The sequence below is a fragment of the Medicago truncatula genome, chromosome 1, assembly GCF_003473485.1.
Source record: "Medicago truncatula cultivar Jemalong A17 chromosome 1, MtrunA17r5.0-ANR, whole genome shotgun sequence".
Taxonomy (NCBI): domain Eukaryota; kingdom Viridiplantae; phylum Streptophyta; class Magnoliopsida; order Fabales; family Fabaceae; genus Medicago; species Medicago truncatula.
Window position 1 is genome coordinate 41,786,084 of NC_053042.1, and position 72,089 is coordinate 41,858,172.

General features: G+C 32.2%; 7 protein-coding genes across 8 annotated transcripts in view; 2 read left to right on the forward strand and 5 right to left on the reverse strand.

The window, feature by feature from the left end:
* Nucleotides 1–8,378: 8,378 nt before the first annotated feature.
* LOC11409549 (agamous-like MADS-box protein AGL80) lies at nt 8,379–8,849 on the reverse strand. Its single transcript, XM_003591205.1, has one exon. The coding sequence runs from the start codon at nt 8,847–8,849 to the stop codon at nt 8,379–8,381; it is 471 nt and encodes a 156-aa protein (XP_003591253.1).
* Nucleotides 8,850–11,576: 2,727 nt separating this feature from the next.
* On the reverse strand, nt 11,577–12,197 carry LOC112418630 (uncharacterized). The gene has a single exon (XM_024775066.1). The coding sequence runs from the start codon at nt 12,195–12,197 to the stop codon at nt 11,577–11,579; it is 621 nt and encodes a 206-aa protein (XP_024630834.1).
* An 8,050-nt stretch (nt 12,198–20,247) lies between these two features.
* Nucleotides 20,248–24,714, forward strand: LOC11406493 (transcription factor PIF3). Of its 2 annotated transcripts, none has more exons than XM_024783133.2 (9): nt 20,248–20,372; nt 20,932–21,182; nt 21,320–22,562; nt 22,647–22,751; nt 22,863–22,928; nt 23,329–23,394; nt 23,483–24,001; nt 24,159–24,242; nt 24,363–24,714. In XM_024783133.2, the coding sequence occupies exons 2-8, from the start codon at nt 21,097–21,099 to the stop codon at nt 24,237–24,239; spliced, it is 2,166 nt and encodes a 721-aa protein (XP_024638901.1). In that variant the 5' UTR covers nt 20,248–20,372; nt 20,932–21,096; the 3' UTR covers nt 24,240–24,242; nt 24,363–24,714. The 2 variants fall into 2 exon arrangements, with proteins under 2 accessions (XP_024638901.1, XP_003591254.1); XM_003591206.4 differs by having other exon boundaries at nt 20,251–20,709.
* A 934-nt stretch (nt 24,715–25,648) lies between these two features.
* LOC11406494 (enolase-phosphatase E1) lies at nt 25,649–31,252 on the reverse strand. The gene is made up of 2 exons (XM_003591208.4): nt 30,808–31,252; nt 25,649–29,356 (listed from the first exon to the last, which is right to left on the reverse strand). The coding sequence occupies exons 1-2, from the start codon at nt 30,859–30,861 to the stop codon at nt 26,012–26,014; spliced, it is 3,399 nt and encodes a 1,132-aa protein (XP_003591256.1). The 5' UTR covers nt 30,862–31,252; the 3' UTR covers nt 25,649–26,011.
* Nucleotides 31,253–49,953: 18,701 nt separating this feature from the next.
* Nucleotides 49,954–51,887, forward strand: LOC11409551 (transcription factor MYB61). The gene is made up of 3 exons (XM_003591213.4): nt 49,954–50,400; nt 50,505–50,634; nt 50,704–51,887. The coding sequence occupies exons 1-3, from the start codon at nt 50,268–50,270 to the stop codon at nt 51,548–51,550; spliced, it is 1,110 nt and encodes a 369-aa protein (XP_003591261.1). The 5' UTR covers nt 49,954–50,267; the 3' UTR covers nt 51,551–51,887.
* Nucleotides 51,888–58,127: 6,240 nt separating this feature from the next.
* On the reverse strand, nt 58,128–62,194 carry LOC11415681 (pectin acetylesterase 12). The gene is made up of 12 exons (XM_024783134.2): nt 61,850–62,194; nt 61,340–61,422; nt 60,944–61,073; nt 60,768–60,841; nt 60,397–60,483; nt 60,190–60,314; nt 60,019–60,079; nt 59,728–59,781; nt 59,513–59,590; nt 59,285–59,390; nt 59,037–59,182; nt 58,128–58,650 (listed from the first exon to the last, which is right to left on the reverse strand). Exons 1-12 carry the CDS (start codon nt 62,046–62,048, stop codon nt 58,543–58,545), a joined length of 1,251 nt encoding a protein of 416 aa, XP_024638902.1. The 5' UTR covers nt 62,049–62,194; the 3' UTR covers nt 58,128–58,542.
* A 6,833-nt stretch (nt 62,195–69,027) lies between these two features.
* Nucleotides 69,028–72,089, reverse strand: part of LOC11415682 (protein NRT1/ PTR FAMILY 4.5) — a 3,513-nt gene continuing 451 nt past the window's right edge. The window contains exons 2-6 of the mRNA XM_003591218.4: nt 72,071–72,089; nt 71,768–71,985; nt 71,177–71,599; nt 70,986–71,101; nt 69,028–70,251 (exon numbers count right to left, since the gene is read on the reverse strand). The exon at nt 72,071–72,089 is cut by the window's right edge and continues 69 nt beyond it. Coding sequence (XP_003591266.1) covers nt 69,279–70,251; nt 70,986–71,101; nt 71,177–71,599; nt 71,768–71,985; nt 72,071–72,089 — 1,749 coding nt within the window. The 3' untranslated portion in view covers nt 69,028–69,278. The remainder of the gene's footprint in view (nt 70,252–70,985; nt 71,102–71,176; nt 71,600–71,767; nt 71,986–72,070) is intronic.

Here is a 72,089-nt window from a genome sequence, read left to right on the forward strand (position 1 = left end):
ACCACTCGCAATCTCTTACTACCCAATTACCCCCGAAAATTCCACTAACTAGAAATCTCTCTAGCTCTCTTAAAATCTCTCTCAAGGTTGTAATATTTTTTCTTTCAAAGTTTGAATGATTCTTAGCCTTCTTACACCACCTCTATTCATAGGTGATTTTGAACACTTGCTTCATGAGCAAGTTTCTTGATGGCCAAGAAACTTGGTGACTAATTTATTTTCCTTGGTGGCTAAGTAACTTCATCACCAAGTAACTTTCTTCATGACCAATTTATATTCTTCTTGTCTATGTAACTTCATGGGTAAGCAGCTACTCTTTTCTTGTCGGTCAAGTTTTATTTAATTGGTAATTAAATTGAACCTTGACTAACAATCTCATACTTGACGACTGATTGCAATTAGTCTTCATACCTTAATCATGCAACGATCTTCTTTGGTCTGTTACTCTAGCAGGACAACAAAAGTTGAGCACAACTTCAATTTGTCGATGGTTACCACTTTTCTCAACATGTTTGTTGAGGTCCTACTTCTTTCAATCTTCTTCAATGTTAGCACCTCATCCTCAAGCAGAGATGTGACAAAGTGATAGCGAAGATCAATGTGCTTTGTTCTTGAATGAAATGTTGAATTCTTTGTGAGATGTATCACACTCTAACTATCACTGTACAAAGCACTCTGCTCCTAGATGAAACTCAACTATGTTAACAACCCTTGAATTCATATCAACTCTTTGTACTTGCACTTGCACAATAATATACTCCCTCTTATCACATTTAGAAGCAAATGTTAATGTTTTTCCAGATTCATTGAATAACCGATGAATTTGGACTACAATATAGTATCAATCCATCAGTTATTTAATGAATTTAAAAAGGGAATAGTTTCTTATAAATGTGACCAGAGGGAGTAATGAGTAGAAGTCAACCCTTGAAAAATATTATAATTGTATTTCGATGTAGTTGCAAATATTGTTTCAGCAACTTAAAAGCTTTTGGATGAGATGGTTCATATGTCTTTCGACTTTTTCAATTAGGTTTTACATTTTATATTTTTTATGTCCTCTTTCAGCCTAACAAAAGGTCTTGAATTCGAATTTAACCATTGAAATTTAGCAATGGTAAAAACTCTTGAGAACTTCCTATTGTGATCTTATCTGACTTGAGGTATTAGTCTCTTGCACATCAAACTTGACGTAAAGAAAAACCATGTTGTAACAAACAACAATTATGTTGCAACATCATATGATGCAGTTACCAAATTTAAACTACCAATGTTGACATGCGGGTAATTATTCATCCAATATAAAGAGCCAAGCCAAATAGCAAGTATTAAGAGGAAATCTTCTGTTAAATTACTTGGTTTACTGAAGGCGCTTCATTGACTTCATGACTTTTGTTTGATTGATTCGTTTTTTAAGCAAGTTGTACTTTTGAAAAAATTTAAGAGCAACACCAATGGTTTGATTCTTCCAATAATATATTGACGCGACACTTGGATACTCCTCCTAGATTTGAGTGATTTTTAAAATTCATTGTTAATTTTAAGGCAACAAATTAGTAACAATTACTAATATAACTCATAAGAGTTAAGTGAATGACAGCTCTTGGAATATCAAAGGCAATTGTTGTGAATTCGAACTCAAATCACACCAATAACTTAGATATGTGGAGAAAATATCAAAGGCAACCAACAATCAAACAATACAAGCAATGAAGTGTAAGCAACTTTACTGTCAAAGCAAGAAAAAAGAGATAAAGATAGTACAGCAACAAACATATTAAGATTTGGTTACTTAGTTCAAACCTAAAATGACTTGCATCTGAGAAAAAATATATTATCTAATCCACTATCAATGAGTTTTTACAAGAGATGCTAAATATTTACAATAATTAGCTTCAAGAGTTCTCCAATAACAGTTATTGTGCACATAGTTTAAGTAATTAGAAGTGGAAAAGTGCCAATAATATAACTAACTTGAATCTTGAGAAGAGAGGAAAAGTACAAAAGCAGAACCAATAATAATCAGTGATTTTGGTTGAATTCTCTCATGTACGAAACTAGCGGACCACAGAAAATGTACCTTGACAAACCTTGCCAACTCAGCATGATTTGAACCATTTACGTTAGTCTTTACCACTGCTTTATCAGATTCTTAATTTCACACTGTTAATCACTTATGTAGTATAAATAAGAGATATTACCTTGTCATTTAAAAACCAAGACAATCACTTCTAGCAAATCACTTATCTAGCAGTAGCATTAATCATCATGGGAGGTGGTAAGGCTAAGTCTTCTTCAGGTTTCTTCTCAATTTTTAAAATCTTCAAATCAAAGAATAAGTCTAGAGCAGGATACTATGATGATTGCGGATGCAAGACATGGCCTAGCGATGAAGACAAAGGTAACTGGGGTGTTGCTGAGCCCAATATTAACAGCAGAGCTGAAGATTTCATCCGCAAATACAAGAATCGCATATCAGAATCCGAACGCTATCAAGTTGATCCGGCTGCCTAGAATGCATAATACTATTGATTACGTACCATATGTATATATTTCATTGTTTATTTCTCTAAATTATCATTTATTAAATTAATATCAATTGCTTCTACTATAATTTATAAGTTGAACAAATACTGATCATCAGCAAGTATGTTGCATTGTCGACTTATATATAGTTGCACTTTGCTCTTCCCTTCTATATGCTTTCAATATAGTGCAATGGCCTTAGCGGTTTCTATGGTTACCAAGTTTTGTATATGTCTCTAAAATATGTACGTATGATTCAAAGTAAATAAATGGACAAAATTTAATTAGGTGAAGTTTTTCTGCAAACTCAAGGTTCATTGACCAATTGAACTATGCATAATGTTGTTTTCCTAAGAGGCCAAGTATGGTGGTATGCACATGATTCAAATACAACTGCTAGTGAAAATTTGAAATAGGAGTTTTATTTTTATATTTTTATTTAAATGCATATTTGGTCCACCTCTATTGTCTAAATTATAGTTTTAGTTTTAATTCCCCATTTCTAAAATCAGATTTTTGGTCTGACTATTTCACAGCTTTCAGGATTTTCTACCCTGCTCAATATGGCATCATGATTAATGACATGACATTATCATTATAGAGTTAGATGACACTCCATAACTAATTTCAACATAACTAATTTATTGGAAATTTAGCACGTCATTATGATGATTCCAAGTTGACAAAGAAAACCTCTAAAATTTAATTGGGGTAAAAAATTCTTAAAGTTTTGAAAAATGGGACCAAAAATCCAATTTTTGAAATTGGAGATTAAAACTTTAAACAAATACTATGAAACACTCTCAAATACTCACTATGTTATTATGTAAAATTGACATAAATCTCAAAGGTTTATGTAGGACCGATTTCAAAGTGTGAGGTCCACAATAGTTTTATTCAATAAAAGAGTGAGTGTTAGAGAGTGTTGAAAGGAGAGTGCTTCGCGCGCTCTTTAAAACTTCAATTTTAGCAAAATAGGGGGATCAAAGTGCATTTTAAGTCAAATATTTTTTAATAATTTAATTTATATACGTAAATTTTTACATTGTCAATCAATCATAGTTGTCAGAAAATTGTAAACACTTGACAATATAAAACATTTCACGTTGACAACTACCAGTCCAAAAATTTAATATTTCTTTCAAAATTAACTTTGGAATCAATTTTATTTTATTTTTACAATATCTTTGGAATAAATTTTGGTTGGCGTTACTTATGGCCATATTGTATTAATATTAACTATTAGGCTGTACATGAACATATTGTTGTGACATAAGGAATAGTCAATGACTAAATGATATTATTCACTCATTCAATTATGGTCTTTTACATAAAATCAAAAAGATTACATAGAACATAATTGAATGAATGAGAAATAAAATAGAGTAGCCTTAGCCTAAACATTCTGCATTAAACCCACCTTTATACCTTTATATCAATGGTGTGTAAGCTCCCTTTCAACTATCTTCCATCACCTCATTAATCATCATACACCCATCTTCACAACATAATACCACGTTCTATGTACCCTCCAAAGTGAACAAAGACATGAAGTATCCACGTACTATAACCAGTAATTTTTGGAGTTTTGTCTTGTCTTTTTTTTTTTTTTTTTTTTGATTCAGATACCAAAAAGAAGAATAAAAGTGAAATCAGTATGTACATACTCTTGTGTTACAAATTTCCAGGATGGAATTACAACCATCTATATTTGTGAAAGATTCTACTTTTTCAAAGAATTCCTTTTGATGGTTTCATAACCGATTATTTTTAGCTTTCAGTCTTCAAACTCACGAATCAACTTTTTGAAAAGTCCTCTTACTATTTGTTTCAAATCTTTAATGTATTATATTTAATTATCAAGATGATTAAATAAAAAAATTCAGATATTTTGTTGTTGCTTAATTTTGTTTTTGTTTCTTAGTCAACATATAATACAAAGTTGTTCCTCTAAAATATCATTTTCCATACATGCATGTTTAAATTCTAAAATTGCTGATTAGGGCCTGATATTAATATTTGTAACAGTCACAATTGACCAGATGCTATATATCATCTCCTTTAGAATTTTTTCATCTTCACTTACCTTATGGACATTTGGTATATTCCATTACCAAATTAAAGCCTGAAATGCTACCAATCAATGCTGAAGTATAATAAATCAATAGCAATTGGTTGAGTGTTACAGAATAACCCTTGCTAACAAATAGACAATGTTATGACCTAGGCTATCCAACAAATGCAAAAGGTAAAGAAAAATGAGAAATGGTCTGGAAACAGTGGCAGTAAAAAGTGAGCAACAGTTTCATAATCTTGATTGAATCAAATATAAAATACTTTGCCACTTGAAGAAGATAAGCACCTTTCACAGTGTTATTGCATGTATATGAGAATCTTGTTGAATTTTGATCCTAACTAAGCGGGGAACTTTTTCCTTGAATTCAAGCCCTCCTCCAGAATAGACTTTGAATTTTCAAATAAGCATAATTTAATCAAAAAATATAGAGTTGTGTTTTCTTTTATTCCCCTCAAAAAAATTATTTTTTTTATTTGCATTTCTTTATCTATGGACATAAATTTCTCATTCCAATCCATATTATGTTTTTTTGGTAATATATTATGTTTTTATATTTTTAGAATTTCAAATCTTAAAATGTATTAGTAAAAGTGTACAAGATATGAAGTGAAATTTGACATGCCACAAGACATGAAGCCGTTTTTGAATGTTTGCTTGGAGCACATGCTTAGGATTTTCTTCTTGTTATCCCTATTGATGGGTTAGGCCAGAATATGTCACTAGTAGAGTACCGTACTATTCTCAGATATCGCCTCAAGATTCCATTATAACATGTTGATGAGGTGTGCTCTGTTTGTCGTAAAGCGTGTCTATGGATACCTTTGGAGATCACACACTTCATTGTAAGGAGATTCACGATTTCAAATACATACATGACTTTGTTAGATATGTCCTTCTTGATATATTAAGGCGCACGAGATTATTGGTGAAGAAGGAGACACTTGTGAATTTCTTGCTTGACTCACTAGACGAAGGATCAGCGCTTACACCAACAGATGTTATGGTGTACAGGTGAGTAAGGTGAAAACATACATGTGTTGACTTGATTGAGATTTCACCACTTGTGAGATAAAGAACCGGGGCTTTTATAGACAATGCTTAAAGTCGCGTCAAGCAAAGTTATTAAACATTAAAAAGGATGTTCTGACAATCAACATGTTTTTATATGATTTGAGGTGTTCAAGGAATCTCTAAGATTGACTCTACCGGTGGTACCAAAAAGACAAAAAAGCACTTTGTCGACAGTACAAGAGAGGAAGCTTGATTTTTTCATTTCTGAATGAGAGAGGAAGCTTGATGTTGCTTCAACAAAATATTCCTCTAAATTCAAGCCATATAGTTTGCACTTAAAAAAAATTCAATCTTAACCCGAAAATTAATTCAAAACTCCTCAAAATTATTTTGAAATTCCATAAAGAATAACAGTGTCATCTACTAATTGTAAAATGTTATAAGGCAACAATTCATTTACTTTAAAGCTTTTGAAATCGTCTGTTGTGAATTTGTGACTATAACTCACGCCAATAAACTTCAACGTGTGGAGCAAGAAAAAGTAGTAATCAAATCAAAGTACTTTCAAGTAGCAGCAGCAACAGCAACAGCAACAACAAATTCAGATTTAAGTGTGAAGTGAAACTGCAAATATAACCAACACAACAAAGAAATGAGAGCAAAGAAAATCAGCACATCATATTTGTCCTAGTTCGGACCAATATGTCCTACGTTTGAGAGGGAGAGTAGATCTCCAATCCACTATGAAAATAAGTGATACAAAGATGTTACAAGAAATTAGATTTCAAGCTCATAAAGAACCCCTAAATTCTACCTATTTTTCAAGTCGCTTCAATCCACAATGAATCCTAAGAGAAAACAAGAGAGAAAACTTTTTGGTCATTTCCCTAATGAGAACTCACTACCTAAAATGTTTATTAAGTACTCCCATCGTCCCAAAATGTAAGCAAAAATGAATCAACATAAGTTGATGTATTTGATATAAATTTTAAACCAAATACATTCACTTTTGTTGACAAATTTTCGCTTATAGTTTAAGACGGATAGAGTATTTTCCGATCCAAGAATCTCACTTTAATCAATCCTTAATTAGTCTATAAGGTCCTTAAAAGCTCTCTCATTTGGTTTGACAAGATTACATAAAAAATGATTAATTAAAAGATTACATAAAAAATAGTATTAAAGCTTATATATTACTCAATACCCCGAGAAAATCACTCCACAATTTTCTATGATCGTGTGTGATTCACTTTCGTACATTATACTATTTCAAGCTGCACTGTATCGCGATTTTTGACAAAATGAAACAGAGAAATCAGTTGAGTTAATCGTTGGATCCAGAAGCTTCATCATCAAATCTTGAGCCAATTTCAATATTTTCCATTTCTACCACCTTTTGAAACAAATTTGTTAATCCTTCCACCGCAATTATAGGAATGGGACTGAGAGGATATCCTTATCTCAATCATTTGCCTACTATGAATTTCGATGTTGGACTTCCATTTACCGGAATTAACATTGTACTGTGGTTTAAATCTAGGCTACATCCTGTTGATAATTTCTACATACCGATTGTGACAACCACCACAACCATACTGTATTTCAATTTCATATTGCATAGATTTGTGTTAGAATTCTGCTCTCCTCCTCTACTTTTCGCTCGCACCATGCAACCTTGCCGAAAATGCCCATGCGCTAGTTAACTAACGTATGTGTAAAATTAACATAACTTAGTTTTTACACATGCGTGACTTAAGTCATGCAACATGGGTTAATTCACGTAGGAATTAACATCTGCGTGAGTTAACTCACGCATGTATTGTTTTTGCATATTCACAATGTTTTTGCAAAAATGCAGTGCGTGAAAAAATTAGTGGCAACCATGAAGCTTTTCTCTTCATTAGTCTATACGTGTTGGCCTTTGGTAGTGCAGGCTTGAAAGCTTCTCTGCCAGCACATGGTGCTGACCAGTTTGATGAAAAAGATCTCAAAGAAACAAGACAAATGTCTAGCTTATTTAATGTTCTCTTACTTGTTGTTTGCATTGATGGTTCTGTCAACTTAACATTTAATGTATAGATACAAAACAGCAAAGGGTGGGATTGGGTTCTGTCAGCTTAACATTTACTTGCAAAAACATTGTGAACATGCAAAAACAATACATGCGTGAGTTAACTCACGTTGCGTGATTTAAGTCACGCATGTGTAAAAACTAAGTTATATTAATTTTATATTTACGTTAGTTAACTAATGCAAGGGCATTTTGACAAGGTTGCACGATGCGAGCGAAAAGTACAGGGGGAGAGCATAATTCTTTGTGTTATCCTACATTTAAATGATTGTACAGAACACAATCACAACAAAATCTTGCAAATAAATGTTGTTTAACTAGCATTAGAAATATACTTTTAACTTGATTACAATTCTCATAAAATTAGAAATAGAATCATGTTTATGTTTTAACTATGATTCGAATGTTGCGATGAATTCTTATTTTTTTTAGAAGTGCAAAATTTAAGCAAGGTCTGTGACCAACAAAAAAAAATTAATCAGGGACTTACAACGACAAAATTTATAATAAGTTTTATTTAAAATCCATGAGTTTTATTCAGATGCATCTAACAACAAAGACAATGCATCTCTAAACAACAATCAATTTTTTCGATAAATCTCTAAACAACAATTATATTTTGGATTGAAATAACATTGATCTAAATCAGAACACAACAAAAAGTTTCCAAAGTTTAAGACAACGTTAATTTGATCAACCGAGTGCATCAATCTTGTTATCAATCTCCTTCATATTTTTCTCAATTAGCTTATCAAACTCTTTCAAATCCGAAACGGTCAAACCATCCGGCAGCTTTTTGTTTTTCATGTACCCAATCATAAGAATGTTCAACTCCTTCTCACGATTGTCGTGCTTTTGCTTTTGAAGATGTTCCCTGGCTTTGCTAATCCTCTGCAATAGAAAGCTCTCTTGGTTCACATTCTTTGTTTCATCTTTCACCGATGAATTTTGATACCTCTCAATCACATGTTTAGCCTCCTCTAGATTTGGCCACACCTCTATTTTAGAATCAAAAGGATTAGAAATTATAGCACAAGCTGGAATGCCGCATAGAATGGTGAGTTCGCTCACCTTCTTGATGATACCCTTTTTTCTTTTCTTATAGGTTGCCTTTCTTGCTGAATCATCAGAGATAAAAGCAAGTTTCACCTTCTTCCTAGTCATGGCTTGCAATACAACTGCAAAGAAAAAAGTGAGGTATTAGAATATTTTTTGCACTATTTCTCTTGTACCTTGTGGGTTTTATAACATATCTATGATTAACCGTGTGTAATAAATTATCGCACTTTTTTTTTTGGTCAAAATAAATTATCGCACTTTAATGTATCGCTGTTATAATTCAATTATTATACATGGACAATGTTAAAAAATTATCCAAATATCTCAAATCATATCTCTTTGTTAATATTTTAGAAAATAGTATTAGGACATAACATAAATATAAAATATGATTCATTTCTATATAATAATATGCCAAATATGAATTTTCTATATTAAGGGGTAGTAAAACTGCAAATAAATTATTATTTATTTGTTTATATTCGTCATTTATGGGACTTGACGTTGTAATTTTAGGACAAAGTTCAAAATTCTATATTGAAGGGATAAAATAAATTATTATAATAAATATTTATTTTTCAGATTTATTAAATAATTGATGTATTTAGTTTATAATATAGTCCAAATACATAAGTTATTTAATGAATTTAGAGATTGAATACCTACTTATAATAGTGATCGGATGAAGTATATAATAAATTGACTATATTCACATTATTGAATGGTTTAAAATTCGATGATTTAAGAAAGGATAGTCAAATTTCTATCCAAAGAAAAAAAAGATTAAAAAAAAGTTGGTCAAACAACATATACATAAAATAAAATAAAAAATACTACCATATGAGAATTTCGTGTATATCTTGTTTGAATACAAAAAGAATTAGATATTCCCAATTAAATTCCTTTCAAAAAAAAATATATTCCCAATTATATTATTAAATTAATTTTTATTTTCCTCTCAAAAAACTAATTTTTATTTTATATGATACAATTGAGTTTTAATTTAACAGGTAAAAATTAAAGCTTTTGTTGACCAAAAAAATTAAAGCTTTTGTACATATTTGCTTTTTTTTTCTTAGATGCAATGGTAGAGTACACCACTGAAACTTACACATATAATTGCAAAATCATAGGTTTGTATTCATTATAAGTTGTGAAGCTCCGATATTTTAAAATGGACGACGTACTGTATCTCATGCATATCCTGCATCAATATCTGCTTGATACTTCTCGATATGTGTTAGGAGAGTATCTAAAGATTAAATTTTATTTTTTAGGAAATAATTATTCGATACATTGCTGATACGTTCGGATACACGAATGATACATTTGTGTGGTCCGATACACACGACTCTTTCTTAGATAGATATAGTATAGCACTAACAATGTTTCTTTTGGATATAGTATAGCATTGATGGTGCTCTTTTTGGGATATATTGTGTATGTAATTGATTGATTATAACTCTCTTAATCGCCAATATTATTTATATTTATGTTGATGTGATATGAGCCTATGAATGGTTTCTTGTGTTTGTTAATATACTTGCATATTAAAAAAATGGTTATAATTATATTGTAAATTTAATTATATAATTTTTTTTTATTAACGTATCCCAGCCGTATCGTATCTTGATTTTTAAAAATTTTCTGTATCAACGTATTCATATCGTATCTCATATACGGACTTCACAGATTAAAAATGTTCAAGCAAATATTGACATTGACGGTTGAGAAATGTCTTATATTCTATTTTGTTTTTTTCTTTTTGTCTATACGTGAAGTGGCAAACCCACCTATAGATTAAAAAAAAAATTGTTTAAAAGGTCTAACTCAAGTTGCAGTGTCGATATTGTTACATCACATACATAATTTATATGCTCTATCTACTTACATAAATAATCCCTAAAAAAAATCAACTTACGTGAATAAGTTTTTTGTATTATTTATTCTCAAAAAAATAAAAATAAAATGTATTATACATATACCACAGCCCAAAGGTAAGATATTATTAACAAATTGGGCAAGAAAAAAATATTATTAACAATGTCGATTTAATCATATATTAACAAATTTATTCTTTTTTTTTTTAGACAAAACAAATTTATTCTTTTAAATCGACTATATAATTTGACTAGATATTATTTAATCATATATTATTTAATCATATTTTAACAATAATCATATTTTAACAACACTCATATTATTTTTACAATAATATCTAGTCAAATAATATATGATTAAATATATTTTAACAATGTCGATTTAATCATATATTAACAATAATTGAATTTTATTCTTCTATTTTAAATATCTAGTCATAAATATTTCCCTTTATTACATTTTATGTATTTTTATTCTTATTTGTAAAAGATTTCAGGTCCTATAACTTACATTTCATTTGACTTCTTTTTTTTTTTTTTATAGAAACAAACTTACTCATTAAATTTAGTAGTTTTAATACAAGATGGCATATAATCATGATCTTGGGAACTAGCATAAGATAATGACGCCCTAACTAACAAGTGGGCAACATTATTTGTTTGTCTCCTAATGAAACTTATCTTAAAGTTTTGATGATTCATAAGTGAAACTTTGCAAGTATTCAGAATTGCGCCGAACATGGAATTGGTGCTGAGATTGCTTGAGATGCCATCAACCACTTGCTTGCAATCAAGTTCTATAGACACCGAAGGAAACCTCAAGGTACCAAGCCATTTTATCGCTTCTTTTAGACCTCTTGCTTCTGCTTCTTTGGGTTGTGGGAGACCTTTGTACTATGTTGTCTTTGCTTTAATGAACTCCCCTCGATCCCCTCTTAGACACATACCGACTCTAACAACCTTGTTCCTTAAAAATTGTTGCATCAACATTGCACTTCACTTCCCCGACTACCGGTTTAGTCCACTCCTTTTGTCTGTGATCTGTCATTACACTATTGTGGTATTCTCCATGTTCTCTCCTTCTCTGATGTACACGGACCTGCTGCCATTGAAATAAGACATCATGTGCCATATTCACCAAGATACGTGGTTGTGTTTCGACGTCGTTCCACAACTTGTTATTTCTCCGTTTCCAGATGCACCAAAGGGTCATTACAAAATCAAAGAGTTGTTGGTGATGTAGAGATTCTAGTAACTTGAAGAAAAGAGCTACAAAATCATCCGCCGTTTCCAAGTTGTCTTGTATAATGTGCCATAGATCTGCTGCACTCCGCACCTCCTCTAGTTTTGCACATCCAAAGAAGACATACCAGTCATTCTCATAGGAGCTCTCACACTGCACGCATCTATCACAAACATGTACACTACGGGTTTGAAGCCTGTGTTTCGTTGGTAGACATCCCCTTGCCGCTCTCCATAAGAACACCTTTACTTTTTGCAGGACTCGAAGACTCCAAATATTCATCAAATTGCCTTCTGCTCTCAACTCACTGTTATCCACTAGGTTCTCCATGGTATATTGTATTCTCTGTGGTTTGTGAATTTCTAGTCGGTTTGTCTTCTCCCGTGTCATCCATGATTGGCATGGCTAGGATATTTTCGACGTCTCTTTCATTAAACACCTCCTAGTGAAAATGCATATAACTTATACATGTGACGGTGGGTGGGTGACGCTCTGATGGTGCTGGTTGTGATTTTTAATTAATAAAAAAATATTATAAAATAGCTGTTATAAGTTATTTTTTATTTTATTTTTTTTCTTTCATAATAATAGTTATAATAAGTGGGTCTTAAAGCCTTTCACACTTAACTCACAAATAAAAATTAATTTAGTGGGCCAAACAAATCAACTTCAACATGGGGACAAAATTAGGGGAGGCTTAGTGAGGGGGTTTTGTAAGTAGAACTTGATATTTTGGGGCTTAATTAACACCTTTACTGGGAGGTTGTAATGAATGACACCGTAAAGTTGATATATGGGGTGACATGCATGGTACTTAATTGATAAATGCATGATTAACAAACTCATTGGCTATGTTATTATTGTCTGTTTTTTGAAAGATTGACATGGTGACATGGTACTTAATTAAATTAATCTCTTAATGTAATACTCCCCTCTGTTTCATTTTAACTGAGTTCTTGGCTCATTTAACACTTATTAAGAAAAAGTGTATAAGTGAAAGAGAGAGAGAGAAAAATGATTTTTAGTGCTCTTATCAATTATTGGTGCATTTTTCTTTATCATAAATGCAAAGTAGAATATATTGAATTGAGAGTGGTGAAAGTAATATTAATTAGTGTTATAATTGAAAAAAAGTAATTAATATTGTATTGAAAAGTAAAATTGGTCAATTTTTTTAAGACAATTTTTTTTTACAAGTGGCTCATTATTACGGAACAGAGGGAGTACTGTTTTGGACCGACCAAATATCCAATCGACATGATAATAGTCCATTCAGATGGTAAGGTTCAATAAAGCATCAAGTCCAATACTCTATATAAGAGACACACCACCAATTAATGCATGTTCATTCTTTCACTTTAAACTTTTCACTTACCTTGTTCACTACTTAGCGTCCTAAAGTCTTTTGGAGGTACATTCACTTTTCATTTCACCATTGACGAAGCTTCTTTCATAGATTCTGGCAAATTCTCTAAGAAAAGAGAATCTTCTTTTGTCGATCCACTTAGATCAAGATTTTGGTTATGCTGAACAAGACATATACTCCCTTCAATCATATTTATAAACAAAAAAGAATTTTTTATGTTCATTGAATAACTAATGTATCTAGCCGATTGGATATATTAGTTATTTAATAAATCTAAAAAGTTGTTTTTTTTTGCTTATAAATACAACTGGAGGGAGTGATTTTTAACGTATCAAAGGATCTATATGTTATAGACAGTAAATTGAAACTCTATTCCTTAGAAAATGACACGTTTTGTGAATTTTGTAACATAATGGCTGCTGCTGTTTCTCTGTTCTGTGAAGCATGCTTGCAAAAGGATGCTGCTCTTTGGATGTTTGCTTTAGATATAGGCAGAAAAGTGAAACCTTCTTATCAGCACATAATTAAATATTGTATTAATATATGTCCAATAAAGCATTTGATAACTTGATAAGGATGGACATTCTTTTGATTGCTAACATTATATTGTATAACTTGTCAACAATGTAAAAAAATTCATAACTCCACATAATCACTGCCAACAAATAGCGACTGGTAATTTGTGTACGGTTAATCTCTTGTTTTTCTATGTATGTTCCTGCGCATGCAGCTATTTTAAGGTTTCAGATATAAAAATGGAAAATATTATATAGACACCATTTATTCACATACATCCTTGTACACCCCATACATTAGGAAGAGAGAAGAGAAGAGAAAAGAGAAAGTGTACTTGTACGGGATCCATGTGGCCACGTGTCAGATTTTTATGTGGGTGTTAAAAGATGTATTGCCACCTAAAGATATCTATGTATCATAACTCTATAAAAATATGTGCATTTTAGATGTGCTTATCAAGCAGTCATGTGCAGTCTGAAAAGGAGCACACACAATTGCCTGCATAAATAGTTAGCATAGAGAGAGAACATGATTTATATTTGGTCTAAATTATTAGGCCACTGCCAGGAATATTGTCAATATGACATTGACTGCTAAATAAACTATTTAAAACAGTTCTATTTTTTCTTTCAATTTGGATGCATTGATTTTAAGATTGAATTATTGATTTCAATTGGATAACATAATAATTTACACACAACTTTTTCCCTTTTACAACACCTGTAATTGTTAAAAGAATTTAGACATACCAAAAATTTAAATAATTTTTTTTTTATGAAATTCAACGTGTTTTTTCTATAATACCCTTGACAATTTATTACTTCATTTTATTAATTATCTCCCTACGATAAATAGATAGAAGTACTATTGACAAATCAATAATTAATATTTTATATATAAAAAAATTAATAACCAACAATCTTGATAAACTTTTGATCCAAGTTGGATGCAAATTGTAACTTGTAAGGAGACAAATCAAATGCAGTAACAGCGTTTCATATAACAACCAAAAAAATCAGTGGCTATTGCAGGGAACCAAGAGAAATTAACTCACATATGATACGTGACGTGAAAGGGGCTAGAATAGAATTGAAGCAACGTGTCACATGAAATTCATCCATGCATGTGAAGTTCAGCTGTTTCTGAATTATTATTACAGTCATAACGACTAGAGAATTTCTATCGTACATTTGGAGAATCAGTTATTGTTCTTTGAACTTTGAACCAATACTTTTTCTTTTTAAAGATGAAATATATCTCAATAACTAAAATGAGTTACCATTAAATAAATAAATTTCAGTACTATATAATATCATTTTAAAATTTAGAATAATTAAATATATTAAAAATGTTTCTTTCAAAGCTAAAATATAATATAAATGACTCCAATCCATTGTACAAATTAGGGTTAAATATGTTTTTAGTCTTTATATTTTACGCTCTATTGAAGAATAGTCTCTACATTTGATTAAATATTTTTTTTAAAAAAAATATTGTTAGATAAGTATGTATCATCTAATTTGTTAGTTTGTTAGGGGAGAGTTGAACCTATGACACTCTTCTTGTTCCTTTAACTAAACTGTCTGCCGAACTTACCAACCATGCACCTTATTACAAACATTTTCTCTAGTCTTAAATATAAAACGAAAGTTAAGTAAATAAAAGTTAATGTATTTAGTTTAAAATTTGAATTAAATATATTAATATTTTATGATCAAATTTTGTCTTGTATTTAGGACAATGACAGTAGTTTGTTGATTCAAAGCATATATTTCAAATCTATTAATGAGTTAGAAAAACCATCACTCTCCAATCTAACCAATGGTTATCTGCACCGCAAACTCTTGACTCGTTCCTTTCTCTCATATATACACTAATCCTAGTACAATATTTAACGCTTATATTGTAACTATGGAACATGCATCCACCACAAAAAAGATAGGAAGTGAGGTCCACATGAATGCAGCCAAGTCCCTTAACCAGGTCAGGAAGGGTCCAAGTGGACGTTGGGCATTTCCCATGTCTAGCTCGGTCGGGTCCACACCATGAGCTTAGCTTTAATCTCTATTTATTTTGCAGAGTATTCCTTTGGCTCCCCAAATATAAAATATTCGTTTTGGAATGTTGGCTCCTCAAAGGCTAAACAGTCAAATAGAAGATATATAGTGCTGCAGGCAGTGCATGCTCCATGCGTTGTAAATGAGACTTATCATTCTATGAATATCTAGCATTTATAAAATATATATATATATATATATTACGCTGCTTTTTTATTAATATATATTTTGTATTGAGAAAAGTCTCACACCAAAAAGATGAGGATATACCAAAGTTTATAAAGAATGACATAATCCATTTTATTTTTTAATGATCAAGATAGATGAACGACAAGAATCTTAGTCTACCATGGAGAAATCGTTATGCCAAATCTATAAAATCATCAATAATATTTGCACCCATCACACGACTCTTAGAAAAGTTGATCTTGAACCATAAGGCAAGCTTGAAGCACACAAGGATATGTTTTTCAAAGACTAAATATTCCTAACCAATGCTTCCCCCAAATAAGAACATATATCATTTGCATATAGTATGTGAGTCATAGACAAACCAACATTACCCACCCTAAACCTAGAGAATATATTACGTTCTTCCGCACTCCTAACATCCCCACTTAGGCCCTCCACCATGAGAAGGAAGAGAAATGGAGCCAACGAATCCCCTTGTTTCAACCCCCTTGGATGTTGATCTCTTCAGTTGGGCTGCCAATAGCAAGCACATAGAGGTTCCTACATAAAACACAAGCACTAATCCAACTTCACAACCTCTCCCCAAAACCAAATCTCCTCAGCATATATACTCGAGAAAAGTTAAACTTACCAAGTCATAAGCCTTTTCAAAATCAACATTAAAAATAAGGCACTTTTCTTATAATTACGGGTCAAATCAATAATCCCGTTAACCGCCACCACCCGTCAACATTGTTAAATATATTGAGGGAGGGCTTTGTCACCCATTATACTACTATTCATATTGAGGGATTAGTTTATGCAGTTGCGCGTATATGATATACGTGGTTTACACAAAAAAAAAAAAACTAATTTGTGGTTTTTCTTTTAAGAAGTAAAAGCTATTTTGTCATTGAGTAGAATCTAACATGTATTTTTTACTATGTTATAGGTACGAAGTTTCTACCGTCATCTATCGATAACTATTTTTATCGAGAATAACTAATTTCTATCGAGGAATGTGAGACATTCATTAATGGTGGAATCTAATATGTTTCTAATCATATAAATCAACTAGGCTTAATGATGTGTTTCGTCCTTGCAATTAGGCGTCATTTAAAAATTAGTCCCTGTTATCGCTAATCCTGACAATTTACCCTTACATTATTTAATCATTTAAAATTTCGTCCTTTGACCAACTTAATCACTGTAACGTCATCAAATTAGCAAAATGGCATGAGAATGGACAAAAATAGTTGCAAGGACGAAACACATCATTAAGCCAATCAAAGTTGGATTACACGATGTTCCTTTACTTTATTTTCACTAAAATGTCGCTCATGCATTCCCTAATTTGTCTTGAATAAGGCAAATACTACAACTAAGTACATGATATCTAATATTGTACTTGGTTCCTATAATAAAATGGTATAATGTACTTAGTTATTGTCACGGTATGGAGTATCTTTTTTGACGGCACACAGTACGTATAGGTATAGTAGTTATTGTACTTGCCATTTTCTAAGAATGCATTTCATTACGGCATAGATTGGTTATGCGTCAACCAAAATCTGCAGGGTTAAATACTATTATTAAAGTAGCACTTCTTTTAGGCTATAAAAAGACATTACCTATCAACTGAGTTGTATCAGAATACATGAGACATTGGATATATTTATCTCCATATATCTATCTATCTTATTTATCTACTGCAAATCACACATATTATAAAAATACACAAAAATCAAAGAACTTTGATATCATCGACGTAGTTACTTAGAAAAAGAGGATACACAATTTGCTACTCCACACTACTATCTTTTTAATTAAAAGACAGGCAGACATCCAATCCCTTGCAGATTATCTCGTTGACCCATAACTAATCCGTGTCTTAATAAAATATATGCATTCTTAGAAAGTGGCAATAAAAACCTCTACTCGTATTATACTATGTTGTATTTGCCTAATTAAACACAGAGGTCATGGGGGACATTTTAGTGACAATAAAATATGGGGACCGCGCATGTTAATCTAACTATAGTTTATTTTGTTAGGAACATGTTAGATTCTACCTGATGATGACAAATGAGCCTTAATTAATACTTTTTCAAGAAAACTACAACTAATTAAAGTAGTTGTCTTTAATTCTTTAGATTTCAAATGATTGAGAATTTAACTCATATAAAGTGAATTAAGTGTATATGAAAAAAAATTGATTTGTTCTAATGCATATAGTGCATTTGATTTTATTATTAATTGTTCACGTTTTCGTTGACTTCTTCTCAAGTTTTTAGTAGAAGAAGGTATGATATTTCAGACTTCTGTCCGAGGTAAGTAATAAATTATGATTTGATTATTTTGTTTTAGTTAGGGTTTTAATTCAAATTCTTTCATACGATTTTATTTTAATGAAAAGTTCATTAACTATTTAAGCACACCTACTTAGTTAAGTGATTAATTAGCTCGCATAAAAACAACTCATACACTGATTAATTATGCCAAAACCCTTGTCACAACAAATCCAAGACTCATTATTCCAAAACCCTTGTCACAACAAATCCAAGACGCACATAAGTTTTAAAACATAGAAAATCAGAAAAAGGACACCACTCTAGCATGATTGCAATGCCAAGTTGCCATTGCCAAATATCATAGGCCACCACTCAATTATCCTTAAACCAAAGTCTCTCCCACAATGAAGGGAAATAAGATTGCTCCTTTTGTCAATTAAGCTTATTTTAATTAATACAAAAAAAATAATGATCAAGTCAATGACTTTATTAATGTCTTAAACTTCAATTAACAAACCAAGAAATTTAATTATGTATTTTTTTAAGGTTATCTACTAAAGAGTGTCACTGTCCAAACAAGTTATAATGATATGGATATGATTTTGTTGTGTTGCATTATGGATGCACCCAATTTGCAAGGATAATATATACAAAAGAACTTATAAATTAAATACACAGTACAGGGACATTTTCTCTCTCATCTTACCATGGTCCACTCCATGGTCTCACACACTATTATGGGAAACAAACCTACCCACCCACTTTAGGGCAAAAAAGTCTCAGACAGCAATAGCAGCGTGTGATTCACTCGCTTAAAAGGAGGGTAACCGTTGGATTTTGAAAAGGTTTAAGAAAACTTTGTTTTTTTTTTTTCCCTTAAAAAACAATAATAAATCATTATTTTCTTTAAAAAACAATAAATATAAATTGGTAAAGTGTATCGAATACATCACAAGTTTAAAATCGTTAAAAATAATATGGATGAATCTATAAATAAACTTACAATACTTAATTAGTAGTTTCCTTAGAAAAAATTAATCTGTAGTCCTAACAAAATATTCAATTAATAGTATACAACAACAGTGGATTATTTACGAATAATATAATAAAATCAAAATGAATCAAATAAGCACCGCAATAACGCGAGAAATAAAAGAAAAAACGTCAACATCATACAAGATTCCAAACAACAAAACACAACACGTAAACGACGAAATCATGAAAAAACACGAAAAATTTATCTATTTGAAACCACTTATTTAAATTTAGTGAAGAGAAAAGATAATATAGAGCATGTCGTTCATTGTAAGGAGCTTCTCGACTTTAAGTATATGTGAACTTTGTTAGGGATATCCTTTTTGATGTATTTAGGCGGGCGGGAGTATAAGTGAAGAAGGAGACGCTTTTGAACTTTCTGACCGACCCATTAGATAGAAAATCGACACTTAGGCCTGCGGATGTTATGATGTACATATGGACAGGAGGAAAACATGCATGCGTGGACTTGATTGAGGTTTCACCACTTGTGGGATTAGGGGCCAAGGCTTTTACAGTAAGACAGACAGCCCTAAAAGTTGTGTCAAGCAAAATGGTCAAATACGAGAAAGGTGTTCTGACAATCAACGTGTTTTTACATTATTATTTTTTTACACTTTCGGCTTCCTAGCACCAGAGGATGTTGACATTCTATATTGAGTTTAAACATTCGTGCATAGTAATGTCATGTCTCATAGGTCCATAAATATTATATTTATCCAAAAAGACCCAACGGTACAACTTGTTGCTCGTTTGTCTTCTATTGATATGTGCATATAATCCTATAAATAATTAAATGATTACAATTTGGTGCTCGCTTGTCTTCTATTTATATGTCCAAATAATCCTAGAAATAATTAAATGATAGAGAGAGAAAGTGGTTTAAAAAAAAAAAAAAATTGATCCAAAAATGAATAAAGAAGAAACAAAACTTAACCAGACATTAACCATGGTTTAGAATAGAAACCTTTTTTTTCTCTGTTTTTGTCTTCCCAGTTGTGTGCGTGTGTCACTGCATTGGTTTTCTTCAAACTCTGCAAATCTTTCGCCGCCTTCTTCGTCCATTTGGGTCATTCCCGAACTTCTTAAATAGTGCATTTTCTCTTTCTTCAAGCTTCAAAGATTGCTTTTTTGATAACTTCTGAGTTGCATTTGGAATATCAAAAAAACCTTCTTGTTGTGTGATTAAGCTAAAGTTTTCATGAAATTTTGAAACTTTTTGATTACCCAGTTGAAAAATGATAACTGGGTCATTGGAGTTACATAGATTTTCCTTGATCTCAGCCGAGAATCAGTGTCACTGTATTCAGTGGAATTTTTGTTAACCGACTTAAATGCTGATTAGTGCTTAATTTTAAGATTAAAAAATTAAGATTGGATTAAAGTCACTTACTTTACTTGACAAGGTTAGTATAAAGAATTTGTTTGACTGATGTTGTTTTATTAACTTAATTTTGTATTATAGTTTTGTAACTTTTGTTAATTCATTGATAAAGACTTTTTTGGGTATTAAAAAAAGATTTTTTTTTTTTTTAATTTCATTGATGCAAGCTTGTTTTTGTTTCATTTTAAATTGAATAGAGATTGATATGATTATCTCACTCATAGTTTATTGTGGCTTACGTCAGGTATTTCTGCTTTGTCTTCAAACTTCATTTGGATTCCAAAGGTGGAAAAGATAACACACAAGAATATGTTGGAAGCAATGCTAATACTAAGAGCTTTGGTTTTTTGATTTGTGGTTTTTTAGCTGAGGTTTTGGTTCTGTTGAGCTTTTGATTCATTCATTCATCATGCCTCTTTATGAGTTATACCGTTTGGCCAGAGAGAAGCTTGATAATGAGACTAACGGCACAAGTGTAGCAGATCAACCTTCGTCGTAAGTTCATTAACATAAGCTTTTGTAACTTGTGTTATTAACTTTTTTGATGTGTTTGATGAAATGAAATGGTTTCTTTTGTTTATGTTTTTTTTTCTCTTAGTTTTGTTTGTTTTGGATTTGATTTGAATGTGTAGGCCTGAGAATGATTTTTTTGAGCTGGTTTGGGAGAGTGGTCAGATTTCAAGCCAAGGTCAATCAAGTAGAGGTAGAAAGAGTCCATCTTGTAGGAGTTTGCCATCTCACTGTTTACCATCTCATAGTCCTAGAGGTCGAGATAAAGATAAAGACGTAGGAGGAGGATTTAGTAACAACAATCCAAAGATAGGAAAGTTTGGTGATTTAGACTCTGGATTGAATGAGATTCCAATGTCGGTGCCATCTCGCGAAGTGGATGAAATGATGCCTTGGTTGGATTATTCAATGGATGGCTCTTTGCAACACGAATATGGTTCTGATTTCTTTCATGAACTCACGGAGAATGACCTTCCTGCCTCGAATAGTTTTACTCTATTGGATAAAAGGAATAATGGGAATCAGATATTTAGGGACTCTCATAAAAATTCTGCAGAAGCGATGAATGTTTCCAAGGGTTCTTCAGCTGAACAGGTTGTTGAGACTGCAAGACATAAAGCTAGTGCCAGTCAGTTATATCCCCCATCATCAAATCAATGTCAAACAACATCTGTAACTGTTAGATCTAGGGCATCAGATATAACCGAAAATAATAATGTTAGTAGTGGTAACCAGGACGTGCCTTATGGGGATATTACTCGCATTCCATCTTCCTCGAGCGATTTTTCTAGCTTAAAAGCGCAGAAGCAAGATCCTGTAATGCCTGGCAATGGTTCCAATGTAATGAATTTTTCCCATTTTGCAAGGCCTGCAGCTATTGTGAGAGCTAATCTTCAGAACATTGGCTTGAAGTCTGGTTTGAATTCAGCTTCAGCAAGATCAGATATTATGGGAGTTAAGAATAAAGGCGCTGCTTCGACTAGCAGCAATCCTCCTGATTCAGCTCTTGTTAATCCAAGCGGTGAGTGTTCAAAGGAACCGGAAATGCGTTGTCATAAGGTGGTAGAGCCATCCAAGGCTGATTTGAAACCTTTGCAGCCGAAATCGCTTGAACCGAATGCTGTAGCTACTAAACAATCGAAGCCTGCTTGCAAAGAGAATGGAATTAAGAATGATCAACCTTCCATTCAAGTTCTTGGTGACAATGGCGCTAAAGGACACGCAGCTGCTGACAAAGGCATGGAGGTGGCAGTAGCCTCTTCTTCTGTTTGCTCTGGCAATGGTGCAGACAGAGGCTCGGATGATCCAAATCGAGATTTAAAACGGAAAAGTAGAGACACTGAGGACTCTGAATGCCATAGTGAAGTAAGTTAATAATATAGATATTTTTACATTGTTTTCTTAATTTATAATTTCCCTCTATAAACCAAGAAAACACTTTGATTGAAGGATGTTGAGGATGAATCAGTGGGAGTTAAAAAGGGAGCGGCTGGACGAGGAGTTGCAGGTTCCAAAAGAAGCCGTGCTGCTGAAGTGCATAATCTATCTGAAAGGGTGAGTAAGGCCATCTGTTATTTGTGTCATGTTAACTTTGTAACCACACATATTTTTCCTCAAGCTTATTTTATTTCCATTTTGGCTGATGATCATAATTTATGTATACAGAGGCGAAGAGACAGGATAAATGAGAAGATGCGTGCATTGCAAGAACTCATACCTAATTGCAATAAGGTTAGTTTTTTTCCTTCTGATTTTGCTCTTCTTAGATACCTGAAAAACTGTATAAAATTATGGACTTCATTTGTTGTTTTTGACAAATATAGAATATTGGTTGCCACTATGGATCCAAACTTAGCTAGTTACAGAAGCTTGTTCTTTTTTAGTGCAGAAGATTTATGAAATTATTGGAAGTTAAAATTTACAGCAACAAATATCAAACTTGGAGTCAATCATTTACCGTATTCATGAAGTGTATTCAATATTCATAATAAAAATGTCAGAAATTCCATTTTGGCTTGTTCAAAAAAAAAAAAAATGTCAAAAGTTCAATACAAACTATTAAAATACTTTCTACATGTATGCATACTTAATTCCTTATTTATTTCGGCTTTTCTGACTTCATACGGACTAGGTGGATAAAGCTTCTATGCTGGATGAGGCAATTGAGTATCTAAAAACACTTCAGCTCCAAGTTCAAGTAAATATCGTTCCCCCTCGGCATTAATATTTTAGTTTTAAATTTTCTGATTATAAACGATGTTGAGAGTGATTCCTATCTTACGCAGATGATGTCAATGGGAGCTGGTTTATATATGCCTCAAATGATGTTACCTGCTGGAATGCAGCACATGCATGCACCACACATGGCCGCATTTTCACAGACGGGCATCGGCATGCATATGGGGTTAGGTATGGGTTATGGAATGGGAATGCCTGACATGAACGGCGTGCCGTCTAGATTTCCAATGATTCAAGTACCTCAGATGCAAGGAAATCATGTGCCCGTTGCGCATATGCCTGGACCCTCTGCTATGCATGGAATGGCCAGATCGAATACTCAAGGGTTTGTACTTCCGGGACAGGGAACTTCCATGCCAATGCCGCATACTCCGGTATTCCCTTTTTCAGGAGGGCCTCTTATGAACTCATCCGCTCCGGGTCCGTCTGTGTATGGATCCACAGGACATGTTGAAGCTGTGAATCCGGCTTCAGCGTGTGGCTCAAAAGATCGAAGGCCAGATGTGGACTCAAAAATTAAGCAAAACACTGCTGGTCGTGACTCTACAAGCCAGATCCCTAACCAGGTCTGTTTATCCCTAACCAGGTCTCTGTGATCAATTTTCACATTAGTTAAAACATTGTTTCCGTAATAATTTTCTGTTATTCTTACGCTTGATGTTTATGTTCCCCTTTTCTGTTATACTAGTGTGTGTGAACTAACAACTTGTTGGATTTAAACAGTCAACTTTGGTACATAATGGTGGCCATACTTCAGTGGCTGATGACAGTGAAGCTGCTAATCCTGGCAATATCACTTTGTGATTGGTAAGTATTGTGAACATGTATCAGTAGGAGTTTCACTCAAATTCATCGTTTACTTTGACATAAATCATAGAGGAATTTCATTATTGAACAAAAAACTTATTGTTTGAGTTGTACCGGCAGGTTATGATTGATACTCCGCATTGATTGTGGCTAGTAGAAGAATCGGGTTTTCAGAAATTGAGTCCAAAATGTTGTTTCTCATCTTTGCAAGTTCAAACCAGATTACTGAAGAGGATATTTCGAAGTCATCAAGGTTTTCCCGTCAAAATAGCCATGGGAATTCTAGTTTCCGAAACTAGAAAATTGCACAGATTTTGGTATCTTGGGGCATGTCACTCATTTGTACATCCACTTATATATCTTCAACATTATGCATTCAAATGATTTGAATGCGCAATAATCAGATGCCTTATTCAGATCTTTCATAGTGATTCTTTGGATTAATGAAATAATAATTTATTTTCCTTGGCAATCTACTCTCTCTCTCTCTCACACACACACTGCCTTGCAAAATTAGAGAAGTGGTGTCACATTATACTTGAAAGTGGGTCCACTAGGTGCACTGAGATGTGGATAACTGCTCTAGTGTGATGCCACTTTTGTGCATGTCATCTCAGTGTTTCTTGAGTACTTCAAGATTTTGTTTGTTTATTATACCATACAGGTGAGGTTACCATCATTTTTATTTTTCCCATTTGGTCAAAAAGCTTAGATTTGTGTTCACATGACAAATGCTAGTACTCAAAATCCCATAACAAATAATAGGAGGTATAAACCGTAAAAAAACAGTTCATTCAGTAAGAATCTCTTGGTTTTGATATGTCGTGATTATAAATGGTCGAGAAGCATCTATTCAAACGGCCTAGTATCAAGGCTAGTATTTCTCTTTTGTATCACATCTTTATTTCATCTACTTTTGTATAGAAATGGTAGTGAGTCAGATTGAGTTAACTTATCACATTAATCACTTGCTACAAAGCTTCTGCCATGGCAGGGTACAGAAAAGGTTCAACCCATTGTGAATCTATTTTAGGAGGTCTTGCCTCACATTTGAAAGATTAAGCGAGAGGCTATATAGTAACAATTTCGACTTTTGCGCCAAAACTCCCATCCTTCACATTCATGTAATGATTGGCAATAACTTTTTAGCTCTCTCTTTATTTTCTTTCTTTGCAATTCTCATTCTCTGTTAGTTTTGGTAATTCACTGAATTGAATTACTTGGTATTATTCACAAGACATGTTTGAGAGCTAAACCAGAGTACAAAATGAGAACAAACTCTCTTAAGGCATTCAAGAGGCCTTTTCTCTCCCACACTATATGTCTTACAACCATATGAGAACTGATAGTTATTCTAAACACTTCTTTAGTTAGCAAGTACAGTCGATACATAAGGATTGAAACAATTTGGCAATAAACAATCAAATACTAAATCATCATTCATCACAGCTAATTGTACAGAAGTACAAGCAAGTCATTTTTAAGCCACAGAATTAAAATTGCTTCCATGGTTTACAAACAACAACCAATAACAAACTGCAGATATTCAAAAGAATAAAGCAGAAGAAAATAATCAAATCTTACAGTACTGCCTAAAGCATGGCCTAGACCATCTGCTATATACACTGCACTCTGCACACCTTTTTGCATTCAAACAAATTCAAGAGAAAATATTGAAGTATCAAAACCAACTTATATGCTATAATATAATGCTATGCACCACGAAAACGAATATGTAATTGTGCAAACTTAATTCTCACTCTGTCCCGTTATTTGACTTTGATGTCCCCCTTTGGATCTGAGGACAGGTTTTTGGAGGATGGAGATTTTCCAGTGATAGCCTTCTTTGCTTTCACTAGTGACTGTTTTACCTTTGCTATAATGTTGTTTGATTGCTTCTGAGCTGGCTTTGCTGGAGTTTCTTTTGGAAGGTCCTTGGATATTGTTGTTGTATCATTTTCCTTGGTGGATTCAACCTCAGTTTTCACTGGCTCCTCAATTCGTTCTTTCTCCAAATTATCCACTCCATTTTGAATAGTTTCCTCCTCGTCTTTTTCGAATTTAGATGCAAGTGTTTCTCTAACAGGTTCATTTACAGCTTTAGAGATTTCTTCCACCTTTGTCTCGGTCTCCCCTGCTTCAATTGTAGCTGTCTTTGCCTCATTCTGTTCTCTCGAGGATACTTGGACAGCATCAGATGCTTCTGGTTCCTTCTTTTCATCCTCTGCAGCAACAACAACTTCTTTCTTGCCATCTTCTACAACAATCTTTTCTTCAACTTCAGGAGAAGGTTCCACCAGATTTGCAGGGGTTGTCTGAACTTGTGCAGCATTAACCGTTGTGTTAGGTTCAGTTTCCTCTTCTTTGATGGTGCCATTAGATCCTTCAGTTTTTTCAGTTGCTTGCTCGGGCTCCACTTCCTTAATAATTTCCCCAACTTCCTCACCTACTTGTAATTGTTCACTTAGCTTTTCCTCCACTCCATTAGACAGAGGATCAATGTTCTCTTCTTTTACAAGAATTGCTTCTGACCCAGAGTTGTTGGTCTCTTTCACCGCCTCAATATCCGAGTCTTTTGGAGGGTGAACCTCCACTCTATCACCTGTTTGTTCTTGATTTTCAGTTTCTTCCTTTGGTTTCACTTCTTCCTCTTGTTTGAATGATTGAATTCCTGGTTCACTTTGGTTTTCATCCACTTCAGTAACCACAGGCTCTACTTTCTCTGTTTCAGCTGGCCCTGCTTCGTCGTTCTTAGTCTCTTTCAGTATCGCTGCCTCAAATTCTAATTCTCTTGACTTTTCTTCTACAGCAATGACATCATTGGTTTCTGTAGACTGTTCTGGAATTGAAGATGCGTTTGGTTGCTCCTCTTCCCTTCGTTCCGTTGAATGTTGTTCTGGTTCTTTCTGATTTTCCTCAACTTCAGTAACCACAGGTTCACCTTTTACTGTTTCTGTAGGCTCAACTTCAGTAGCCACAGGTTCTTCTTTTACCGTTTCTGTAGCTTGAACTTCAGTAGCCACAGGTTCTTCTTTTACCATTTCTCTAGGATCAACTTCAGTAACCACAGGTTTGACTTTTACTGATTCTGTCAGATCAACTTCAGTAACCAGGGGTTCTTTTACTGTTTTTGTAATTTCAACTTCTGTAGCCACAGCTTCTTCTTTTACTGTCTCTGTAGGATCAACTTCAGTAACTATAGGTTCGTCTTTTACCGTTTCTGTTGCCTCGAATTCAGTAGCTGCAGGTTCATCTTTTACCATTTCTGTAGGCTCAACTACAGTTGTCACAGGTTCTTCTTTTACGGTTTCTGTAGCTTCAACTTCAGTAGCCACAGATTCTTCTTTTACTGTTTCTGTAGCTTCAACTTCAGTAGCCACTGGTTCTTCTTTTACTGTTTCTGTAGCTTCAACTTCAGTAGCCACTGGTTCTTCTTTTACTGTTTCTGTAGCTTCAACTTCAGTAGCTGCAGGTTCGTCTTTTACCGTTTCTGTAGCCTCAACTTCAGTTGCCACAGGTTCTTCTTTTACCGTTTCTGTAGGCTCAACTTCAGTAGCCACGGGTTCTTCTTTTACTGTTTCTGTAGCTTCAGCTTCAGTAGCTAGAGGTTCTTCTTTTACCGTTTCTGTAGGATCAACTTCAGTAACCACAGGTTCGTCTTTTACGGTTTCTGTAACCTTAACTTCAGTAGCTGCAGGTTCTTCTTTTACTGTTTCCGTAGCCTCAACTTCAGTAGCCACAAGTTCTTCTTTTAGTGTTTCTGTAGCCTCAACTTCAGTAACCACGGGTTCTTCTTTTACTATCTCTGCAGTCGCAACTTCGGTAACCATGGGTTCTTCTTTCACTGTTTCTGTAGGCTCCACTTCGATGATTTTGGTCTCTTCCGATATCGCTGCTGCTGTCTTCTCCTCATTGGCCTCGACTGTAGATTCAACAATTGCAATTGCTTTTGGTTGCTCTGCCTCTTCTGATTTTTCTTGTGATTCTTTTTCCGGTTCTTTTGTTACTTTCGGCTCTTCTGTGGCCAGAGGCTCAAGCTCGGGCTTTTCTTCCTTTTCGGCACTTGTTTCTGAAATTTCAGCTTGTTTCACCTTCTCTTCAAATTGATTAGTCTCAGTCGCATCACTTGATTTTTCAGTGGTTTCAGCTTCTGGAATATCTTCTATCTTGGGTTGATTCTCTTCATTGGTTTCTACAAGTTCCTTTTCTATCTGCTGTGATGTTTCCTTCGCATCAGATTCAGTGGATGGTGTCTCATCATGATGGCTTATCGCTGTATCATTTACTGGTTCTGTGACACTGATAGTTTCTGATTCAGTTATCAGATCTTTCTCCTCTTTCGGATTATCTGAAACAGTTTCTATTGGTACAGAATCATCAGTTTTTTCTGCAGCAACAGCAGGCTCAGCCTTCACTTCATCTTCTTTTTCTACACCTGGATTTTGTGCATCATCAATTATGTCAGGTTTCAGACTATCTTCAGCAGAAACATTCAATGCTGAAGAATCATCAGACTTTTCAATCTCTGCTGCTGCAAGCTCAGCCTTAATCTCATCACCTTCTGTCGTGGATGAAGGAGTAGCCTGACCTTGTGCATCGTCAGGCTTGCCATCATGTTTGTCTCCATCTTCATTGGCTAGGGAATTGATCTTTTCTGCAATAGCTTCGTCCTTTTCCGGGTTCACAATATCTTCAACAAAATCCTTCAATGCGGAAGAATCGTCAGACCTTTCGATCTCTCCTGCTGCAAGCTCAGTCTTCACTTCATCTCCTTCTGTATTCGACGAAGGAGTGGCTTGACTTTGTGTATTGTCCGGCTTGTCGTCGTGTTTGTCTCCTTCTTCATTGGCTAGGGAATTCATCTTTTCCGCAATAGCTTCGTCCTTTTCCAGCTTCACAATATCTTCAACTGAAACCTTCAATGCTGAAGAATCATCAGACTTTTCAATCTCTTCTGCTGCAAGCTCAGCCTTCACCTCATCTTCTATCTTCGATGAAGGAGTGGCTTGACCTTGTGCATTGTCTGGCTTGTCATTATGTTTGTCTCCGTCTTCATTGGCTAGAGAATTCATCTTTTCCGCAATAGCTTCGTCCTTTTCCTGCTTCACAAATTGCTGTATAATAAAAGATATAAAAACATTAATAGTTAAATCGGTAGTGCTTACTGAAGAGACGTATATGTATCAACAAAAATGGACGTTTTGAAAAGAAAGAAAACAAACTAGCGAACATTTTATGAAACATGGTAATTTGAAACCAGTAGTGAAAGTAAGGAGCTCATGGCCAAACTAAGGATGTGTTAGGATTGACTTATTTCAGTGTATTTTCTTGCATAAGCAAGCACTTGTAACGCTGTTTGAGAGAGCTTATAGAAACAATTTATGACATGTCCATAAGTTGTTCTCGGCTTATTTTCTTAAGCTCCCAATGATAGCTTATATCGAAATAGTTCTATTTTATCTTCCGTTATAGAAATAACTTATACAAGAGCATTTATATCATAACAGCTTATGTAACAAAAACATAATTAAGTTGTTTATCCAAACAGGTCCTAAAGCAGTGATATGAAGGATTCTTTTCACATAAATAGATTTGAAACATTCTCACATAACAAGAAAACACAGATGGAGGAATCACTGGAAAGTTTATACTTGCAAAAAGCACTGTAGTTCCAATATAGAAGAAAACATTCGGTGAATCTTTGTCATATCTTTGATCTACTGCCATATTGTTCTTTAGCTTATTCATAAATTTGTAAGTTTGCAGAAAATAGTTTGCGTAAATAACAAGATTCTTAAAATATTATAGTATTATTACATTTTGCATGATTCTAACTTGTCTAAGACTCTTGTTCAAAAGAACCCTGTAAGAGGGAAGGAATCATTGAACTTTGATAAAAGTTGAACACTTTTTCTTTCTTGCTTTTCCATCGTGTCATAGGACCTAATCCATGTGGACCATATCCATAGGACTACAAGTTTATCTACCATAAATTATTTTCTGAATTCCAATTTTTATATGCTTTGTGTTTGATATTCTTAAATTTCTAGCTATTCTCTTTTCATTTTTTACATGATCAAAGATTATGTTAGATTCACAATTTCTTGATGTACAAAAGAATATATGGATTCACTTCTGGAATACCATAATATACTATTCAAATTTATTTTTGCATGGTAAAGTTTTAATCTATGATTTTATACACACTACTCAAATCTCTCAGTACTTGCTCAATTTTAGTGACTTCCATAACTTTTAAAGTACAAACTAGTTTTTAGTCCGATTTGTCTCTTTATGTTATATGAATCAACAAATCTTTAAGATCTTAAGATTAACTTAATTATTATATGTCACCAATACAAATACAGATATACAATATTTTATAAAGTAAAACAAAATCTACTAGTTAACTTTGTTTATAATTATCCACTTAGTAAAGACATGTAAGCTTAATTCCACAGAAAGAAACATAAAAACATGTAGCCATGATCAAAATAACTTGTGCATAAAACAAGATACAATAGAAACAAGTTGAAGATCATAAAAACTTTGAATAGGAACAAACCTCATGAGTAGTAGAAGCATGATCAGATGCAAGCTCAACAGTTTCAGTAGCCATGATGAGAAATCGAAGCTAGGAAGAAAGAAGAAAAAGTGTACTACTAAGTGAAGTTGTTGAGAACTTAAGGTGTAGAGATTAACAAATAAAGAAAGTTTCAAGTGAAGGGAATAATATGGTTGGCAACAACTCTAGGAAAAAAGAAGGAAAGAATTACAACTTGTTTTTGCAATAAAAGAAGGACAGACTGTATATCACATGAGCTGGTGGTATACTATTGTGGACTCAATGATTTAGGAAGATGATTATTAGGATTAATGTGCTACTAAAGTTTTCACATTAAAATACAAAAAAGTATATGAAATAGAAAAGTTGATGATATAGCTGGATTGAGCTGTAGCAAAGTGACTAGCTTTATTTGAGTGATTAATGGGGACCAGATCAGTGTCAAGAAATTTTTGCATGCATTTAAACGGTTGAAAATTAAAAAATATTTTGGGCCCTTCTGTCAAACTAGATATAGATATATATCATATGATATCTCCTTGTTGTGGACTGTGGTTTTGTTAAGATTCCTCTTAAGCAAATTTTATTTTAATTAAATGTCTTTTTCAGATTATGGAAATGATTAATAAATATTGTACTATTTTTAGAATTAAAAAATTTAATTAGGGAAGATGCGCCTCCTTGCAAGATCGGATAATTACCAACTCAGCAATAATTTATGATAAAATGAAATTTATGTACAGCATAATATAATAAATAAATAAATACCGACCAATGTTATATAAAACAACTAACCATAATAAAACTCCCTCAAAAAAACTAGCAATAATAATAATAATAATAATCTTAAGACAACTTGTTTCTTTTAATTAAACAGCCATCATTTTTTTTTTTGAGAGAATTAAACAGCCATCGTTGTCTGTTTTATTTTGATTCTATGGACTAGTTTTTTTTGTAGTCAGGGTTTGAACCCTGGATCTTACATATATTATGCATTATCCTTACCAATTGAGATAAGCTCACGAGGACGTGATTTTTTTTAAATCAATATACATTATGGTTGCTGCTACTTGCTAACATAAGTCAAAAAAATTATCATAATTAAGGTGTGACGGCATTATTTTATTTTATTTTATTTTCAAGATTTTTTTTTGTCATAGTGAAGGCTTGAGGACATTTTTTTACGGAGACATTAATTTTTTTTTAAGGGAACATTATTTCTTATTTACATCAACTTTCTGCAGCAAATAGGGTTTGTAATGGTCTTTTTACACCAGGGCATAAAGAATCTGGTATAGTAGCACTTTATTTACATCAATAAGATTCATTTTATATATATAAAAAAATATTATTATTGCAAAAACTTCACATTGCTTTCCTTTTATTTTCTCTTTTCAAAATTTTGTACAAGAATAAATGAGAAAACAACTACTCCCTTTGTGTTTTTGTCCAAAAGAAAACATACTTCCTTTGTATCTTTTCTACTACCCAGTGTTTATTATTTACATTTCACTTCTTGTTCTCTTTTCAATAAATACTTATGAATATTATTGACACAATAATGATTAATGTTGTATTGAATTTTGAAAACTATAAAAAATTTAAAACGAAAGGATTAAAGCAAAAAAGTAGTAGTAATGGTTATTTTACGATCGTCCCCAAGTGATCCGATCTCTGTACCTTAATGTTATAAGATTAAGTTCGCATCACTAAGCTAATACCTCAAGTGTAAAAACGACAAATAAATATATATTTTCTATTCTACAAAAATTCATAAATTCATTTCAAAATGTCAAAAAAAAATATAATGACGTAAAATTTTACCAATTTTAAAAGGTCAGGTCTGTTCCACGATTGAGCAGTCGAATTTGCTTTGATTTTCAAACATAGATTAAGACATACCACTTCTATGAAAATGATGTTGCCTCATGTCACTTTAGAGAACACTGTTTCGGTTTGCTTGGTGGGTCATTGAGTGGCTGCTCCCCCTTCTCTAATTTGTTATAAGATCAAATAAACTTTTGTGAACATTATTGTACATATACGTGATATTATGTTGCTTTCCAATAGGATTATTTACTGTGCATGTTTTGTTATATTCAATAAATCCAGATTGCTAACATCACAGAAATATTTAGAATTATAAGAAGAAACCAACAAAAACACAAGAGGGCTGTGTTTATATATGCTTTGGATAATGTATTATAGTGTTTGTTTTGGATTCTTTTTGTAAAAGTTATTTTAATCACTTTCAAAATAGTTTTTTTTTTTTTTGCAAATAAGGATTTTTCCTTCTGAGAAAAGAAACGTGATCTGAAAAATTAAAATACTATATTTTTAAACTAATTTGCTTTGCTAATTCTTCTAAACAATTTGACATTGATGAAGCTCATTCACCGTTAGTCCTCAATTATTTCTTTATATTTTAAACTAATTTGAGAAGCTTGAATAAATTATTAAAAAAAGCTAACGAACAATCATACTTACCAATTAATGTTCATCTTGTTATATTCATGAATGGAAGTTATTTCCTGACCTATAAACAGAGTAACTAACTCATGAAGAGTTGAAAAGTATATCTCCAACCTTGTATAATCATATGAGAAGTTGAGACACATCCAATCATTTTATGATATCATATTACGATGTATCTTGTTGTTTGTTGATAATAGAGTACAAGCAGGTGTAGTGTCACCATTGAACAATAGTCATCGACAAATGTATGTTTGATGATTCAAAGTGAGTTTGCAAGGTATACACAGAGGCATATGATATCGTATGGATCATAAACGGAGGATAAGGCTAACTTTTTCCACTTAGGATCTAATTGTCAAGATTTCTTATGGATAATTTTGCGAGATTGTGTTGTGTTAATTATGCATTTTTAGGGGACTACCCTGTTGGTCATTTAGATTGCTTAGTAACATATCAGATTCAAGTTCTAAGACAATTCATGTTACATCCCAATCTAAGATCATGTTTTATAATTAGTTTTTTTTTTATTTGTTTATAGTTATACTTGAACCTCTCATTGATTCGAAACAAAATATTGTCGAAGTTTCCGTTGATTCTAAAGGCAATTTTGAATGAACTGCTTCGCGCATGTAACAAAGCCTGAGATTTTGAAAAATAAATAAATAAATAATAGGAAGAACAAAATTGGAATCAACAATCTGCTTTTGGATAACATTCAAAAACAAGAGAAAAGACTTTTTCTCTTAAGATTCATTGTGGGTTGAGTTACTTAAAATCAATGTAGATCATACACTTTAAAAATAGATCTTATATAAAGTGGTATGACTTGGGTGAATTTCATCCCATAAATAAAAGTGTTAAAAGGAATGTTAAAAAAGATAGTGTTTCTAGCATTCGTGTATATCTAAGATATGGTGAACTATAAAATTTTAATAACTATAAATTGGTTGGTAAGATTTTGTAGCTGATATTTTTTATAAACAAGACACTCATGATCAAATTACAATTGTCTCCTGAGTCCAAAATAATAATAATATGATTGTCTTATTGAATTTAAATTTGACTATTATGATTACAAAGTCAAACTATTACTATTGAGTTGACACATTGTAGAGACATATATATGTATTTAAAAACTAATTCACCAATATAATATGGATTAGTATCCTCTCATGTTACAAAAAATTCTTAAAGAAATAATGTACAAGATCTAAACCCTTAATTTATAAAACGAGAGGATTTTGAAATTTGAAAGAAAAAAAATGAAGAAGACTTTTTTTAAGGGAAATAATGAAGAAAAATTTATTAAAGGTTGAGATTAGGGCTTGATAAAACATGAGAGGAAAATAAATTGAGAGGCTCCTTATCTATATAATATGAAGTGATGGGTCGTTCTTTTAAAATTGGAGGTTCTTGTAAAATTGGAGGCTCGACTCTCATAATAAAGATATGTCTCTAATAAAAAAAGGGAATGATATTTGAACAACTATTTTGTTACAACTTTTGGGACAACCTTGTTGTTCTCTCTTCTCATTGGTCAAAAACAATGGAGAGAGAAAAAGGAAGAGAGAGAATAAGAAGATAATGTGAGTATGATAGAGAAAATTGTACAAATATCATTTTATTTTAAAAATGTGATTTTTTAAAATAATAATTGCATTGTATTTTTATTTGTAAATATGTATTCAAATGGGGTGAAGAGTTTGACTGAATTGGATGAAGAAAAAAGGGTATTTAAGACATATAGATCTCAAATCAAGAAAAGAGGATCAAAAGAACACCACCATCAAGATTCTACCACTATGCCGAGTGTTCAAACTTTGAAATTTTACAACGCAATTAGTATATATATTCATATTTTACAGGCGTTAATTACAAAAAAAAAAAAAAAAAATTGGGCCCCAAAATTTTGGAACCCCAGCTCCATAGAGTGGAGCTATTTGCACCTTCCCAAGAACAGCCCCGAGTGATGATGCATGGGATTCCATAAATTAGGCACGGTCCTACCTTTTTATTACATTGTTTGATATTTTTAATGTATATAATTCATTTTGAAGGAAAAATAAACCATACATTAATTTATTGTTTATTTATGAATTAAATTTACTTAAATTTGATCACAAATTATTTTTCTTTTTTTTTGCCCGGCTCAAATAAAATTTACTTAGAATAAAAAAAAAAACATGTTGAAAAACTAAATTATTAGCATCCCTTTTAAGCTGATATATGAAAATACGAATGAATTCCCTTCAAAAAAAAAAAGAAAATACGAATGAAGTACAATACTCAACATGCTTTATTGTCGTGAAGGATACTGTTTTTCCTTTGTCCAAATAAAGAATCGTGGACACATCACACATGCATTCATTAAATGCTAAAACTTGAATATTTCCACAAGAAAAACGAGTCTACAGAGAAAAGGAACAAATTACTGGTTTAAAGTAGACAAGTTTGGTATTTGACTCCTTTGACTCTATGATCTTACTCTTTGCTGTTATTGCATATCATGGAGAAAGCCAACCAATCACATGTCTGCATCTGTTTTATTTGATTAAGCATTTTTTTTTTTTAAATTGGGTGGGATATTTTTTTCAATAATAATATTTTGAATGATTTTAATCATTAATTTATTTTGAAAACTAAAGTTAAAATGGTTATATTCTTAAATAAATATTTGTTTGTTTCACGGCTCGAGGCATTATGGGGTGGATATCTGTCGCCATATTGCATCATGTTACGATAGTTTTTGGAAACATTGATTCAATTCACATCCAAGATTTCATCAGGAGTGTGTCTTGACAGATCCCGCCTCCTAGATTGGTTTCTCTTAATATAAGTTTAGGAGTGTTATTTAAATTTCACATGTCTTGAAATAAAATAAACAAATGAATATACGTCCTAAAAATGTACAATGTATCCCTATGGTACCATTATTCTCATCATTTCAACCCACATAAGAAGAATTCAGAGTTTGATCCTCTCATGCATGCGTCTCCATCCAATAAATAAAAAAGAGTGAATGGATGATAGAAAATATGCAGATGACTGGAAGAAGGAAAATGGCAAGAGAGATAGATATAAATGATATAGGGATGTGCATGATAACCAGTTCGAGGCCTAAACCCATAAGTGCATGATAACCGTATCGAATTCAGATATGCTCCATTTAAGTTAAGCTTCATTTACTCAATTTAAGGTTTGGATGTAAGACATGTTGCAAAAAAATATCTAACGGTTGAGATTTTAAATTAAAAAACAAATATTTGTTTAATAAAAATACATAATAATAACAAACAAATCATGTTCCTTTCTTCTCTCATATCGCAACAACCTTTTATTTATTTTTAATTTAAAATCTTAACCATTAGATATTTGTTTGCCACATGTCTTACATCCAAGCCCTAAATGGAGCTTAGCTTAAATGGAGCATACCTGAACTCAATCATATCTATATAAACCCATAACAATATAAACCGGAGGCGTGTAGAGAAATTGTGTTAACCCGCTGATTTCAAATTTGGATGCATTTATATGAAAACATTTATAACTCTGGTTTTAAATGAGAAGAGTCTTTGGTAATTTGGAGTTTAGCATTGATAGAAGTATTGTCTGATTAATAATTGTTCCACCAAATTCCACCAAAAATAGAATTCGGGTTTCCGAACTTCTTTCATTATTATTCTAAATTTCTAATTATTCTAATTTGTTGAACACTTCATTATTGATCCAAAATCCATCATTGACCGAATCAAACCAAATTTGCTCAAAACAAGTCCAAAATTTTGTGTTTTTTCATTGGCCATTACTTTTCCCATTATATGAGGTTCTCGCGCGCCTACTGTATTCTAAAATCCGAAGTATTTGTGTTTTTTAAGGTTTTATGGGTTTTTTTTTAACTTTTTATGTAGTTTGGATTCTAAAATCCGAACTATATAAGGCGTGTGAAAAACTCATATGGTGGGAAAAGAAACAATCTTTTTCATTTGCATTCCTTGTGTTTTTGGTTGTATGGGCTTTAGATTTGGGTCGTTATTTTATTTGGTCTGCTTGGCAAATTAGGAAGTTTCTTTAAGTTTCTTTTTACGCCCCCGTGATTTTTAGAAAATGCTTTTGTCTTTGCTTACTTATTAAATGGAAATAACATTCTTTTCTCCAGATTTACCATTGGACACGAGAAAACAACAACATTTCTTTTAAGTCTGGTTTGATAAATTTGGATAAGTGTGAATTTTAAGAAAAACGATGGTAAAACTATTTTTAAATTATAGTTAATGAGTCAAGGTGTTCGTGGCCATAATTATTTTTGAACTACAAATTTGGGACTAAATTGTTTTATATAGACTAAAACTTGAAATTTAAAAATATTATAGGAACCAAAAACATATTTAATCCTTTTTTAGCACCCTTCCTATCCTTTCTTGACGAGTCTACATATGTTCGTTTTTTTTAATGGAACATGAACATCTTATGATATGTTCCCGGTGATTTACCTTTTCCATTTTTATATATAAATCATTTTTGCTTTAATTATTTGGAAACAAAAATCATTTCTTATATTCCCTAAAAAAAATCATTTCTTATGTATAGAATAATCTCGTCTTTGATTAGATCTGGTAATCTGGAAATGATTGTGTAAGAAATGAGAGATCCAAGCTCCTTGTTGGCATTGAAAACATATTAGATAATTCAACAAGACATGAAACGAAAAATGATCCTTCCGATTCGTAGTGACACTGCCACTGTGCAAAAACAACAACAACGGTCATAAACATTTTACATTTATAGATATGCAAAAGAACCTCAACAACCTCAACTTAATTTTACAACTTTTTCATTTTTTAGCTTCAATCTTTTTTTTATAATAAGGCTTGATCCTTTAATTATGAAGATAGAGGAAATATGTGTCGAAGATTTTCTGCATAATTTTATTTTTTGATGAATTTCTACATAGGTGAGAGTAAAAGGTTGTAGAAGGTTTGACCAAAAAAATAAAAAAAAGTTGTAGAAGGTCATTTGCATAGGTCTACCGGTGGATCCTTATTTTTTGGATCCATATCAGGGCTCCCCTTTTACAAGCATGAGGATGAGGACAAGTTGAGTTGAGTGGCTCACGATGTTCTACTGTTTCTTCTTCTCGACATCCAAAACCGTAAATGACAATTGTGTGGGTCTTTGTTGAGGGTTTATGGTGGTGGATGACGTTGTCATTTTTGCACCACTTTTCTTCGGCCTTTTTAACACTACAGTTTTATTTTTGAGTATGTTTTCTATTTCTTCAAGTAGATCAAATTGAAACCCCGAATCCCCTTTCCATGTCATAGTTGTCAAGATCCGAGGAGTTGTTGGCGGCGAGGATTAAGAATGAGTTGCATAGAAATATTGTAGAAATACTAACATTCGAATCTAAAGAATTGTGCATTCAATATTTCTACTATATTAATACACTTAGAAAATACTAACATGTTTCGTGTTAAAGAATTTAATATAGTAGAAATATCATCTTAACAATTGCGCATTCAATTTCTTAAATGTTAAAAATTTATTACTTATGATATAAATTTTGTTACTTTTGTTGTGCTTTTAAAAAACAATTTAAAAAAAAAAAAAAAGTTATCATGATCCTTAATCACGCGACAACGATGAGTCTCCAATGCGACCCAATCTTAAAGCAAGTACTGTGAACAAAAAAGATAATGAAATTATTCGGACAGCAAAACAGGCATGTTAAGGGACAGAAAAATAATGGATTGGCCTAGACTAGTTTTTTTTTAACAAAACATCTGAAATGAAATTGATTGAGAAGACATAACTCCTTATTAGAATCTCAATTAGTTCATGAATAAGTCTACCAAAATTCACAATCAAGTAATGATGTAAAATTTATCAACAAAGTTGACTACAGAGCAAAATTGCAAAAGTGAAAATGTAATTATTCAACGATGGGGTACAAGGGAACATTTCAACTAGACAATGGTTTTCATAAGTACTACTAATTGATTGATGGGGTTAACACTTTTTTGTGGTGGGCTTGGGCTTATGAATATTAATTACTCCCTCCGTCCCTAATTATATGACCCTTTTGCTAAAATTACGGGAATTAAGAAAGTGGATATTTGTATTAAAGTTGTTTGTAATCACTGTTGTTTTTACAATATTATCCTTAAGAAAGAGAGTTAGTTTATGTTTTCCATATGCTATTTATTTCTGATTGAAGAAAAATATGTATAATAAATAGGGGCATGTATGTAAAGAAATAATTAATGTAGTTGAAAATAACAAAGGGGTCTTATAAAAAGGGACAAAAAAAATTCTCAAAAGGGTCTTATAATTAGGGACGGAGGGAGTATTAAAAATTCTTAGACTATTACTTTTCCACCCTGCTGCCTTCTCGTGCACCCTGCAAAATTTACTAAAATACATTGGTTCGGATTACATAATCCGAATCAGATTGTTAGTGATTTCCGAAAACAGAAATCTGGACCAGATATTATGTAATTTTCTGTGTCTTTCTTTGATGTCAAGGGTCTCTGTTGACCGTTATATGAACCCCACACAAGCTGCAATGCATTGCAATTGCAGGGTTCTTATGAACGGTCAACAATGACCATGACAACATCAACACCCCTAAAAAACTAAAAACCATTTGAAGAAAATATAAGAAAAGAGGTGAAGTGAAGAATGAAGGTATTTGTTGAAGATGGAAGCCTTTTTATAGCCTAAAACAAGTCCTAGGTCATTAATACAGTCAATGAAAACGTGTTAGTGGTTGTAACGGTCCAAACCCACATTAATGACTCTGAATCTTTCCGGATTTTACATTCCGGAATGTCCTTAGCCCTATAGGAAGTGTCAACTTTTCCCTCGTTCACCACCATTATCGCATTAATCCGGAAAATATATTCCGGAAAACAGATGTGCTTTCCGGATTATATATTTTGGAATGCATCAGTCATGGTCGGTGGTCTGCACCACACGTTTTTGTTGGTGGCAAGTAAAAAAAGTGGTAAAACGCGTTTTTTGACTGCATTTATGGCCTCCCAACCGTTTTTGACCCACCCCTCCCTATAAATGGCCTTTCATAGATAAGGGTCTCGTTGAAAACTTTCAGGGTTTGTATGAACAATCAATGAGGATGGAACCGCGCTGCAACGAAACGCGGTTCATCTAAGGGTCGTGTGGGTCAGTGTGGTTCTTAGCTTGCCCTGTCTGGGCGTAAGTTTGACCACCCCCCATCTCCCTCAGGGGCATTGTTTTCTTCTTCCCGCCTTCCTCTTCCCTCCTCCTCCGGTTTTCCTACAATAGGCAAACTACTAGTATGTCCCATCACATACCAGTGGTTAGGCTCTTAGGAGATTAGAATTAGGCTCATATTGTTCATATATTAATAAAATAAGTTGTTTTTATGTTTTTGTTTTTTTACTTCTGTTTTTTATTTTATTTGCATTTTATTTTACGAATTTTGAAGATTAAAATTGCAAAACTTCTGGTAAAACATTATTCCGGATTTTCAAATCCGGAAACATCTGCAAAATTCTAACAAAACAATCCGAAAAACGAAATCCGAACCAGAGGTAAAATTGGAAAAGAATAGGGCGCGCGAGGAAAGACATTGGGTGGGAAAAGTAATAGTCAAATTCTTATAATTTTAACTTGCTATTCAAGTTAATTTTGTGTTTATTGGGTCTTTTTCCTCTCTCAATTTATTACACATAACAAAGTAACTAATTGAATAGTTAGTTAATAATAATGACTATCATGAGGGACTAATCTTCTAGTAATTAACGTAATTATGTCATGAATGAGACTCTGCTCAGCTGTTTATGTCATCATCGCTAATTGCTTGACAAGACCAAATATTAATTAAGATGTTTATAGAGACAAAATTAATTAAGATGTTGTTAACAAAAACTTATGAAATATGCATGTGCCTGTGTCTACAACAAGCTTTAATGGGCCAATTTATCAGGATAACACAAGTCTTCTCAGATTTGAAATTTTTGTGACCCATATATATAGTATCCAACAGAATGAATGTGGAAGCTGGTTTGCCACAATTTCTTCCCCGTCATTTTTGTACTACTTGAATTGAATATAACTCATACATACTCTCCTCAAACTCACATGAACTTCCAAGAATATAACTCATATATTTGTTGTGGGTGCCATTTAGAATGGACCTTTACATGTATTGGTCCATGATGGACAAATTTATGAAAACCATTTGATTAAGTACACTTTATGATCTTATCATGTACTCTCTACCATATAATATTTCCTTTCTTTTGCTCCCTCTCATCTCTTTAGTTTTACTCCCTCTCACTTGTCACCTCTGTCTTTATTCCCTCTCTTCTCTTTTCAGCGATAATTGATCTTCTTCAACCCCATAAGTCATGGCTATGGAAGCAAGTGATTTTGTTTTACTATATGTTCTTGAGATAAATGATGATTCAACTACACTCACTAGCTAAACCTATGGTGACTTGCTAAGATGTTTAATTTAATTTAATTTAATGTGTGAATAAATTTAATTTCTAAATTTTCCACGTCTTGTTTCAATTTCACTGATTCTTTTCTTATCAACACAAGATAAAAAGAGAAAAACAAAAGCATGGAGAGTAGTGCTTAAAAACACATAAGGAGAAATATCCAACACCAGGAAAAAAAAAACACTTATGACGCTCATCGTTCCTTAAAAAAAAACATTATGTAAATAAAATAAAAAATCCACCCATCAAGAAACCAAAAAAAAAGAACGTTTGATTTTTTTTTTTTGAGATAATGATGAATTTTTATTTTAATTAATAAATAGATGAATAAAATTGGGAGGGATAGTGTGTAGAAGGTGCATAGCACTATTGTGATGATTAGATTAATCAAAAGGTAAATAATATTGGTTCAGTATGGACAATTTTTTCTACGAGTCCATTTTATACGCAACCTTTGTTGTGTTCTATTTTGCATATAAATGGTTGAAATCCCAAATTTATTCAAAAGATTGCTATTGAATCAATGGTCTCCTATGCTTGCTATGTTGAAAATATATTGATAATAAGAAATACTTAAATAACATTGTTATGGTCATTCTTTACAATCGGTCAAAAAAAATACTGTCAGTAATTTTTTAACCTAATGCATCTCAATTTTCATTAGAAATCTTGTACAGATATGACGGTACATCTATGAATAGGTGAGAGCTAACAAAAAATATGATTCCCTTTGCTAAAGCGTGAGCTACCCTTCCAGCTAAATCCGACATAAGAGTTTTAAAAGATAGATTAAAACAACTGTTTACAAACATTCATAATATCGCTAATTTCGGTGATGTTAAAATAGTCGACAACCTTTTCAAAACCAAGAACGAAATCCTTATGATAAAAATGAAGATATGTCGATAAAATACTATTAAGCTTTGTTTGCGAGTTGGAGGGGAAGAGAGGGGAGGGGTTTGAAGAAAAAAAACAATGAGCAAGTGAAAGAAATATAGGACAACGGGAGGGGAGGGTTTTGGAGTGTTAATTTTTCTTCATAATACAAAATTCTCCTTATTTGAAAGAAATAAAACATTGTATTCGAGGAAGAAGGTTTTGGGAAATTTTGGAGGATTTATATGAATTCTTTAAATTTAATCGATGTTGATATAATATTTTTAAAATTAAAAATATAGTAATCATAAGCATTAACTTATCATTATCTAAAAAACGACTCTTTCAAAAAAATGTGGAAGGTTTTGTTTATTTTCCACCCTCCAAAGTCTTCCCCTCCCCTCCTCTCTCCTCCAAACTCCCAAACAAAGTCTTGCTATTATCAAGCTGCAACTATTATTTCTACTGCATCATGTAGCTTATTTTAATCAAACAGGTACAAATTTTTTACTATTGGAACTACCTAAAGTTATGTCATGAAATAATGAGATATAACGATTGCTCTTTCTTGTCAATTAGTTGTACGTTGTAGAATTAGATTATGAAAAGATGGTTTTAAGGATAATGCAGAAGCATCTTCATTTTTCAAGGGCATGTGGATTATGTCTCCCTCTCGTTCAATGCTCATTATGATTTTCTTCATGAATTTCACTTCACAAAAAAAAAAATAGTTACATATATAAAGTCATTAAGCTTTTAAAATAATATCGTTTGCTTTACTTGGATCCAATCGTTGTTAGTAGTACTTATTGATATCAAAGCTTTCAACGTGATAAGATAGGCCTTGCAGAATATTTGCCTAGAGTTTCCACGTATGAAGCTTGGATAAAGGTACAGTTAGGATACGTTAACAAAAAAAATTGTTAGCTTCGTCGTTGGGTATATATAGCTTAAAAAGTTAACATGATAATTATGAAGCCCCATGTATGTACGTGTTACCACCAATTTGTTTTGATAATTATGGGTTGACACTTTTTTCTTTTTCCATACCACCACTCATATACCATCTCCTTTGGCATTTTTTATTTCTCTTCTCTTTTATCATTCCATTTCTCTCCCTTCCATCAAACTTGTCAGTGTAGAATGAAGTGTTTGCCATATAAAGTGGTCAATGTATCACTACTCTTTTGTTTCAACTTGTCTTTGTTTTAAAGTTTTAGCTGGTTTTTTTGTTACCGTTTTCTAAGGTATTGTCCACTTTGAGAAGGGTAAAGGTTTATAAACTACCATTAACCTTTTTTCTTTTCAAGCAACTTGAACATTATTAGTACATGAAAATAGAGTTCTTAGATTGCAATGAAACAGTACAAAAACCCTAAATTCTGTGTATTCTTCAGTATTATGGTTATGTTTTTTCAGCTTGAATCTGGAAAAAACAATAATATTTGGAATAAAGTTTAGACCAAGGCCAAGTGTCTTTTCAATATGTCAAACATGGAGGGGCGTTTGTGAATACTATAATTGCTTGGACCGTGTTGTTTAAGGGAGAGAGGGCTCCTTGATAAGACAAGATTAATATTGATGTTTCATTTCAACATTACTAATCAATGATTTTCTAGACTAATTTAAAGCAAATTAACAAAAAGAATAAAGTTCAATACAATTAAGGGTGTTTAACACTTCTTTAATCTTCCTTCCTCATTTGTGGCACAATGCATTGGACCTAAATAAAAAGTTTGATTATAAACATGGCCTACCAAGATTGATTAATAGAACATATTCACATTGACAATAATGCCAGACAATTCTTTTCATATGCAGGTTCTCTTTGGTGCAGAAAATATTGAGGGACCGGTGGCTCAATTTACTATAATTTCTATACAATTTCAATTTTTCCAAAAGGAATCCCAGCTCATGCTCTTGTGAGACAAATACACAGCAAAGTGTACAAGTACTAATCAAATTAATTTTACATATATAATCAATAAAAAGAAAATTAATTATCATATCTTTTGTTGGGTAATTTATAAAAAAAAAAAAAAAAAAAATTACATAATCAAATTTTGAATTTGTAAGTGTTTATCATAAAAGCAAAAAAAATAAAAAAAATTGTCCTACTTGATATTGAGATAAGAACACAAAGGTTAATTTGTACAATGGAGATACTTAAAGATTTAGTTTGTACCCTTTTTATACGGGGTACTTCCAAACATGAGTGGTTCTAATTATTCCAACAACAAGAATGAAATTGCTACTTTTTCATATGTCATACTCATATAGTTGTTACCAAAAAAATACATATGTCATACTCATATCTAGAAATATTTGCCCTTTTTAGTAAATAGAAATTATAGAATAGTAGCTAAAATAATGTTACTCCAACACAATTGGATTGGATCTCAAAGGGTGCAAATTAAAGCAAAGACCTAACTAGAGAATTATGTTCAAGGATTTTACCTTGAAGCTAGTCATTAGTCTTTAAACGTGGTTAATTAATCTGGTGCCCTTCAATTAATTATCTCTACACACTAAACTTTGATGAGATATGATGAAGTCCAATTTTAGATTTTGTTACATTATAGCTAGCTGTTTCGTATATATGTTCCCAATCATTTGCTGTCAGAGAATATTGATTCCCATAAAATGAGACATCAATTTTGATTGCAAGGAATCAAAATAAAAAGCAAAAAAAGACGACGAAGACGTAGCTTACCAACTTTTTTTTATTCACATTTATACGACCCAATTGATTTTTTGGTTATATTATATAGTAGCAAATATACAAAAGACAACGAAGCCGACACATATTATTAACGTATAGTAATGGAAAAATATCAACATTTTACAATTTTTGGAGTTTGACTTGGCTTAACAGCTCATATGAAAATATGAAATACTATAAGATAAGTCTGCAAGCTTATGATGAGGTGCGGATATTTAAAGTATCTCATAATTTTTTTTATTTATAATTTAAATGTACAATGTATACAATTGGATGGCTGCATTAGGACATGGCTAAAGCCATGGAAGCATCACAATGTCAGAGCCAACACAGGCTTTCGTATAAGATAATATTGTTTGTGTGTAGACGAAATGTCTTACACCATCGAAAATTCACACAAATGCGAGATCTAGAGTTATAACTTAAGTGAATGTGTATAATCTAACGATATTAGTATATTGTCGATTGAAATAATAGCATGTTTGGAATGACGTTAGTTTTTCCAAAAGCACATCTGCACAGTACCCAATGCAATTCTACTGTAATCTTAAGAAATTGGTAACTGAGCTTCTGCGTTAACGCCTGCTTTTGCCCTAATTTTGAAAAAAAAAACATGGATTACAATCGCGTATCCAAACAGAGACTATGTTTTATAGATGAGGATAATACTGATTTTTTTCCGTTAATGATATTTAAGAGTGTGAAATTGTTGATGATGAAAAAATTAAGACCTGGTTTAACTTCTTTTGGTAAACTAAGTTCTACAAATATTCATGTAGACTTATCATTTGATATAACAAATTCTTTTAGCGGATTCAAACATCTATCATTTATGTCATTCTATGTTTTAGACTACTTTTACAAAGGCAACCACAACGAGATTACATCAGGGACAGCTTTGCAATCTCAAAGCAATCAATCTGAGTTACAACCACCATTTCAAAACTGCTCCTTCATCAATCATAAAACTGCAGGAGCTACTGTGTCATCGGTAGGTGGCCGATGGATGAAAAAAGAAACGAACATGTGTTGTTTAAAAGATGACTTTTAATCTCAAACATCTATTTTTAATATAAGGGTCGATATGTATTCCGATAATTCTCACATAAAAGTTATTCTCACTAAATATTGCCTCTACTATTAAAAAGAAATTGGATCCCTCTCCGATGTCAAACCATGTTGGTAGACCGTGTTTAATTGAACAAAATATTGTTTAATTTTTTTTATGTAATTTCATTTATAAAAATATTTTATTTTTTTCTTTTTCAGATAAATGTTTAAGAAATTATTAGGACAATTTTCTTTTTTTTTTACAAGTAGGACAATGTTTGTTAATTGTGAGAGGATAAATACATCATACATTGAGTATTGGTGGAATACTCTAGCTACGAAATCCCACATCAATTCATTGATTATTTAGTTTAAAATGGGTAAAAATGAAACACACCTTCTCTCTCAAACAAATTTTTTTATATACCATAATAGTAATATTATACATTTTATCTTTCACAAAAAGTTTCTCTAAAAAAAAAATCTTTCACAAAAAGTTCAAAAGATTGTGTATCGCGTGATGTGTTTTCTAGGTCTATGGATATTGTTTTTAAATGGGATCTTATTGTCTAGAAAGGATTAACGGTGTAGCTTGTTGTTTATTTGTCTTTCATTTTTGTGTAATTTTCCGTAAATATTGAGATTGAAATTTTACAATAATTTAAATATTTGATAACAATTTATTCATGTTAATTAATAGGTAGGCATGTTTTGTGTTACTTTTTGTGAATGGAGTACCTATTTAAATGATCAACAAGCAAAGAGTCTATTATTTTTCTATTGAATGGCCTTACCTTCCCCAAACATGCATGCTAATTACTAGCCAGTTCCTGATATAGTGATTTAACTATCTAGTTTTCTTTTTATGTTAGTCTTTGGATTCAAGTGGCCATTCAACTAAAGAGAGTGAAGACCCAAGTTCAAAGAATTGTAGTTTATGCATATGTAATCATTAATCCCCCTCCCCCCTTTTACATTTTAGGGAGTCCTCCATTCATGACGATAATACCCTAGCTAGCTAACAGGGTGGTCACATAAATGTTACATTATCTCATTAAATTAATGACCTTGTTTCTTTTAAATTGTCATTTTGAGATTGTTTACACGTAACTATGAACAAATTTTGTTACTTTAGTAGAATTATATTTTAGTATTTTATAAAATATTTTTAACTATTTGCTATCTTATATCCCACTTGAATTGGTATAGTGGTATAGACTTGGAATTTAAAATATTAGGTGGTCTGAAATCGCGGCGGTCTTTTTTTTTCAGTTGATTTGGTTACTGTACGCTTGGATTGTGTGGAATGAGCGTAACTGCAGGTTATTTAAGCAGAAAAAAAATACTATGTTTTAATTATTAGAAAAAGTTAAGTCGCATTCTTTATGGTGTCTTCAAGCTAAGAAAGTCCGTTTTGTTTTTGGGACTCATATGTGGTGGTCGAACCCGCTTGTTTGTTTGGATATCAGCTTATTTGTATATGTATTCAGGTGCTGATTTTGTATATTTTTCGTAGTCTCTTTAGTACACCTTATGTTGAAGAGAGTGCGTGTCAGTGTTAATATATATCATTTTTGCTTGTTAAATAAAAAAAGGTTCAACTATCCCTAATAACAATTTCGATGAGTTAGTTTAGTTTTTCAAGATCAAACATGTAACCATTTTCTTTCCAAAGACAAACACTTTAACTATGACAGACAATGGTAATTTATTTATTGTATGTCTATGCAACATCTACAACCTAGCTAGATGTAGGATTGCCACTTTGGTCTGCCATTCTTTTGTGTTTTTGAAGTGACAAACACAACATTCACTTTTGATAAGATATAGCATATCTTTCTTCCCTCTATTTTGGATTTGAATACTTTGTAGTTTGTAGTCACTTGCATAGGAATGGAACTCAACTGTAATTTGGTAAAATTAAAATATTAGTCCAAATGTATATTTAAGTTTAAGACGAATTCGTCAAAAACATGTTAACATCGTGATTTTGTGAACCTCTAAAGTCTATATATGCCAAAGTTACGGTAGTTCACCGTCCTTCTGCAACCTCACGTTAATTAAAATGTGTGTGGATCTCCTATAGGTGTTTTATGGTGTGCCATAAAACATCCATAGTCCACATACGATCCATACATGCAATAAATCGTTTGATCTTCGTTCAGTGGTGGAGATTCATTAACCGTGTGAGCATGGCTGCCATTTTTATTTTGTAATATTCAATCATTCAAAATTGTCCTGTTTACGTATACATTTGTGAGGCAGAAATGCAGGCTACAAGAAATAAACAAAGGACAAATACATTATTGTTGACTGTCTCATTTGTATATGGAAGTACAGTTGTTTATTTCTATTATTAACTTTGGTTTTAGTACCCTACCTAAAAAAAACTACACTTTCATTTGTATATTTCCACACAACCACACACAAGTCGTATGAAGTCAGAAAATTGACATTGAAGAAAACCATATTTAATTCAAAAGATAAGTAATTTTCATATTGCAAAAAAAATGAACCATTGAGATAGTTAGTTGAATTTTCAGCAATTTTTAAGGGAAGAAATATGACCTTAACCTTCTCATATGTCAAAAGCAATTTTGCATTATTTATTCCTAAATGATGATCATATTGAAAAAAAATCATCTCATAAAAGCCAAAAACAAATAGAAACTTGTTCAAGAAAAGGAAAGGGTGATAGAGTTTTCAAAATTTTGAGCCTTATCACCAAAGGGAACAAAAGAACCTAGAGAATTAAGGTTTCTGTTATCATCAATTTAATGCACTATACTATATTTTGCATACCTTGCTACTCTCAGGATGTACTTGTCCACAAGAGAATTTTTCCTTTCTAATATATTTTAGTTAATTTATATTAATTCATATTACTTTACTTAGAGTAGGTTTAGACTAGCAAAGCTACCCCTTCAAATTCCATATATAGCATTATTTTTCAATTATATCATGCAAGAATGGGGACTTTTCGTCACATTTTATAACTTTCAAATGCACAATATAAGAATCTCTGGTCTAAGCAGCATGGCACATAACAACCAAGGTCGGTTTAAAGTGAGAACTTTCCTAGCTAGCTTTGTAGCATTTGTTTAGCAAAATTTGGTATATAATAATGATCATCACTCCTCATAAACTAATAACTACAATATAATAATATATTAGTTACAATTACATACAAAAAAGTCAAACTAGCTATATAACATTGTGATGTACTTGCACTACTCTCCTATATGCAACCATTGGATATGATGTAGCAACAGTTACATTTGGACCGTCCGATAATGATTGGTGGGTCCCATTTGATTATGTAGATTGTTTGTCCCGTGAAGAAGGGAGTAAAGTCATATATATACATGTATATATTTCATAAGAATTCATCGGATCTTAAAAAGATATGAATTTGAACACCGCTATCGATGTAAGGATTTCGTTAGTTATATATATATCTAAGTATATTTGTTAGCGGTCGTTCAGGATTGAAAATTTATGTGACCTTAATGAATACTATAGACCCAACACGCGTAAACTTTTATTAATAAAAAAATGTGACATATATATCTTTATTAAATGGTACCTGTCCAATAACCTATTGAGTACAACTTTCTCTCCTCTAAGTCTCTTCCTATTTATTCAATTCCCTATCAAGCTGCCATTTTATTTTTTTCAACTTGCTTGTCTAAGGGTCTCTCTTAACACTTTCTTCTCCTCACCCCACCAAACGTTCCTCCCTAGTTTCCACATAGGTTTCTTTGGACAGAAAAAACTTTAACATCTTTAAAAAAGAGTTTCTTCCAAAGCAAATTTTGTGAGTTGAAGATAAGATTTTGATTAACGTACACATGGGAAGACACTCTTGCTGCTACAAGCAGAAATTAAGGAAAGGACTTTGGTCTCCTGAGGAAGATGAGAAGCTTTTGAATTACATTACCAAACATGGTCATGGATGTTGGAGTTCAGTCCCCAAACTAGCAGGTACAAACATACATATATATATATATATATATATTTTATATTAATATTGTTTTTCAATGCTTCATTCATACATTTTCATCTGATATATATTTAATCTTTTACAGGTTTGCAAAGGTGTGGGAAGAGTTGCAGGTTAAGATGGATAAATTACTTGAGGCCTGATTTGAAAAGAGGAGCATTCTCACAACAAGAAGAGAATTTGATCATTGAACTTCATGCTGTACTTGGTAACAGGTAATTGTAATTTTAGAGTTTTGTTTTTTTAATTATGTGATGGAATTAATTGTTGTTGCTTTATATCAGATGGTCTCAGATTGCAGCACAATTACCAGGAAGAACTGACAATGAGATTAAAAATCTATGGAATTCATGTCTCAAGAAGAGGTTGAGACAAAGTGGCATTGATCCAAACACACACAAACCACTCTCTGAGGTTGAAAATGACAATGAAAAATCACTCACATCCAACAAAACCAATCAAAAAGGTTCAGTTTCATCCAATGAAGTTATGAGTTTGATGATTGAACCTACAAAACCTTCTATAGAAGGATACCCTCTAGAAGTTTCTACTACCTCAAAGATCAACAACAGTAGTAGCAGCAGCCATGAATTATTCCTGGATACCAGGTTTGGTAGCAGTTCAAGTTATTTTTCTTTCCAGAACTTGAACTATGGATCAAACATAGGGATTTCTGAAAATCCAAATGCATCATCTATTTGTTTCACACCAACTTCAACTTCTTCACAAATTATGTCAGATACAAATTCTGTTATAACTTCCAATATGCTCCATTCTGTATCACCCTCAATTTTCTCAACTCCAACACATGTTAAACCAACTGTTTCCGTTTCCTCGGTGGACGGAGTTCATAACTGGGAAGCAAGTAGCTACAACAACATTAACAACACAAACAACGGCGCTTTACCTTTACAAGAAGAAATGAAATGGTCTGAGTATCTTAACACACCATTTCTTATGCAGAATCAACCTTCTCCATCAATGTACACTGAAGCTAAACCAGAAACAGGTTTCATAACAGATGAATCATGTACTAGTTGGCAGCAGCAGCAACAACAAAATTTTCAACTTTCTGATATATATAGCAAGGATCTGCAGAGATTTTCAGTGGCTTTTGGACAAAGTATGTAGTCTGAAAGAGACAAAGATGGTGATGGATAAATTTCCTATATGAACTATATAGGTCAGAAGTTTCTTATGTTTCTGACCACAGGTGTGTGCTGTAAATTTCCCTTTTGATAAATCTTCCATATTGTATATGTGTCTGATACCAAAAAAAAAATATTACTTTTCAGCATTATGTAACAGTATAATAATTATGATTGATTCTATTCTATCTTATTCCAAATCATTTTTTCCCTCAAGCATAGAGGCAATACTTCTGAATAAGGTTTGTTCCAATTAGGCTTGAAAAATATATGTATTTTCATGGGAGTTTTGTGTATATATAGTTGAATGCATTTTTTTATAATAAGGGTTCAATTCAATGTATATAAGCATTAAGTTTATGGAGCGTGTGTATGAGTAGGTCCTTTTCAAATTTAGAATCCATTGAGTTTCTCTCACAATATCATAGCTGCAGAAGGGACCATATTTCTTAAATTAGTGTCTGTCATTGTCTTGTAAAGATAGAGATTGGTTTCACTTTTTTGAAAAACATGAGCATGAGCTCAACCCTCCTTCATAGTGATTGAAAGTCAAGAATGTATGTATATATATACATCATTTTTCTTCCTTTGCTTTTCTTGTTTGTTTGAAATAGTCCTTCACAGTTGTACTAAAAAAAAAAAAAACACTTTAGACAAACACTTATGGACACACCACCGACTATATAGGTATGAAATTCAGTTCATTTCATTAAAGGCCACAAAAAATAACTTATTAACATATTTTCTTGATTAAAGTTGTTGTACGGACACAGTGATGCAATCAATTTTTGAAGGAGATATTTTATTATTCCCAAAGGGTTGTTCTATTAGTCCCTTTAACCCTTTAGGTGATATAAATCTATTTTTCTAAGAGTCTAACGGTAAAACGCACACACACTAAATACAAAGAAAATAGATATTGCAGATCTGAATCTACACCCCAACATATCAAATATCTCTGCAACTTTTTTACCATATATACGAGCTATATACCAGAAGGATTTGACTTCCTGAGACGAGCATCATCCCTTCTTAAACCCTACATATACGGAAATTTTAGCCCATCAAACTGCTATTTTTTATCCTATATTAATACATATTGGTTCGGTTGATAAATAATTGATTCATACCTACAAGAGTGTGGGTTCAACTCACGCTTGCAACGTAAGAACCTCATTAGCGGATAGTACTTTTGTTAGCGCTATTTAAACGTTGAAGTATACACAAGCATGCAATTCACCTAAATTTTTGAACTCCAAAAACGTTTATCATATATATTTCAAAAGAAGATAGAAATATGTAATTGTAATGTATTGGGAAGTGACACATAATGTACCATTGTACCAATTCAAATGAAAACAAAAGGGTTCTGTATGAATGCTCTTACAACGTGGTCCTATACCTCTAAAAGCCTTAAACGTTGCATCAGTTAACGGGTCCCTTGGGTGGGTATCTACATGTACTGATTCTGAAAGAGAAAGTTGTATCATAAATAAAGAGAAGGCATGGGGTATTCACTCAGACATAACAGGAATAACCGGGAGAGACAAAACATTGCAGTCAACTACCTTCACTTTTGTAAATCATTACTTTAAAATCAACAAAAAATTACATGCAACTTGACCTAGTAAACTCAGAAACTATATAATTAAAATATTGACTTTGAATTTACACTTTGACTAGAAGCAAGGTTAAAAAATATAACTAGTTACAACTTACAAAGCAAAAAATTATATTATGGTGCACTTTACAGTTTGGCAATTAGTAAAAACAGTTTCAACGCATATGCATGATAGTGATTCATTTTCGTTTTCAACATACTACTTTTATCCAATTTACTGAACTAAAGGTTAGTTTACAAACTACGTTACCAAAAGCATAGGTCATATTTAATCAGAGATGTCCCTATTATATGAAAAAGGTGAATTTATATTAAAGATTAGAAATTTAGAATTTGCTTATTCATAAGTAAGGACAAACCATCATCTTCAATCTTTGCTCCATGTGAATAGATATATTTTCAATTAGTCTTCTCAATTATTTTATAATTACAAACTGAATGTTTCTAAGATTAAAATTGTTGTTTAATTATTTTTGGAGATAGTGATGTTGTGTTATGTTTAAAATAACAACCGTGCATGTGAAGCAAATTATTGGGCCTATTTTGATGGGTCCCTACAATCATCACTGCACAGGAAAAGAACAAAAATCCCAAGAGACATGATAGGGTGGTGGCAATGCAATCCCAAGTTTGATTCCCTAGCGAAATATTAATATATAAGTATATGTATGTATAATATAGTTGAATTATATTAAACAAGCTTCATTATAAGTTTTATGTTTTATATTATTTGCATTCATATAATTGTGCGAGGAACAAACAAATTATATTCAAACCTTATAATGTAAAAGGCAACAAGGACAAGTAAGTAATAAAAATAAAATAAAAAAGGCTGATTAATTATTATGGAGAGATGATGATTGAATTGATAATGACGGTGTTGATGAAGGTACATATAAAATAGACTTATTAGAATAATTGTTCCGGTGACAGATAATTGATACATAGTTTTATGAAAGTGAAAGAGAATAATAAGAATAAGAATGAGGCAAAAGTTGAATAAACAGCAAAATGAGTTAGCAACTGCAAAGTCATGAATATGTTCATGGGAAGTCAATGAGAAAGATATACTCGGTCCGTACATAAAATAAGTAAAAAGAAAAGATTTGACTTCCATAAACTTTTGTTGTTGATTGAAGAAATTGGCTAATTAAAAGCTATTAATTAATAGTGATTTTTTTAGAAAGAAATTAATTTTGTTTGTGGGCTTGAAGCATATAAATTTGAGTAAAATAATGGTTGTATTGATTGCGAAATTTAAATCCAAATTCAAATTTGAAATTCTATCTCTTGAGAAACTCACATTTTATCTATAAAATGAACTTGAATTAGAGTTCATTCACTTTGATCTGAACCAAAAAACTGAATTTTAACTAAAACTTCCAAAAAAAAAAAACTCAAATAACCATAAAAATGTCAATAGTGTTATGGACGTAGAAAGAGTTGGAGGAGAATCTTGAGTAATGGTAAATCCGACATCCATAGGTGCACCAATTTAGCTAACTAGTCTGCAATAGAGTTGAATTCGCGTAGAATATGAGAACAAGACAATTTCCAAGACAATATTTCCAATAATTAATTACAGTAGTATATGGATGCGTTGAATAATATCTCTAATAGTTATTCCTTAGTAGGCCACCATATCTATTATCTTGAACGCCTGAGGTAGCCAAGAGAACTACAATCCTTTATCCAAGAATGATGATAATCAGTAAGGTAATAAAGATTACTAGTAAAAACAGTATATTTCCAAATAAGCATCACCTTTAAACAATGAAGAAAAGACTATTGAGAAGCGCTATATCTGGAGGAAGAGGCATCTAAAGTAGTAGGACGAATAAGGTTCATAGAAAGTATACCGTAAACAACGTGCCAGATAAAGAAACAGATATATGTTCCATGAGACATTTTAACTTCCAAAAGCAACATTGATATTTATTAACTAAGAGTAGTCTCTTGGTTCCCAAATAAGAACATCCTACAGACTAGGATTCGTGAAAACACTTCGCATCCCGTGACAACATTGAGTATATCCCTCCCTTTTCAATGTATTAAATACATAACTTCATATAATTCATTAGACTTGTTAAACAACGCCCTTAGGGATCACATTAGCATTTGCCAACATTTGAAGGTAATGAAACCATTGAATTTTACTTAAAATGTGTTTAAGTGAGGTTATCAATGTTTACATTTACCAGAGCTTTAATTATTCTGGCAGGGACAATTTCAATGATGGACGAAATATAGTGGTAAGCCTTGTGTACTCTGCATGAAGTTAAATCAAGACAGCATATATATAATTTTTACATGCAACATTGTTCTAACTTCCAATTATTATGTTTTTCTATTAAGGGTGTCCTAAAAGGCTTTGACCAGGCAACAAATATTATTCTTGTTGAGTCACATGAACGAACGCGTTTATTCTACCAAGGTATGAATAGCATTCTGCATTTGTTTAACTTTAGAAGTTGATTAGTCCTCATAATTGCAAAGTTAGGCGTGTTTGATGATGAAAGTGTTCTTGTAGTTCATGGCATTGTATGTTAAGCATCAAATCTTGCTTCTTGAGCTTGCAATGCTACCATTCTGTCAGAAATGAAATGAATATCGGGGAAGGTGTCCAGCAGCTGGTTCTAGGTTTATACATCATTAGGGGTGACAACATTTATGCCTGATTCTCCGATATATTTTCAATTTTATCTATTCTGGAGACCCCGTCTTTTTACACCATAACCCTACTCGTTTGGATTTTGCAGAACTGTTGTTGGCAAACTGGATGAAGATCTAGATTCCAGCCTAGATTTGTCCAAGCTTAGAGCTCATCCCTTGAAGCCTGTCATCCACTGAAGTAAACTTATGTTCGTTGTTAGGGCTTCGGAGAGGCTTGCTTGCTTGATAGAAAGGGTTGGATCATTTCTTATTACAAACAAAACTACAAGGTGAAATGAATGTGCAAGATCACGCTGACACATAATATGCTAAAACAGAGGCAATAATCTGGCGTTTCTTGGCTGATGATGACAAAACTGTCAGAACAGCTTATAAACTTTGCATGAATTCAACGATGAACATAAATTGAATCCAAGTTGGAGCCGATTAGAGTATAGTCACCAGCAGCCGAGAAACGCCGGATTATTGCGTCTACGTGAAACATTTTTGTTGGAGGGCTGTTAGATACATTTTAACGCGTCTTATTAACCTTCGAATTCGAGGAGTCTCTTGTCCAAACTTGTGTGTGATGTGTGGGAGCTTGGTGGAGGACTCGCGGCATATTTTCTTTGGCTGTCCTCGAGCAGTATAGTGTTGGCAAGAGCTAGATTTTTGGCGACATCTATAGCCTATCGTTATATAGTGGGACAGTTTTCCAAACAACTTTTTCAAGGTTTGCAACGTTCTTGACAGTGAGCAAAAGATTGTTTGCTATGACTTTATGGAGTATTTGGAAGTGTAGGAACCAATGCCTTCGAGAGGGGTCTCTTTTAAGTCTGGTTCGTGTCTGGAATGTAGCAAGAGACACGTTAAGTGAATACAAATGGGTGAGGAGGAATCAGCAAGAGTTCATTTTAAAGGCGAAGTTTATATTATTCTCCTCTCTCCAAACTGCTCATAACTTGGGGATCACAAATGTTCATTTTGAATCTGATAGCAAAGTGTTGTTAATGCTATCAAGATTCAAGATAGATGGCTAATGAGTTAGGCACTCTGGTATCACAATTTCAAAATGTTAAAGCTACTAATGTTGATTATCAGCTGGTTTTTGTCCGAAGGCAAGTTAATAGGGTTGTTCATAGCTTGCTCAAAACTTCAATATTATATCCTCGTACTTGCGATTTTGTTCCTTTATGTATCACTCCTTCGATTATTGAAGAAATGATATAATCCTACTTTACTTACAAAAGTTATAACGTAATTTAAATTAAAATCTTCTTTCCTTGCTTTAAATTTCCACATCATCGATTATAGCGATAAAATATTGCTGCCTTAAATCAATTCCTCTTGCTTTTTCCAAGTAGGGCACTAGATGATGATTATCATATGTGTTCAACATTAACGATCATCATTGCTACATACATCAGATAATCTCAGACCAAAAAAATCAAGTCAATCAACAACTGTGACAATCAAAACAAATTCACTTCAAAGAATGTTAGTTGTAGATGTCATAAGGGTGAAAAAGTTAACTATTTTGCATTTTTCTGTTACCCGCATGCGAAGTAACTACACTTCTATTCGGATTGAGTGGAAAACTCTAAGCGCGGACATGGGTTCAAATGTAACATAGAAGGGATTTTAAATACCTCAGATCGTCACTGCGTGTGGAGGTGTGTTCCGGGATAGCACTGGAGTTTGGCTTGGTGGTTTTGTTCAGTGTTTGGGATCTTGGCGGAACTTTGAGGTATTCTCTTGGCGTTCCACAAGGCGTGGGCAATGGTTATGCTTTGTCTTTTTAGAGTCGGATTTGGTAATTTTTCTAATCGACAAGTAACCGTAACCAGTCTATCTATAGAAGAGAGTGGTAAGTTACTTTCACTCATATATAGGCACACAAACAAGATAGATGGCTGGCATGCAAATCACGCTCTCTCTATCTGCGGATATTAGCTCCTTAATCCACCCTCCGTCAGGTTGTGTCAACCTGTTATGGAAGGATGTTGCCGGAGTTTATTTTAATTGTCGTATCCGCGTGTTGTTCGGGGGAAGGGAAGTGAAGTGATAAGAAAAAATAGGATTCAATTCGTACCCCCTACAAAATATTAACTATACTAATATTTGTCATATCAGAAAACTGATGATTATTGATATTTGTCATCAGATAATCTCAGACCAAAAATCAATGCTGCATCAGATAAATTCACACATCAATAGTGGTGACAATCAAAACAAATTCACTCAAAAGAATATGTGAATTGTATCTTCAATCAACAATCAGTCAACAAAAATTCAAAGTGTCAGGCTAGTTTAATTGTGGTAATATGGAAGTCCAAAAGGTAAAATGAGGAACCCTTTTATTCGATTCCCAACTAAAAGGGAAACATCGTATGGAGATAATCTCAGTTCAATCACTATCAATGCTCATCTTATTACAATGTATATATTTTGGTAGTCTATTACCTCTCCCAAGCTTTGTAAAAATCAAAAGGGATTTGCTTAGCATTCCCCACTAATTGATCTATACATAAAAATTTCTCTCCCTAACTACTAATTCTTGGAAAAGGCTTATTGAGTTTTCATTTTTCAGTAGCAATTTTCTTTTATTGTTTTGATCATTGATTGAATAGCATATTTCAGAATTGTTGATGAGAAATGAACCAAGCGAGTGAGTGAGATGAGTGAGACAGAAGAAGTTTGGCTCATCTGAAAACCAAATGGTGGCATGTGTTATCACAAGGGTAAGGACAATCAATGTCCTTAACTGCGGCTCGGTCAAAATACCAGTCTCCAACAGCCAGAGCAATTGCCTACATATTGTCAATGCATAAGGGTTAGATATGACATATAAACAATAAGATCTTAAATCTTAAAAAGAGCAGTATGAGTAGATTTCAAAGACTAACGATAGAAACTAAAGAGCAACAGAAATAGCAGTGTCATGAAAAATAATGGAATCATCACCGCTGCATAACACTATGTTATATTATGGCTAATAAACAAAGAAAGCATAAACAATTTCCTAGAATTCTCCATGTGAATATTTTATGGCAAAAACAGGTGTAATTATTTAGTAATTATAAGCATTATTATTTTATTTATTTATTTATTCAGGTCTTTATATAATATAATCGCATACCAGCACGGAAACCTATAATATTTTAACTAGAGCTGCATAGGGATATGTGAAACTCACCTTGTTTCCTATGACAGGAGAGTTGTCAGCAAACCATGTGTCTTGCCTCTCAGATTGGCAGTGAGCAAAGCATGAATTTATGAACAATCCATTTTGACTTGATCTTGAGAAGCCTCTCACAACATTCACCATGTGATTCCTGAATCCTGTATCAGATTATAGTTAAATGACTTTATTCACTAACTAAATTGTTGAGAATTTTGTGTACTTCTAAATTAATGACAGCAATTTCTAATGCATCAACCCACCTTGCAGAAATTGGATTTGTGAACCGGAACATTTATTATGGTTTAATCTGCATTCACGCCAATTGCCGTGGGGATCGGCCGATGAAGGAGCTAAGCTTGACTGGATCTATTGACAAAAAGAAAATATATTTGTTAAAAATATGTCAAGCAATGCATCACAGCAACCACAGATCATATAATATGATTTATTCGGAGTTTAGACGACCGAGTTAGAAATAAGATATTTACCTGCCACGAGTCATAGGCAGTATTAAGAATGAATAGCGGGGTTCTGACACTGGCAATCAAGTTCTCAGGAAAGAAGCACTGAAACAAAGGAAAAGGATATTACTGAAAGGTCAACTCTGAACAATAATTAACAACGGAGCACTTAGTTTTCCTCAAATTCATTCAAATGAAACTACAATTTCTAAATATTTAGAACAAGAGATATCAATTATTACCGAAGTGGGATCAAGATGATTAGTACAAACGCGTGGAAGATTCTTCTGCGCTCCCTGCAATGAGTGCAAAAAAATATTTATCATCAATCATCATGCTTTATATAAGGTTATATAACCATGCCAAATGACCAAGTTTTAAGCCATATAAACTATTGTTTGTCAAAAAAAAACCCATATAAACTATTTGGCATGTGGTAGATGCTCTATTAATATTAAACAAAATGTTTCAAATTCAAGTGTAAGAAAGATCCATGGCCAAAACAGAATGATCTCAAGAAAAAAGTGCAGTACCTGTAGGGTGACAACACCGTTGAAAAAATTCCTGAGGGTATGCCCACCAGCTACATCAACACTATATTCGGGGGGGAAAACAATTAGGAATTAATTTCAGGACAAAAAATGATGTGATAATAATGATGGAAATGGCATTTGTAGAATGAAATACTGAAGTTAGGAACTCACGCATTAAGAAATAACCCAGCATCACTGAGGCACTTCACTTTGGTAGTCCTTGGGAAATGACCTCGAAATTCATCGCAGTGTAAAATAGTAGCAAGACCACCAGCTGAGCATCCAGAAAGAAGAGCCTGAAGGAAACAAAGTTGTAAATAACACGAGAAGAAAGATTACTTAAGCAGCAATGTGCATGCGCGCATGTATGTGTACAACCTGCTTGGCAAAACGCATTCCTTTTGACATCAAATCCTCCACTGCAGCCAACCAAATGCGCTGTCCTCTGAATTGCAACTGCGCAGCCTATGTCAACCGATAATATTCAGAAATTAGTACTTTGAAATAACCCTACATTACATAGATCGACTAAAGTCATGTATGTGCATTAAGTGTCACTAGTGTTATTTTCTCTTCCTTATGCATTATTCATACAGTTTTTCACACTGAAATTGTGAGCACATATGCCTACTTTTCATTCATACAGACATAATGTATGATGTATCTACTATCAACAGCTAACACTAACAGAGGTGTAACCTATGAAAAAATGAATAAAATTGGCTATCATTTCAGTTTTGAAGATTTACCTTATCTTCACTATCCCCGGTAAAAGAGGCACCATCACAGTAACGAATTTTCACTCTGTTCCAGTTAAAAAAATCTGCAATCATAAGGAACAATATGAGCCACACAGTTAAGCAAATCCTTTTGAGCATAATTGGAGTAGTCCAGAAACTCCAAATAGTTTCAGTTGAATGAAAACCTGGATTCTCTTGAGCATTATTGCTTAATATTCCAGTAAAAGGTATCGCTTTTTCCATGAATTTTGATGATCCACGCCGTGTTGTCTTGCGATAGACGCAAGTTCTACGGTTATTACACCAACCACCTCCCTGCCACAGAATTTCACTTAAATATCAAACCTGTGTTTGTATAGCACCACCGAGGAAGTAGCATTGGAAATAAACAATACTTCAAAACAGCAATACATGACATGTATTTAGATATTTTTCCTTCACAAAAAGTGTGTCCCAAACAACACTTTTAACAAGAAATACTTCTGATTTACCAATAGAAAAACTTGTCATCCTTTACAATATGAACATATTGAGAGAAAAAAAAAATATAAGAAGCATATATTAATTAGATCATGTGATACCTCTAAATTAACAAGCCAGCTGTTTGCACCGGATCCGTATCCGTGATCAAAATGATAAGCAGGCAATGTTCCATCCAAGCAGACTGCCAAAAACAAATTAATTTAGTATATTCATTTTCAGCCAAATCAAAAGCTACAGATTTTAAGACATTGAGTTAATGAACAATTTTTTGGCATAAACAGCCAAACAAAGCTGAGTTGGTTACATGCATTTTTTTTATTCACATATATAACATGGCAAGTTAGGGGTAAATTTTGTGAATGCGTAATAACTTTCAGAAACAAAACTTCAAAGGAATTAAAAATATAAAAAAAATAACATTTTTAATTGATAATAAATTACATACATTCTAAATAACAAATTAACAATAGATCTTATAAAAACATAAAATGAATGTTACATAAAAAACAACAACTAATCAATTATGTTTCTCAGCTCATATGAACTAATAATCAAATAAAAAAAAAAAACTTTTATTTATATCAAAGAAGGTTAGAAATGGATTATACCAGCTCCTTTAGCAGCAGCAGATTGAATAAGGGTTATTCCAACCATGTGAGGCTGAGCCACAAGTGAAGAAAAAGAAGAAGCTTCATGAGCTTCTAAGATAGAGAGTTCAGTTTCATTGATGTGATAATATGCATTTGCATCAACCCAGTTGGTGAAAACAAGTGCTATTACAATGCAAACCCAGAAAAGGTTCACCATGGTTATTGTTTCTTCTAAATCTTTGTGTTTTGTTTTGTGAAAGAAACAAAACACAAAGGTGCAAAATTTTTGGTTTATAGTAGGAAAGAAGGGTTATTTATTCTCCTCACCGATTAAGGGGTAATTAATTAGTAAATTAATATTATAAATAATGAAGGGTAAGAAGAAGAAGGAAGAGAAGAAGAGAAGTGGGAGATTTAGAAAGGAACAAGACAATGTATGTGTTTGCCGGGCTTTTTAAGGTTTTTGTCTTTATTCCTACAGATAGATTAAGGTTTTTTTGGAAGCGCATGAGTTTGAATCGGGATCTTATATATTTATACATTGCCGTTATTAATTGAGTTAAGTTTATAGGAATCAATTATACTAAATTATAAAATTATCGAGGAGATTTGATCATGTCTCTTATCAACGATTGTTGTTGGAGTTTTTTTAAGGATTTTGTTTCATCAAAAAATTAAACTAAATTTTGGAGGATTTATCCTTTCATGAGGTTGTTAATTACTTGACTAAAAAAAAATAGTTCTTACAAAATATTTTATTTTATTTTAATAGAGTTCTTATGAAATTGTTTATGCAAAATATTAAAATGTAAATAAATTTGCACCAAAAAAAAAAAAAAATGTAAATAAATTCACTTTAAGACTACATTCAATGCATATAATGACTATCTTTGAATGTCTAATATCTATCGTATTAAATATTTTACTTAGTTTTCGTCAAAAATAACGTTTTGTTCATTAAAAAATATTTTAATCTTATAATGTTGAGGTGCAGTTTAAGATTTATATTAAATAGATAGATGTTTTCTTTAAGGGATATTAAATAGATGTTTGAATACCTTTTTTTCTTTTTTTTTTGGGATAACATGTTTGAATGCTTTAATATACTATATCAAAAAGAAGGCTGTAATTGCAATTTTTCCTTTATTATATTTTATTGTGTCAAATAATATTTTTTAATAATAGGATTTGTCTAAATATAAAAAAAAAAAAAAAAAAATATTAATAATAATAATAGGATTTGTCTATGTTAACTAACTATTAAAAATAAATGTAGTCTTTGAATATCATATCCAAAAATCAAATTCAAAAGAAACCATCAAGTTTTTTTTTTAGTTTCTTTCCTTCAATGGATCATGAAAATATTATTTTATATATTTAAATTATGATCCTTGATTATTATTTTACACATCCATCATCTTTTAAACTACATCTACAAAAATCATCTTATTAACTAACAAAATTACACATAAGCTCCCCAACTTAATTCGGTTGATAGGGACATTACATAATATATATCACTGAACTATTTGACAAAAAATTACGCATAAGCAAGTTTTATTTTTAATAAGTTAAATTAGTTCACTTAAATTAGCACGGATGAGAATCGAACCTAAAACTTAGAGAAGGAAGACAATGTCAGATCTCAAATCAATACCACTAAATCAACCTAAACGGAAGCGCTTAACACAAATTAGTTGCGAAACAGATTAATTTTCTATCCAATTCATAACTGCCGACAATAACAAGAAAGAAAACTCAACTTAAATTCAACTTATGCGTCAGCTTATGTTAATTTACTTATTTTCTTTAATTTGATGATGACCAAGATTGGAATCATGAAACTTTTCCTTCTTAGCTATACGTTATACTTATCATATCAAAGCTTGTTGTTATCAATGGGCACACAAGATAGGATTATAAGTGATTACAGATCACAAATACCACTGACTAACTAAGTGACATAAACATTTGGTGTAACGTCAAAACCTATTGTGACTATAGTGACCAATTCTCACCTCAAATCCACCCATAACTCATCACTTGCTTAATTAACCTGAGGTCTACGTTCCGTTCACGCAACATCTTTATTTTCATTCTTGCATGTGTGCCTCTAATTTATAGATTTTATATATTTCAATGAATACCCTTATATATATATAACATACATTCACACAAGTTTGCACATTTCTCACGCAACACATTCGTTAACCAAGTTATGTGCACATTTATGAGAGCTTTTGACCTGTGTTGATCAATATTGGACTTGTGTGTCCTCGTCTTGTCTTGATTATATTTTACGTTAAGTTTATTTTTGTTTTTTGCTCACGTCAATTTGGAGCATATGATATGTTTATATAATGTTTTAAGATTTGAGAACAATATTTTTTTCTTATGGGTTCTATAAAAAAATTCATAGGGCAGAATAATTTTTTAACATAGCTAATTTGCTTAAATAACTACCAAGTTACTTTGAAAACAAAAAATATAACTGTCTAAAAAAATGCACATGCATGATGCATCACGTTTATAAAATTATTTATTTTGACTAAGCTAAAATGAGATTATATTACCAAATAATCCGAGTCCTCCAAGCACAAGACGTATTTTGGGTCTTGATAACGAGTGCCCCGGGACACTCTTTAAGCATTCTAAAATAAAAAATTATACTTTAAAAAGTCAAATATTTTGATTTTCAATGTTTTGAATACGCGTATTTTTATAAATATTAACCATTTATAGTCCTTAAAAAATGCTCGTAGCACTCGTTAGCATTTCTCCTTATAAAATTATAGTAATTATTTTTACTTAAAAAGGTTAAGAAAAGGATCATTTCCGCAAATCAACATATTGATTGATTTTAAGAAATGCTCGAGGTGGATAAGATCTAATAATACAATACTTTAATGAAAAATGCTAACAAATCCTAAGAATATTTATTAAGAAGTTTAAAGCAAAAATTTATTTTATAAATTGTGTACGTATTCATGAAATTGAAACATCAAAAATTAATTTTTTTTTTCTCAATAAATTTATCAATTGTTTTCTTTTTAAGATTTATTAATAGATGTCCTAAAGTATTTGTTACCATGAACCTAATTCAATTAGTCATGTGAGGGGTGCCATATATTAATACGACCTGATTGACTTTGCCAGAAAAAGGAAATAAAAATAGAGTTTATGAATCAAAAGACTTGTACACATTTCAGTGCAACCCCATTTGTAAATGAATCAACATGCAGGAACAGTGATTTTGCTAGATCTAGGTATTAAAGCCAAATGTGGATGTGTTATCTTAAGTAATCTCTCGTTCTTTGTCGGTTTTTTTAATTTTTTTATGATTTTCAATTGTCGTTTTTAAAGCGATATTACTGTTTTGTCAAAATTATTCATACATGAATAGAGAGAGAAGTATAAAATAAGACAAAAATAGTTAAGTGTATTATAATAAAATGTAAAATATTTTTTTAAAAGTAACAAAAATTACTAGTTTTATTGCTGTGTGTAAACAATCTTAAAATGACAACTAAAAATGAACGAAAGTAGTAATTCTCATATACTCAAATCAAATGGGTTATGTTTTTCTACGTTTTTTGTCAAAAAAATAAAAATATGTCTCTTTCTTCTCATCTAGTACTAGTAAGATGATCAATTTTATATATAAAAATGTAAGATGATCAATTTTATAAAAATGAAAGTTTAACTCTAATTAATATTATTTGTTTCGCTCTTAACTCAACATATTCCTTTAGATTTTCTTTCAAAACAATATTTCTTTTGGATTTATGATAATCATGAATATATCAACAGTTCTTTTAAGAAGTTAAATTATTAGTCCATTCAAATTGGCATTGCGAAGAATCTTGAATATATCATTTAGCAAAAAAATATTATTATCTTTTTATTTTTGTTTATATATTTCTTTTATTTGGGTGAAGCTGTCAAAAAGATCAATTATTGTGATATACAAAGGTGGGAGATCTAAAATATTTCTCAAGCACATGTGCAAGGGTGCAACTGCGTACACACCTAACTAGCCCTCATGATTTACTTGCCAGTTGCCACTTTAACTTATTGAACACAAGTGAGATCTTATCATAGTCACATATGTGAGTTAATATTATTATTTATTTATTAATATATAATTAGGGCCTTTTAAAAAAATTAAAATATCATTATGATATAAACTTACATGCTTTTTATTTTATTATTATGTCTATCACAAATCACAATGTCCATCTTTTGTTGTCTCACTCCTGAGTTTTTTTTTCTTTTGTTATATCTCTAACTTATAAAGGAAACATAAATTTACTTTGTATTAATTAAATTTGGTGTCAGTGTGTGCATATGTGCAAATATACTTTAATTGTGGAACTGCAACTTAATTAAAGGAAGAGGCAGAAGCAAATAGAAGGGACAACTTTAGGTCTGGCCTGCATTGAGCAAGATATCTTCATATACACCAAAGCCCTACCAAGTTATATATCACGATCCACAATATTATTCATTCCCAAAAGATTGAAGCCTAGATTAAATTAATTAAATGATATATTAAGAGGGGTTTAATTCAGTTTGGTTTTTTGCCAAATGGCAAATGTTTGTGTACGTATCCGTGTAGATGCGTCGTTGATAATGCTTATCTGAATTCTCCACTCTATTAATTTGAGCATATAGTGTACTCCATATACTATATACTATAGTAATAGGCACGACTTTTTGGCTTATAATATAAAAGTTCATGTAATTTTATAGTGATTTAAAGGAAGTCAAGAAAATTTAAAAAATGTGATAAATCTGAATCCATATACTATTAGTTTGAATGATATATATATATAATTGATAAGGAGCTAGAAGAAGAGATGGGAATAACCATTCAGATCTTGAAATCTAAATCATGCAATATTTTATTCAATTCATCTGTTTTTCTTCTTACTTTTCTTGTATCTTTTTATTTATCTAAGAAGCTTGCATGTTTCTACACATGGCATGTCTCTACACTGACTAGTGACTACTAAACTGTTTTTTTGTTTTCTCCCTGCCATTCCCCTTAATTCATATTGTATTAGGGAAAGAGGATGGGTATATTATGCAGCCATGCAGACATTGGAGGATAAAGGGAAAAAAATTAATTAGAACTTTAGAAGGAATTAGCCTCACCAATTAATTAACATGGCAATGGCTTTGTATTAAAAAAATAGCATGGTGTAATTTTATTGATGATCATGGAAATAGATTGTTTTGATGAGGCTATTCAATTGCATTCAGACATTTGACAATATTTTATGGGTTTAAGTACTTAACCATAAATTAAGTGAGTGAGACTATCTGAATCGTGCATGGTGCACACATCTATTTCTTTTTCGTGTAGTTTTGTGAGAAAAATTTGGCACAAAGTTTACGAGTGGATGCTCAATCAGTCAATCTAACGTTCAAGGGGTGTGAAAAGTGTTATTGATGAGCTTCATGGGTTAAATGTATTTGGTAGTTATATGGGCTCTTTCCTTAGCTCTTGGCTGAGTTTGGCCCATTATTTTAGTTACATTTCTAAATAAAAAATATATATATATTACCCCATACCCCTATTTTTATTGAAAATTGTTTTTCCCATTTTAAAACACATGGAAATCAAATTACCAAAAAACCCAATGGAAGTTAATTACAACTCGCTTCAAAAGAGAAAAGTGAGTTATAGTTAACTATTGTTGGGGATTTTTTGGTCATTTCCATGTGTTGTTAAACAACTTCTTATGTGAGAAAAGCAATGTTCATTTTTATTTGTCTGCACCTACAAACCATAAGAAATGCTAATTTTACCCGTTTCGATTTTACCTGAGTTAACACGATTTGACATCTAAAAACGTAAATTCGTCCAAATTTACGAGTTAACACTCGATTTGTATAACATTGCTTAGCACAACCACAAAATTGAGGGGGTCCTAATCCAAATCATGCTTGTTGCTTTGTGTATACAGAAGTGGGAACAGCCGCTACCAAAGCCAACAACTGTTCCCTTTACCTTAGATGATTCACCATCTATGTCTCCAACACCAAATCAACCCTCCACCAAAGCCAAAATGGCTAGCGAGAGAGAGTGTTATTGGCTTTTTGAAAAAACAGATTGTGTATGGGAAGCGATCCTCTTCGGTGACTTTTTTCTCAAGCAGAAACAAAGTTGCACACAAAACACATGACTGGAGACGGATATGACTGTAATATTCGAGACTATTTTAATTAACATGGTCCACAATCAAACACTATTTTAAAATTTTGATACATTGAAACATTACTATAGTTATTCATTACACATTTAAACGAAGAATGTTGCTTAGGTGATATTTTTTTTGAATGAAATGTTGCTTTGGTGATTATGAATATATAAATTTTGTGGTCCAAAATAAGTCTGTAAATATTATTGCAAGATACCGTACGCTTGTCTTGTGAGGAAAACAATGGTACAATTTTGAAATTGGATGCTCCTGTAAAGTGAAGAGATTCACACTCAAAATCAAAACCCCACTACCTAATTCCAACTTCGACTGTGTAATAAAGCAAGCACAAGGATAGTTACTGACGTGATGACTTTTTTTTGTTGACTTTAAGTATGTAGTGTTGCAAATCTAGGAAGAAAAATAGAGGCACAACGAGGCCCATTTTCGGTTTAAGACGTTTTTTATAAGTCTTCTTTTATTGGGTGAAAATATGTTTAAAATCATAATTAGTTATATTTAGTAAATGTTTTATAAAGTTACCATTTTGTTTCACGAAGACTGTTAACTAGTGCTCTATACTATGAATGTCTTAGAATTTATATAGTCAAAATCTTAAAAGTGTAACAAATGATATTTTTAATGTAAACGTTTCTTTTTATTTTGTTTCAATGGCTAGTTTCTCGAGACACTAATTATACAAATATATAAATATGTATAAAATATATTAGGAGGAAATAATATCCGTAAACATTATTTTTAGGGGATATCTAAATTGCTAACATGGTTTTTCGATGTTGTCGGGTTTCAAATCGAATTTCTCAAAGGTTATGAGAGATACTCTCAACCAAATGAGCTCTAGAGACAGTCATTAACATGGTCTAATATACAAAGTCCGAATAGGTCAACTTATTTTAATAACATATGGACATGATAAAAAATAAAAAGATGGTGTAAACTTATCTTATTAACGTATATTATGATATGATGTTTTGTCACAAAAAGAAAATATATTATGATAAAGGTTAAAAGAAGAAAATGAAAGAAGAGAAAACCTTTGACTCTGTACACAGAGACATAGAGACCGTGCCAGAATCAACAATAGTACCAATCAATTATACAAGCACGCATGTAACATAAAATAGAAATATCAACCACTTCCTATTTCCACATCCAATGTTTTACCATACACAACCTACTACTATGTTTTCCTTAACATCAAATCAATGTCTTCTTCAACATCATCTATGCCTCTCTTTCTCTTTGCCATCATCTGTTTCATCAGAAGAAGAGGGTCCCTCAGTATTGGCTTCACTAGTTTGGCTACTTTCTTTTGCCTTAGCTTTATCATCATGTTTTCTTCCACCAACCATTAAGAGATGTGTTTCACCTAATTCCTTTGAATTGTTACTATCTTCTTCTGATTTGTACTTGTACCAAGAGGCCCAATAGAGGAAGTTAAAGAAATTAAGACAGCTTAATATAGCTAAGAACCAATAAAACAAGTTCAAATTGTTTTGATTTAAATCAAAACCTTGTAACCAACCTTGTTTACTTGGTGTGATCCTTTTAGTAACAGTGTTAATAACATTAACAAAAACAGTACTTAAGAAGTAACCAAGTGACATGGACAAAAATGTGAATGAAGTTGAAAGTGATTTCATGGTTGAAGGTGCTTCTCTGTAGAAGAATTCTAATAGTCCAACAAGTGTGAACATGTCTGCAATACCAAATATAGCATATTGAAAAGATAACCAAAATAGGCTTATTGGTTTTGAAGGGTCTTTTCTTCCTTGATCTCTTCTTTTAACTTCTATAAAACCAGCTATTGTCATTGAAATGGCAGAGAGTACTAGTCCAACACCAACTCTTTGAAGCTGTGTAACACCTGAAGGGTGGTGAGTGATTTTTCTAATGAATGGTACAAAGAAAAGTTCATAAATTGGAATCAATGTGCATAAGAAAATTAGTGGGATAACAGGAATGGATGATGCAGGTACTGTGAAGGAACCAAGTTTAAGGTTCATTGAATTTCCTTGTTGAACTGAGAATGTTTGAAGCTGTGCTAAACATGTGTTCATTACAATTGTACTTGCCAATATAGGTAACATTCTTGTTAGGATTTTTACTTCTTCAACTTGTGTCACTGTGCAAACCTTCCATGGTTGTTGAGATTCAGAATTTTCTTGAAGAATTGCTGCTTTATCTAGAAACCTGATTCAATCCAACAAACCATAACATTTGAGTATACTTGCATGCATTTATTTGTGTAAAGGGAAATAAATGGGAATAAATGTTTTCTCAACCACAAACAATATCTAAGTCATCAATTATTGTGCATGTGAAGTTTGTCCTTCAATTTCACCTTGGCAAACTTCACCCTCTCAAAATAAACAAATAGCGCTTGGTGTATGTTTTGAATCACGATGAGTTTGACAAAATCGTAGCAGCACCTTGATTTCGTTAATATCAAATCGAAAGTGTAGACATTTGCGAAATCAGGGTGGCTCACTGCGATTCTATCATACTTTCTATGGTTCCAAAATAAATAATTGGTACTTGATTTTCACTTTCTATGTTATCTACAAAGAAAAAGGGAAAAAAAAGTGTGAAAAACTTTTTCAGTGAGTTTGTGTCAGTAGATTTATTATTATCACTTTTTCTTATGTTTTGGTGTTAACTAAAAAGCAAAAGAGAGGACATATTTTCCATGATCATTCTCTGTAAGTCTGCTACACCGAACGTGTAGAAGTGAGTGATAGTAGGCCCAAATTCTTGGCATTACTTAATTAGTCGTACTTGAAGAAAAAGAATCTTAACAATGTGCTGGACACAATGTAATTCATAATTGTCATCATGCATATCAACATTATTAGCCTAACTTAGTCCAACACATTATCACAAAATGTTAATTAAGCATTATGAATATGTAGAAGAAATGAAATAACCTCATTTGGTTAGTGTGTACAATCTTCTCTATAGTAGCATCTTTATACACTTCATAAAGTTGTTCATTAGATTCTGGCAGTTGTAGCTTTCTATTCTTAAAAGCCACAACAATAACCTGCATCAAACATTAATGGTTTAATAATTAATCAATGAACTAGTTAAAATGATTAAAGAATAATTAATTACTGACCTGAATAATCCTCAAAATAGGACTTTCACCAGGAGTTTTGATACGGTAAAAAGGTTTACCAATAGCAAGTGTTACAAAACCAATTGAAGAAGCTACTGTTATGATGAAAAATCCCCAATGCCAAGCTTTTTGTGTACTAACCCAAACAATACCAGTAACACCAATAACTGAACCTAAAGTTGAACTAAGTAAAAGCCAATTGAAAAAAGTTGCAAGTGCTTTTGCTTCATTTGGATCCTTTTCATCAAATTGGTTAGCACCAAATGCTGTCAATGAACCTCTTACTCCACCCATTCCCAAAGCATACAAACACAATGATGTGTAAAACATTACAGCTATACCTCCTTCCACACAACTTGATTTACCACATGCTTTTGGATGTAAATTGTCCAATGCAGCTTGAACTGTGATCATTACCAAAGCCTAGACAATACAAGTATTAAAATTAATATCATTATTAACCTCTCTAAACCATATGTTTTTTTCTTTATTTTATGTAATTGGAACATGGCATTGGGATTTGGAATTTGGAGTGTTTGAAATATAAGAAGGGTTTTCTATATAATAATGATTAGTAATTAAAATACTTACCATAACTTCGAGTGATCCAAAAACCAGACATGTGGTGAATCTGTTGAGGTAAGTATCTGAGATGAAGGCACCAACAAGAGAGAGCAAGAAAGTTGAGCCCATAAAATTTGTCAAAGTGTTGGCAGAGCTTGAAAGATCAAAGTGCATCACTCCAATAAAGTATAGTACTAAGCTCACCATGTTTGTCACAAAACCCATGTTATCCAATGCTGACAAAACTACAGCAACAATTAACAAAATGTTACCAAATCAATAAGCTCATAAAAACAAAAGGAGTTAATTTGGTGAAAAAGTTTTACTTACCAAAGATGAACATGGAAGC

What these genes read in the sequence shown, in the direction of transcription:
- LOC11409549 (XM_003591205.1), bottom strand. Translation starts at nt 8,849, where the DNA reads ATGACTAGGAAGAAGGTGAAACTTGCTTTTATCTCTGATGATTCAGCA.
- LOC112418630 (XM_024775066.1), bottom strand. Translation starts at nt 12,197, where the DNA reads ATGGAGAACCTAGTGGATAACAGTGAGTTGAGAGCAGAAGGCAATTTG.
- LOC11406493 (XM_024783133.2), top strand. Translation starts at nt 21,097, where the DNA reads ATGCCTCTTTATGAGTTATACCGTTTGGCCAGAGAGAAGCTTGATAAT. An exon ending in TGCATAATCTATCTGAAAGG is followed by an intron (nt 22,752 to 22,862) that starts GTGAGTAAGGCC and finishes TTATGTATACAG; the next exon opens with AGGCGAAGAGACAGGATAAA. An exon ending in CAAGCCAGATCCCTAACCAG is followed by an intron (nt 24,002 to 24,158) that starts GTCTGTTTATCC and finishes GGATTTAAACAG; the next exon opens with TCAACTTTGGTACATAATGG.
- LOC11406494 (XM_003591208.4), bottom strand. Translation starts at nt 30,861, where the DNA reads ATGGCTACTGAAACTGTTGAGCTTGCATCTGATCATGCTTCTACTACT. An exon ending in ATGCTTCTACTACTCATGAG is followed by an intron (nt 29,357 to 30,807) that starts GTTTGTTCCTAT and finishes TTTATTATACAG; the next exon opens with CAATTTGTGAAGCAGGAAAA.
- LOC11409551 (XM_003591213.4), top strand. Translation starts at nt 50,268, where the DNA reads ATGGGAAGACACTCTTGCTGCTACAAGCAGAAATTAAGGAAAGGACTT. An exon ending in TTCAGTCCCCAAACTAGCAG is followed by an intron (nt 50,401 to 50,504) that starts GTACAAACATAC and finishes AATCTTTTACAG; the next exon opens with GTTTGCAAAGGTGTGGGAAG. An exon ending in CATGCTGTACTTGGTAACAG is followed by an intron (nt 50,635 to 50,703) that starts GTAATTGTAATT and finishes GCTTTATATCAG; the next exon opens with ATGGTCTCAGATTGCAGCAC.
- LOC11415681 (XM_024783134.2), bottom strand. Translation starts at nt 62,048, where the DNA reads ATGGTGAACCTTTTCTGGGTTTGCATTGTAATAGCACTTGTTTTCACC. An exon ending in TGCTGCTGCTAAAGGAGCTG is followed by an intron (nt 61,423 to 61,849) that starts GTATAATCCATT and finishes TGTTTTTGGCAG; the next exon opens with TCTGCTTGGATGGAACATTG. An exon ending in CCGGGGATAGTGAAGATAAG is followed by an intron (nt 60,484 to 60,767) that starts GTAAATCTTCAA and finishes CGGTTGACATAG; the next exon opens with GCTGCGCAGTTGCAATTCAG.